At 34.5% G+C, this 70,781-nt stretch overlaps 8 protein-coding genes and 2 non-coding genes across 15 annotated transcripts in view; 5 read left to right on the top strand and 5 right to left on the bottom strand.

The window, feature by feature from the left end:
• The first annotated feature begins 1,830 nt into the window (after positions 1–1,830).
• LOC145642026 (large ribosomal subunit protein uL30y) lies at positions 1,831–4,501 on the top strand. The gene is made up of 7 exons (XM_081693093.1): positions 1,831–1,947; positions 2,560–2,741; positions 2,827–2,924; positions 3,013–3,070; positions 3,463–3,542; positions 3,631–3,733; positions 4,068–4,501. The coding sequence occupies exons 2-7, from the start codon at positions 2,562–2,564 to the stop codon at positions 4,281–4,283; spliced, it is 735 nt and encodes a 244-aa protein (XP_081549219.1). The 5' UTR covers positions 1,831–1,947; positions 2,560–2,561; the 3' UTR covers positions 4,284–4,501.
• Positions 4,502–14,544: 10,043 nt separating this feature from the next.
• Positions 14,545–17,428, top strand: LOC145642027 (uncharacterized). Its single transcript, XM_081693094.1, has one exon. It carries the CDS (start codon positions 15,551–15,553, stop codon positions 16,814–16,816), a length of 1,266 nt encoding a protein of 421 aa, XP_081549220.1. The 5' UTR covers positions 14,545–15,550; the 3' UTR covers positions 16,817–17,428.
• Positions 17,429–25,103: 7,675 nt separating this feature from the next.
• Positions 25,104–25,176, top strand: TRNAK-CUU (transfer RNA lysine (anticodon CUU)). Its single transcript has one exon. It is a non-coding gene; the product is annotated as a tRNA-Lys (tRNA).
• Positions 25,177–25,939: 763 nt separating this feature from the next.
• Positions 25,940–26,070, bottom strand: LOC145557215 (U11 spliceosomal RNA). The gene has a single exon (XR_014092264.1). It is a non-coding gene; the product is annotated as a U11 spliceosomal RNA (small nuclear RNA).
• A 375-nt stretch (positions 26,071–26,445) lies between these two features.
• Positions 26,446–32,457, bottom strand: LOC145642028 (uncharacterized). Of its 4 annotated transcripts, none has more exons than XM_081693096.1 (7): positions 31,721–32,199; positions 30,278–30,347; positions 28,420–29,631; positions 28,286–28,336; positions 28,097–28,195; positions 27,785–27,931; positions 26,446–26,800 (listed from the first exon to the last, which is right to left on the bottom strand). In XM_081693096.1, the coding sequence occupies exons 3-7, from the start codon at positions 29,605–29,607 to the stop codon at positions 26,648–26,650; spliced, it is 1,638 nt and encodes a 545-aa protein (XP_081549222.1). In that variant the 5' UTR covers positions 29,608–29,631; positions 30,278–30,347; positions 31,721–32,199; the 3' UTR covers positions 26,446–26,647. The 4 variants fall into 4 exon arrangements, with proteins under 4 accessions (XP_081549222.1, XP_081549223.1, XP_081549224.1 ...); XM_081693097.1 differs by having other exon boundaries at positions 30,278–30,351; XM_081693098.1 differs by lacking the exons at positions 30,278–30,347; positions 31,721–32,199 and adding an exon at positions 32,276–32,457.
• Positions 32,458–35,755: 3,298 nt separating this feature from the next.
• Positions 35,756–36,865, bottom strand: LOC145555353 (uncharacterized). The gene has a single exon (XM_081617099.1). It carries the CDS (start codon positions 36,863–36,865, stop codon positions 35,756–35,758), a length of 1,110 nt encoding a protein of 369 aa, XP_081473225.1.
• Positions 36,866–49,327: 12,462 nt separating this feature from the next.
• Positions 49,328–55,987, top strand: LOC145642030 (putative polygalacturonase). Of its 3 annotated transcripts, XR_014115615.1 has the most exons (7): positions 49,328–49,588; positions 49,713–49,916; positions 50,531–51,582; positions 54,289–54,538; positions 54,651–54,895; positions 55,371–55,613; positions 55,708–55,987. XR_014115615.1 is itself a non-coding variant. In XM_081693099.1 (3 exons), the coding sequence occupies exons 1-3, from the start codon at positions 49,466–49,468 to the stop codon at positions 50,326–50,328; spliced, it is 366 nt and encodes a 121-aa protein (XP_081549225.1). In that variant the 5' UTR covers positions 49,328–49,465; the 3' UTR covers positions 50,329–50,495. The 3 variants fall into 3 exon arrangements, 1 of the variants encoding a protein (XP_081549225.1); XR_014115614.1 differs by having other exon boundaries at positions 54,651–55,613; XM_081693099.1 differs by lacking the exons at positions 50,531–51,582; positions 54,289–54,538; positions 54,651–54,895; positions 55,371–55,613; positions 55,708–55,987 and adding an exon at positions 50,290–50,495.
• A 7,658-nt stretch (positions 55,988–63,645) lies between these two features.
• On the top strand, positions 63,646–65,199 carry LOC145556300 (uncharacterized). Its single transcript, XM_081617952.1, has one exon. The coding sequence runs from the start codon at positions 63,646–63,648 to the stop codon at positions 65,008–65,010; it is 1,365 nt and encodes a 454-aa protein (XP_081474078.1). The 3' UTR covers positions 65,011–65,199.
• A 398-nt stretch (positions 65,200–65,597) lies between these two features.
• On the bottom strand, positions 65,598–66,558 carry LOC145556301 (uncharacterized). Its single transcript, XM_081617953.1, has one exon. It carries the CDS (start codon positions 66,307–66,309, stop codon positions 65,845–65,847), a length of 465 nt encoding a protein of 154 aa, XP_081474079.1. The 5' UTR covers positions 66,310–66,558; the 3' UTR covers positions 65,598–65,844.
• A 1,178-nt stretch (positions 66,559–67,736) lies between these two features.
• The window catches only part of LOC145556302 (pentatricopeptide repeat-containing protein At5g10690-like), an 8,249-nt gene continuing 5,204 nt past the window's right edge, over positions 67,737–70,781 (bottom strand). The window contains exons 8-12 of the mRNA XM_081617954.1: positions 70,537–70,769; positions 70,319–70,396; positions 69,352–69,420; positions 68,349–68,525; positions 67,737–68,025 (exon numbers count right to left, since the gene is read on the bottom strand). Of these exons, the coding sequence (XP_081474080.1) occupies positions 67,765–68,025; positions 68,349–68,525; positions 69,352–69,420; positions 70,319–70,396; positions 70,537–70,769 (818 nt within the window). The 3' untranslated portion in view covers positions 67,737–67,764. The remainder of the gene's footprint in view (positions 68,026–68,348; positions 68,526–69,351; positions 69,421–70,318; positions 70,397–70,536; positions 70,770–70,781) is intronic.

The following is a 70,781-nucleotide window of genomic DNA, read 5'->3' on the forward strand; positions in this document are numbered from 1 at the left end:
TGTATACATTCGGTTTACACTAATATTAGTGTACATCGAGTAATATAAGGGTAACTTTTAGCTAATTTTAGGGTAACTTTTTGCCTGTTTTTGGGTAACTTTTTGCCTGTTTTTGGGTAACTTTAAACATAATACAATTTTAGACAACAAGAAAAGTTTTATAAAGGTAATTTAATTACATTCAATCACTAATAATTGATTTTTAGTCATTTAAAATGTGATTCTTTACTAATAAAGTGTAGATAATTTTTATTTGATTTGGGTTACTTTTACGCATATTGGGGTAACTTTTATTCATTTCAGAGATAACTTTTAATCACTTTTAGCTATCTTTATAATGGATGTACAATAATTATTGTAAACCGGATTTTTTTTAAAAGTTTGTGTTAAATTTATTCTTTAAATAAGATAAACAAATCGGAAATTTCATGACATGCCCCTGAGTAATTTTTTTATTCACCAAATGCCCATCAAAACTTTTAAATTCACCAAATACTCCTGAGTTTAAAAAAATTTCACCAAATGCCCTTAATGACTAACGGCGGTTAACACCGTTAGTCATTAATGACTAATATGCCACGTAGCAGCCTCTAATTGGTTGTTTTGTAATATAAATAAATTAATTATTAAAAAAACTTTTAAAATATAAAAAAAAAAACTTTTAAAAAAAATTAATAAAAATACCCCCACCACGCCCAAGACCCACCCCGCCCCACCACCAGCCCCTGCCAGACGGCGCCGGCCGCGGCCGCCAGCTCCCAGCCGAAAGTGGCGCCGATCGCCGGCGAGGCCAGCCCCACCACCCTCGACACCCCCTCCCCTACCCCCAGCCCCCTCTCCCTCCGTTTCCCCTCCCTGACCCAAAACCCCTTCTCCAACAAACCAACCACCCCGAAACCCCCAATTCCAAACTCCCAAATTCGCAACCCCCGATTCCAAAACCCCAAATTCGCAACCAACATTCCCCGAAACCCGTCACCGGCAGCTAGATTTCATCCTTCACGTCGCCGTCGGTCACCTTAGCCAAAAAATACCACCCCCGAAACCCTAAAACCCCAAAATCGAAACCCTAAAAATCAAATCTAGGGTTTCGATTTTGGGGGGGTTATTTTTTGGGGGGCTTCAGTGAGGTGGTTTAGGGGGTGGAGATGGCAGGGGAAGACGCGGTTTAGGTTCGCCTGTACAAAGAGGGAGGTTTGGACGCCGGTGGTGGAGAGGGGAGGGATTTTCGAGGGAGAAGAGGGTGGATTTTTGAGGGAGAAAGGTGGTTGGGTTGTGTCGCCGGTGCGGGGCAGCTGGGCAAGGTCGCCGTCGTGGGGCTTCAGGTTGGTGGTGGCGGCGTGGGGGTAGGCTGGTGGTGGCAGTGGCGGTGGTTGTGGGCTGTGGTGGATTAGTTTTTTTAAAAAAAAAATTTAAATTTTTTTTTATTATATAATTAATTTACTTATTTAATAAGCAATCAATCATAAGCCGCCACGTGGCGTAGTTAGCCTTAATGACTAACGGAGTTAACTACCGTTAGTCAATAAGGGCATTTGGTGATAATTATGTGAAACTCAAGTGTATATCGTGAATTTGAAAATTGTTATGGGTATATGGTGAATAAAAAAATTACTCAGGGGCATTTGATGAAATAGCCGTTAACAAATACATACTCTTATTAATACTCCATTTTTTTATTTTTTTTTAACTAAAATGGGTCGATCCAACCACTTAAGATGCCAAGACCATACCCATAAAATATGACCTAATATGGCCTCATGGGCTTAATAACCCAACAAAAAATGAGAATGGGCAGTTTGGTAATTACTAAGTTCGGCTCTCACTCTACTTGCAGTATAAAAGGCATCATCTTCCCCCTTACAAACCCTAATTTCTGCTACATTTGCCACTCTCTCTATATTTCCCCTCAGTAGCGGCTAGGGTTTTTGCTCATACTCTTCGAAGGTACTTTCTCTCTCCTCTATTTTCTCTTTCAATTCCGAACATTCATCGTGTTTAATCTGTTTACTTTTTCGTTTGATCTGATTATTCGAGTTTCTCTAAGATGTTGGCCCTGTTTTTTTATCGAATTTGTTTGAATTTTTTTGTTGTTGATTTGTGTGAAATGTGATTGAAATGATTTAGTTTATCTCGATTTTTAGGGTTCTACGAATTTGGTTGTACTGCTTAAGTTGGATTTTTTGTACGCTTTATGTGATTTAGCTTCTTTTCCTGCGAACATTTGGAGTAGATTTTGTGTTTTTCTAATAAAAGGTAGGAAAGTTTTGAAATTTATTTGTTTTTAGAATAAATAAGTGAAGTAATCCCAGAAATTAAATATATTTTTGTGGTTAATATTCAAATTGTGGTGATTAATTTGTGTTCTGTGTAACTAATTTTATGGATTATGGCTTTAACATGAAATTTTAGTGATGCATTGGTTTGGGATGTATAATCTGCAATTGATATGAAATGGAGGAGCGGACTAGTGCTTTCGGATGATTAATTATAGGCTATATGATCTGAGTAATTGGTTTTGATTTTAATGGGTGATTGATTGGTACTTTTATTATGCAGAAATGGGTGAGGAGGCTACTAAAGTTGTTGTACCGGAGTCTGTTTTGAAAAAGCAGAAGAGGGAAGAAGAATGGGCTTTGGCCAAGAAGGAGGATCAGGATGTTCAGAAGAAGAAGAGAGTTGAAAACAGGAAGCTGATCTTTAAGAGGGCTGAGCAGTACGCCAAGGAATACGCAAACCAGGTCCGTGTTTGTTATTTGTGGCGTCTGTTCTTGGTGTATGGTTATGTAATTAAGTTTCTGATTTGACTTGTTTATTGTTAATCAGGAGAGGGAATTGATCTGTCTCAGAAGGGAGGCTAAATTGAAGGGTGGATTCTACGTCGAGCCAGAGGCTAAGCTCCTATTTATCATCCGTATTAGAGGGTGGGTGATCAACTGTATTTCAATTAGTTAAACTGTGATTGTTAGTTGATTGTTTGTGGTATTAATGGAAGTTTTCATGTTTATACAGTATCAATGCTATGCACCCCAAGACTAGGTCTATTCTGCAGCTTCTCCGATTGAGACAGGTTCGATAACACATTTTGAGTTTTTAATGTTTGGTATAATGTAGCTAGCTTTACTGCTTTCTGTCTATATACATGTTTATGTGTTTTTTGCCTATAAAATCAGATATAATTCTATAACTAGTGACTATCTTTTGTTTATTTTCCATTTCCGCAAAGTTGAGCTTATAGAAATGATTTGTGGTGGATGAGTTTTTGATTTTGCTTGGCAATATTTTCCTTGCGTTGTTAGTCAAGTGTTGATTGATCTTATTTTTAGCTTCTTTAGTTTCTTGTTTGTGTGATTGGCTCTTTACTTTAGCCTGGCTGCTTACTGTTATATAACAAGCTTCTTACTCTAGGGAATTTTCATATTTTGTTTTGTTATTGTAGTCTAATATTCTTTGTCAATGCAGATCTTCAATGGAGTTTTCTTGAAGGTGAACAAGGCAACATTGAACATGTTGCACAGAGTCGAGCCTTTTGTTACCTTCGGGTATGTGCTCTGCACCATAGTTATTGGCTGTTTGGTTGCCTCCTGGTTTGAGTTTGATTGTTTTCTTACCAAATTCCTGCCTTTGCAGATACCCTAACTTGAAGAGTGTGAGGGAACTGATCTACAAGAGGGGTTTCGGAAAGGTTAACAAGCAGAGAATTGCTTTGACCGACAACTCCATTGTTGAGCAGGTAATTATTTGTCTGTGAAACATTTTTTTTCCAGATAAATATATCTTTCATGGTGTTGTTTGAACACATCTTTTTGGAATTTCACCTGACTCCAAGAATTTACATTAGTCATCATTTTGTGTTCAATTTCATCTTATCTGGTTAATGGTAATGCCAAATCTTGATGTCTAAAACCTTAGCGTAGATGATGATATGATGTTGCATCTTTTGGTAAAAAAGGCTGTTTAGATTAGTGTAGTCTTTCTATGACTAATTTGAAGTATTAAATCTAAATGTTCTGCAGTACTTTTGTGATGTTAATTTAATTTACTTGACTGTGTACTTTGTCTTACAGACCCTTGGGAAGCATGGCATCATCTGTGTGGAGGATCTCATCCACGAGATCATTACAGTTGGACCTCACTTCAAGGAGGCCAACAACTTCCTATGGCCATTCCAGCTCTCAGCTCCATTGGGTGGACTGAAGAAGAAGAGGAACCACTTTGTTGAAGGTGGAGATGCCGGTAACCGTGAGAACTTCATTAATGAGCTCATCAGGAGAATGAATTAGGGTGTAGTGTATTCTTCCCTTTTTTTGATCCGGTGTTGTTTTAGGTTAAACATATCTTGAATGTTTTTGATAGAGATTCAAAGAATGAATTTTATGTTTCTGGATTTTGTGTTTCCTTATGGTTTAAAAGTTTTGAAGAGTTATTTAAGGTACATTTTAAAGATGAGTATCTGTTTCAATCTCTCTTCATATGAGAATGATAATTATGTTTTTGAGCAGTTTATGTATCTTGTTATTACATGTGCTGAAATTCTCTCGTGACCCAAACCATTTTGGCATTCTATCTTTGGACATAATTATCTCTTTAAGAGCTCATTCTGTAGTTGATTGAAATAGATGTATTGGATTATTTTCTACTAAGTATGAAATCACAATTAGTTTACGGAATTTATGGGACTTGTTTTGTACTTTGTTACAAAATTAGCATGTTTGAAGGTAGATATATGTGTGATGAACTTGGATATTGTGTGAAGGCGTAGTTCATAAAAATTGAGAGCAATGCGGAAATTATGAGATGATGAACTTGGAACCGGATAACAGCAGATTATCAAACAAGCTTGAGTTGAACTTATGGTGAATTAACCTAAGTTGTACTCAAGGGGCTTTTGATTGGGAGTTTAAAAAATATAATTGTATTATATATCAATTGAGTTTGCTCAATTTATCTCAGTTTTCCATGATTTTATTTAAAAAATGTTATTCTAGGTAGCAAAGTAGTTTGTGAGGTATTTGTGCTTGTAAATAGGTAAGGTACCATGAAAATATGAAATGGAAAATGTAATCTCTTGCTCATGGGTTCTCCTAATGTAAAACCTTGTAAGACCATTCATTTTTGTCCTTATACTTCAATTTAGGCTATATTCTCATTTGGCAGTAATATAATCTCTCTATTTAATTTTGGAAAATAATCACATGTTTGTTCGACCTGCTCAAAACAAGTCACCTTTGCGTACCGCCATCTTACCACCATACTACAACCACCAACCACGATAACCACCACCCTTTTTCCTTTCTTTGTCGCCCTAGGCGACTAGGCCCCTTACTCTTAGCTCCTTCCTTCTCAACCCATATCCACCCTTCCTACCTCCTCTATTTCACTTTCTTTTTTTTCTTTTTCTATCTCTTAAATCTTGTTAAGGGGGTGGATTTAAGGGGGTCGGGATGGGATTTCGTTGGTGGAGGTGGGTTTTTTGAGAGGGTGCTGATGAAATTACAAGGGAATGTGGCTAATCGAGGGTTGGGGTGGGTTTTTCATGTGGTGGAGGTAAAGTTGTAATTGGCAACAAGTGAAGTTTAGGGGGAAGGTTGGTGGCTTTATGGGTGAGTTGGGTCAACGAGGCAGCATGATAGGGTAGGTTTTTTACAGGCGGGTTACAGGGCAAATAGGGGGAGATTGCGGGTGGGTTTCAGGGTGAATGAAGGTAGTTGAGGGGTGAGGGTGGTTGTCTATGGGGGAAGGGATGGCTGGGAGGGGAAAAAGTAGTGGCCGAAGGGAGAGGGGCGGCAGTGGTAGTGGCGACAGTGGCAGTTGTTAGGGGCATTATACAAGTTGGGCACAATAAATTTGGTAGAGGAAAAAAGAAAGAGCGAGAAAGGTAAAAATACAAAAGTGTCCATGTAATGTAACATAGACTAAAGAATGTGAAAATATAAGGGTATGTTGGTTATTTGTAGTGTGAACATAGATAAATTTTGTCTTAATAGAAATGATGCAATAATATTTGTGAAACTTTCTTAAAAGGCGAGTGGTGCAATATTAAAAGAATGGAGGAAGTATTATTTTTGTTTTATTTTTTGCAATTTTTTTTAAAAAATTGGACCAATAAAATGGTAATACGTAGTAGTCACCTTCTAAAACTGGTAACAACTTAAAAACAAGTTAAGGGGCTTGTTTTAAGAAAATAGGAGACAAATGTTGGCTTGTTCCATGTACAAATTCTTAAATGGACCTGGTTCACACTAATTTATTGTGGACCACTAACATAAGAGAAACTATGGTTGTTTTATTAATATAAAAAGGGAATCTATAATAATAAAAAATGTAACGATGTTGAAATAAAAGTCATTTTGGTAATATATAGGCTATAAGAGGTTAATCTTTTTGATGAAATATTTTATATACTCGTCAATGTGAATAATAAAGGTCACTATGTTAATATTAGGGTCATAACGTCGTATTTTAAATTCACAATACCATTAAACATTATACAAGTTTTAATAAAGGTTACTATGTTGAAAATAAGGTTACTATGTCCAAAATAAGGGTCACTATGTTCAATATAATGTCAGTTGCGTGTGTATAAACCTCGGGTCCACAATAATATTATTGTGGACCAGGTCCACGCAAGTTTTTCCGTGTTCCGGAATACGCAAACATTGGATCATTTTGAGCAGATCAAGCAAAGGTGAGATTATTCTTTTTATTTTTTTCTTAGCTCCCGATATAATAATATTTAGGCTATGCTCTCTTTGGCAATCTAAATATCTCTTTTTGAGTCTTTCCAAAACTTAGATGTAACCTACATATTCTTATCGTTTATTTTAGTTAGCCATGTGTGAGTAGTTCAAATCTAGGCTTTTAAGAGAGCCATGAATGAAAAGAAGGGATCATTTAATTTAGGTGATTTGATTATTAACTATATCGTTAATTCCTATTGACTATTATCATTGCTTTTCACATAGACTTGGCTAGATTTAGTTCAATGTGTTATTAGGTTATTCTCCGATATGTATAAACATGATATCAAAAACTATCTTTTTTAGAGAACTAGAATAATGCATGGCAAATGAGTTAACTTGAGCATATTAATTTTTATTGTCAAGATTCAACCAAATTTGTAGGGGCTATAGAAATTGATGCTTTAACTGTACTTTAGAATTGTTTGAAAGACTCGTAAAAAAAAATTGTTTGAAAGATTAAGGAACTTTGAATTTAGGCTTATAGTGTAACACTCTGATCCAAACAAATTAAGGGGGGCCTATTGTCACGAAATGCGCATCAAGGGCCAACAATTGTTCTTTCATGCGCACTTTGAGAAAACTTCCCAGGAGGTCACCCATCCCAAGACTACTCCTAGCCAAGCACGCTTAACTGTGGAGTATCGTAGCATATGAGCTCACTAAAAAGAAGATGTATCTTGTTGATATGAGTAATATATCAAATCCTTTTAAAACAATCATAAAGGGTATTACTTATAGGATTGTAAATGCATAGAAATTTCAATTCGTGGTTCAAAAAGGCATGGAGTTTGGGATAATCGAAAATTAAAGTAAAAATGATCCGACTAGAGGAGTTATGCTCAATGCAAACTCCTATGCTTTGCTTAGGAGTCATTGACTTTTAGCGCTGACTACAACAAGATGAATTGCACATCCTTATTCCTACTTCAAATAAATTAAAGGTACAATTCGGATTTGCATTGAATTTGAAATGCTCAACAAGTGATTTGCAATGTTAGGACTTGCATTGAATACCATAGTTTGAGTTTGTTGGTGATAGTTTGATAGAGTAGATAAACCGATCTTGGGTATCAACCATTAGTTTAAGCTTTTGGTTGAAATGGTCCACTAATATGGTATCTAGAGCTAGAGTGACACAAAAGTCAAGAGTTCGAATCTCATCCACCCCTCTTTCAAAGTGAAATATTAAACGCTGAGAATGGTGGGGCACATGCTATATCCACATTTCAAGCCCAATTGGCTCTCATGTGAGGAGGAGTGATAGAGTATATAAATTGATCTTAGGCTTCAACCATCAATTTAAACTTTTGGTTGAGATGGTCCACTAACAGTTAGTCCTTAATAATTGGGTTTTTAAGGACTTTGGCTTGGGTACTTTGAATGTCGAATTTTAGGACTGGACTATATTATATCAATTCCTTGGCCCATTATTCGAACTGAATTGTTTAACAAGTGATATTGTTCAATCATTATCGGACATTATGTAGGGATGAGACTCATGAGAGGAAGATAAATATTTACGTGCCTATTTTTTTTTTTTATCACCATCAAATGAATACGGAATTCCATTATTGGGTGGTGAGAGTGCTAATAATAATGATAACCAAGTTTGCATGAAGAATTTGATTTCACTGTGAGATTTATTTAGTTGCTTTTCATCGAGAGTAAAATTGAAAGTTGTAAAGTATGGAAAATTAGCTAAATTAGAAAATGTATCTCTAAGTGAGGACACCTTTTTATGTAACACCCTGAAACCCCTCCCCTTAAAATAACCTGTTTTACCATTTTAAAATACAAAGTAGGAAATAACCAAGGTATACTTGCCACCGTGATTATGGCTAAGACATTTATTAAAGACACACAGCGGAAGACTATATTTAAAACCATTCAAAACAAATCAACTTTAAAGTCAAAACCAAACGAAAGTAAAGTCAAACCAAAGTGATCAACCTACAACTTGGAACCATTATAGACCCTGATTAAAACCGAGCAATACCTAAACCTTTGTGTTAGCTTCGTGAGCATAATAAATAAATAATAACCAAAGCAATAAAAACACATCACATTTTTATGGAAACTAAGCATGATTCCCTCTTCACTTATGCCCAACATGAAAATGCTCCATCACCTGAAAATATTCTCTCTACTTGTCCCCACTACTCGCCATTATAAATGGGTCGTCGTAGAGCCAAGATAAAGACAAGGCCAAACAAAGAGACAAACACACAATCAGCAAAACCAAGTACATAAGCGTAATAAAACACACTAACATGCTTTAATCCTAACAATCACACAACTTACCTTGTTGCACCTGTAAACAAGCATTTAAGACATTGATCAACATTTAACTAGACAAATACCAATGTCCATTTAATTTGATTATGCATCGAACGAGTTTCCAACCAAATTCCTGCCCCAAATAAAGTGAGGTAAACTACATTGGGAGATAACCGGGTAGGCAAATGTCACATGAAGTGACGGACATCCTGCGCATGATAATAATAAAATGAAAAACATCGTCCTATACTCTCAGTAGAAGTTATGGTTAAATATAAAACCCCATAACTCTCTCCATATGTTCAGGTATATACATTCCAAGAGTTTTGGTGTGTAATCTCTTTCACTTTACGTTGTTTTACATATTAATCAACTTGAAGATGACTCTCAGACCATAACAAAACAAACATTATAATTATACAAGCAATCAATCATACCAAATTAATTCTTGAATAATTAGCGACCCCATAACTTTTAATGTTGAATCCTTTTAATCTACCTCGGTGTCAAAGACACCTTAAACGCATAATGCGCCGCAAATTATCCCTCGGTGTTAGAAGCACATTAAGTGCACATAGACACCGCAATATAATTTATTCCTGTATACTAAGACATAGGGATGTCAGTGGGGCAGGTCAAGTAGGAGACCCGCCCCATCCTCGCCCCAGTGGGGCGGGGATAGGTCTTGGTTTGGTGGGTGGTGGGGCGGGGATAGGGATAAAAATCATACCCGCCATGGGTGATGGGGCGGGGGTGGATTTTACATTGTACCCGCCCCATCCCCGCCCCGCTCCGCCCGCCCCACTTCGTACCCGCCTTATCCCCACCTCACACCCACATCTATATATTTTATAAAACAAAATTATATACTTTTATATACTATTTTATATATAAAAAAATATGTAAAATAAAATAGTAGATATAATAATTTGTAATACACTAATTTTATAACTAAAAAAAGTGTGTAATATTAATAATAATTTTATTTGTTGTAATTTATACGTAGTATTAAATATGTTGGATTGTGTATTGGGAGGTGGGTCTTAGGTGGGGATTAGGAGGGTTTTAGGTGGGGATTAAGTGGGGATGGATATCCAAGTAGGGGGTGGGGTGGGGATGGTTTTGGAATTGTACCCGTTGGGGCGGGGATGGGGATGAATTTTGGACCCGCCGCGGGGATGGGGACGGGGATGGGGATGAAAATTTTAGGTGGGGATGGGGATGGGAAGACCAACATTCGTCCCGACCCACCCCATTGATATCCCTACTAAGACACTTGGTAACTCAATTCCCATGCTTAAAACATCAATAAAAATTATATGAACCATAATAAAATTCCCTTTCAATATTCCAAACCAAATTAACCATTTTGTTTAATTAACCATGCTCTGAATCATGCCAATAATAAATATATGGTTTAATAACAATATTCCAACATCACCAATTCCAATAAATAATTTATTTTAACCAATCATGCTACACAAGTATTCTACCAAAACCATTCCAATTCAATCAATCCAATTCAAATCACCAATCTCATTTCAATTCAACCATTCCATAAATTCCTAGCATGACACCAACTTGAAATCACTTAAATAAATCCTAGCATATATTTACACGCTTAATAAATTTTTGAGTACGCATACGTACCTCAAATAAGCCCTTAAAATAGCCGAAAACACTACAACAATTCCCGAACCAATTACTATATTATTTTCTTGTATACACAATTTCCAACAACTTAAATTCACTTTAGACTACTTAAAATAATTTGAAAATTACTACCTCTGTTTCATATTATTTGCAACGATTAAACATTTTTTCTCTCTACTTTATGTCAAATCGTTACAAATAATATGAAACTGAGGTAGTATTTAAAAACCCCTAATTACCCTCCCTTTTAATGGGTGATTAAACCCTTTAATTAAAATCACAACACTACTACTTTACACAAAATTCCAGTAATAATGCTTTGTTAAAACTCCTTAAAAACTCATCAAAATCACATTTTTATACTTGGTTAATAATCAAAATCAATGGGTATTCAAATTCCCCAAATCAATTTATGAAAGAACCCTAAAAATCAAGTCTTTATATTAAAAATCCTAATTTTATACTTTATGAAATCTGAAAATAATACCAATAATAGTAAGGAAAATTTGATTCTAATAATCCAACCTTTCGCCAGTCTTATTCTATTAATCCCACCTTTTGATTATTCTTGATTAATCCCACCTTTAGGGGTCATCTTATTCTAGTAGGCCAACCTTATCGGTTACCTGTTTTTTAGGTATTTTTTTTTTTTATCAATTTTTAACAAAACAAAAAGAATTTTAAAAAAATAAAAATAAAATTCAGCAACCACCAATGACCCACCTTCCCTCAAGTCTCCCATGGATTCCGGCAGCCTGAATTGCCCAGCAACCCAACCAATTCTGGCCAGTTCCTTTCTCGCCCCCTAAACTTCCTTTTCCGGCCTAATTCCCCCTTCCCCTCTCTTTCTGCTGTTTCGGCTGCCAGACCTTTCTTCGAAAACCCAATATAAACTTCCGACAACTCTCTCCCCTTCCCCCTAACCTCCCTTTTCCGGCCTACGTGTCAAGACCCTTGAAACCCGAAACCCCACCCACCGAAACCCTTGAAACTCGAAATCCCACCCATCAAAACCCTTGAAACCCGAAACCCCACCCACCGAAACCCTTGAAATTCGAAATCCCACCCATTGAAACCCATGAAATCCGAAATCCCTCCCATCGAAACTGAAAAGGAAAACTAGGTGGGGGTTTTGGATTTCCGCCGAAATATAAAGAGGGGCAGAGGGGAGATTTTGGTCGTGGTTGGTGATTGGGGTGGCAAGGGAAGTAGGGAAGGGTAGCAGGGTGGTGATATGTCCAATTTATATAGTGTTTTACCCCCGTCCCGTGGTCATAATTAGTAGTGTTGTTGGCTCTTTAGAGCCACTTTTATTACTAATTTGTGTTTTCTAGTGTTTTTGTAGCTTTGCTTGAGTTTTGTAGGAAATTGCACATTTGGAGCGTTTTCCGGGTTTTTCACAAAGCAACTACGAGCATTGGGAGGACACGACCGTCTTTGAAGCCCAGGACCGGTGAGAGCTGGTGATTAAGGGCTCGGTATGTGATACCGGGGCATATGAATCGAGTATTCAAGACCCGAAGAGGAAATCCGGATTGGGCCGAAGAATCTAGCCCAATCGAAGTCCAAGCCTCGAAGAAGAAGCCGGGCCCGATCGGGCAAGCTTGTGCCTGATCGGGCAGGCGCGCACAAAGAAGCAGCAAGAAGAAAGGCGCGCCCGATCGGGTGAGCATAACCTCGATCGGGCGCGGCGCGCCAAGAAGGGCGAAGATTGATTATTATGTTTTACCCTGGAATATTATTTATTGGTGAACCTATGCCCTAGGCCTTTTATTCATTGTTTTCTCCTTATTCTTAATCTTCGTAGTTTAGTTTCCTTTGATTATAATATTTTGGTTACTTTATAATCTAGATTATATTAATTAATTAGGAATAGAAAGACTCGTTTCTCTGTGGATTCGACCCTACTTCCCTATCTACATTAGTTAGAGGATTTAGGAATTACTTTTGATTAGGTGATACGAATTTAGCCTGCCAGGTGGCTACTGTGGTTTGGGACGGGCAGTAGAGGTGGTTGGGGTGGTTGAGAGTGTGTCGGCTTTCATGAAGTTGAGGGGCAGGGAAGAGGGTAGGGGGAAAGGAATGAAAGAGGAAACATGAAAGAGGAAATGAATGTGAAAAAAAAAGTAAAAAGATTTAAAAAAAAATTAAAAAAAATTTTAGACCAATCATAGCACGACACGTGGACTAGCAACATATTATAGAAGGTGGATGACCTGTTGGGCCTGATAAAATAGAATGGGGTGTAAAAGTGGGATTAATCAGCTATAATTGAAAGGTTGGATTAACATATTAAGACCGGCGATATGATGGATTATTAGAATCAATTTTTCCTAATAGTAAATCTTAAATTATACTTTATAAACCATCAAAACATGGCTATGATACTAATCAAACATACTTTAAATAATTATAAAAATATCAAAATAACTATAATAAAAGAGGAAAGAGGAGAGGAGTAATTGTCCCAAATATATAAAAAGAATGATTGAGCTTTTATAAACATAAATTGTAATTTGTAGAGTAAGTATTGATTAAATTTAAAACTCATTATTTAAAACCCACATTTAAAATTATTTGGCGCAAAATAGATTTTATAAGTAAATAAATGATTATAAAATATATTAAAAATATGGGGTATTACATGTTAAATTTCATACCATTGTCTGAGTATCACTTAATGTTTCAATTAGTTAAGGACTTAAAATACAATAATACTTAGGGAATAACTTATTGGGAATAATGATTCACCAAATTTGTTCTACTCCGAGAAAGAGAATGAGCAACATAGTTGTTGGCCCTTTTAATACGAGACCAAAGAGTGAAGAACTTAAATTGAGTACACATTGAAAGATATCTCTTTAAACTGTACGAAGTGTAGTATAATGTGTGGATCGATCCTTTCAAGAATCGATCACTCAAAATTTAAGTTTATAGATGGAATTCAAGATTATTTCGTCTACTTCATAATTCATACCTTCTACTACCACCTGCACCCCCTAATTCCTTGCAACTACGCCAAGCTCCACTCGCCTATCATATTTTAAGGAAGCATCCATATTGATTTAAGTCACATATGAAGGTGGAGCACACCATTTTTTTTTTTTGGGGTTGAGGGTGCTTTGTGCTTTACCAAGTTGTAGATACGAGACATATTCTTATCATACGCCTATGTTAGCTTGTGTAAGCATTCAAAGAGTATCGATTTGGACGTTGTTTTGCTTTAAATTAAAGCACCTTGCAATGTTGTTTGCTCAAATACTCCTTGTTAGGAACATCCCCTTTGTTTAGTTTTTGAGCCTAGAGCTCTCCGACCAACTTATTAGTAGATTGCAAAATCTTGTCTCGCCTTGTCATTGAAACACATTAGTAGTTTTCCCACAGAACTCATTCACCATAAATAGCGCGTGCTCCAGTGTTTCCTCTTCAAACATGTCGAGCTTGTCAATAATAAATCAAATCTAATCAAACTTTCAAGAGCCTCGAGAAGATAAAATCAAAGAAGTAGCATCCGCAAGAAAAAATCTAACCACATCGCCATTGCGACACACATTCAATAACATGCATCATAAAATAATTTTTTTTTTGAATAAAGTTCGAAAAAGATATAATAACCGAGACTAGACACCCAGACTTATCGAGCTTTATTTTGTTAGGAATATGCAACACAAAGGCAAAAGTGACAATTTAGGATGCATCCAAAATGCAAGAATTGTTCTCCCAAAGTCCATCACACTTAAGTAGTTAGCACTAGTTAGTAACTAGATATAGGAATTGGAATGTCAAATATAAGGGCAAAAAAAGGAAATAAAAATAAATAAAGTAATTAAAAAAAGATAAAATTTATTATTACACAAGTGAGACCGTGGGAAGGAGACCAACAAAGGAAGAGAGAGAAAGTGAAAGAGGAGAGAGAAACAGCGATCGAGGGTTGCAAAACAAAATCTAATTCCCTCTTTCTCCCAAAATCAGCTCAAAAAAAATAAAAAATAAAAAATAAAAAAAAAACCCCAAAAAAATAAAGAAAAACAAAAAAAAAAACCCAGAAAAATTCAGAGAGAGAAGAAGCAAATGCACTTACGAGAAGAGAGAGAAAATAATCTAGCTGGGTATTTCGCAAAAATTTGCTGACAATTCGAAGAAAGTTGAAATTCATCGAATTTGGGTGTTGTTCAGTCACCTAAGAAGCTGCTTGGTTGCCGATAATAAGGTCAGAAATTGATCAAAAAAAGGGTAAATTAATCAGCTTCTGGTATTGTAGTTGAATTCCCATTTCCCCTTTTTCTTCAATTAATTGTGTTCTGAAAGCTGGGAATTTGTTTTCTGGGAAAAAGGGGGAAAATTAAAATCAGGGAAGTTAATTTAATTGATCTTATATGTTGAAGTTAAACTCTGCGATCTCAGTGCTTAAAAGGGGAATTGAGGGGTACCCAGTTGGTGAATTTTGAATTGGAAATGTGGGATTTTGAGCAACGGTATAGTTACGCGCTTTACAGTTTTTACCGTTTGAAGTCGAGGCGTCGTAAGCTTTGTTGCTTATTTTGGTGAATTTGAACTTAGGGTTTTGTGATTTCTAGCAGATTTGAATTGTATAAGTGTTGATTTTAGGGTTTGGTTGTTAGTTGTTTGAGTAAGTTAGATCTCTACTTGGGTGGTTGTCATTTTTGAAATTTAGGGTTTTGAATTTGGTTAGTAATTGTGGTTATGTGTTGGCATTTTTGGGTAATTTGAGTTAGTTTTATTAATTTGTTTAATTGGGTGTTTAGGGGTTGTGAAGTGAAATGTTGCTGAGATTTGAATTGGGAGGGATTTGGTGTTAGTAGTTGTTGGATTTTTGTTGTATGAGTTTGTAGGCGTGACTGTGAAGAAATAAAAATATGCAACCGGAAAAGAGTTCGCGTATGGATATTGGTGAGCTCAAAGCTCATTTGTTCAAGAAGGTTGGTCCGGACAGATTTAAGAGGTACTTCTATAGTTTGAACAGGTTTATAAATCAGAAGTTAAGTAAGAGTGACTTTGATAAGTCGTGTCATCGGCTACTTGGGAGGGAAAATCTCTCTTTGCATAATCAGATAATAAGGGCTATTTTGAAGAATGCTTGTAGTGCCAAGACCCCTCCTCCATCAGTTCATGAAGCAGGTCCTGCAAAACCTGCCATAGCAACTGGAAAGAGCTTGCCTATATCAGAGGATGGGCATGGTCAGCCGGCAGTTGTGTCCCAGAATCAAAGCTCAGTGGCCCCTGTTTGGTCGAATGGGGTTGTTTTGCCTATGTCTCCACGAAAGGTGAGGTCTGGAGTCCGTGAAAGGAAATTTAGAGATAGGCCAAGTCCTCTTGGGCCAAATGGGAAGGCAGATTCCGCTTCGCACCTGACAACTGCAACAGATGATAGTGGTGTGAAAACTGTAGAAAATGGGGATTTGATGGAGATGACTCCTTGCGATTATCAACGGCCTTTGCAGCCACCACGGGGGCTTGCTGAGCAACCAGAGAATGAAGAGAGATTGATGATGAAGAAATCTGTAGATATTCCAGGTGTCGTTCGAGGTAAAGACCAGAATAATGTACCTGCTGTTGAAGATGGGGAAGAGGTGGAACAAGGCAGCCGGCTTAAGCTCTCCAAAAGTCCTCTACTTGCTCCTCTTGGAATTCCATTTTTCTCACCTAGTGGTGGAGCCCGCAAATCATTACCTGGGACGCACATTGGCGATTATGTTAACTGCTTTGATATTGGCGGACTCTCTGACAGTGAGATGCTAAGGAGGCGAATGGAGCAGATTGCAGCTACACAGGGTCTAGGAGGGGTCACGACAGATTGTGCTAATACCTTAAATAACATGTTGGATGTATATTTGAAGCGATTAATCAGATCTTGTTTAGAGTTAGTTGGTAGTAGATCTACAAATGACACGTCAATGTATGCTGTTCAGAAGCAGCAAACTCACAGCAAGCTTATGAACGGTCTCTGGCCTAGTAATCATTTACATATGCAAAGTGGTGGTCCTCCTCTAGAAGAACAGAGGCCTCATCATTCTGTTTCTCTGCTTGATTTCAAGGTTGCAATGGAGCTAAACCCTCAGCAACTTGGAGAAGATTGGCCTTTGTTGTTGGAGAAGATATCTATGCAGGCATTTGAAGAATAAGATCTATGAAGAACATATGGAATTGCCTTTTAATCCTGGTGGGTTGGTCATTCTGGCTTGAAGAACATGTCTTTTATGACTTGTTGTTATTAATGGTGTCAATGTCCATTTAATTACGCCCCTGTCCCAAGCCAGGTCATTCCTACCCATTAGATACAGCTCGACCTTCGCAAGATCAAATGAAGGTTTTGAGCACGATGTATGTACAGCTCCTTTCACAGAGTTTGTACATGATCGGGGATTATTTAACTGGCCACCAGTGAACGGGTTCTCGAGGGATGCCCAGTGGTGGTTGCTCTGTTGTATGTTTAGCATTCTTGTTGGCTGTCTTCTGCCTGAGTCATGTAATTTACTGCCAAGAGGAGGAAACATGGAAAAGTTTTGCAGGGATACTGTTGTTTAGCTTGGTAAAGGTAATATTCACATAATGTAAGAGCTGCAATGTTGCTCTTCATGTGTTTTTAGATTAAAGTGGAATTCCAACATCAATAACATATTAACTTCTTAACAGCTTGTCATTGTAGTTTGACTCTGGATGTTTCCACTGTGAGGACCTGCAAATCTTTGCTTCTGAACATAAATTATGTTATTGTCAATAAAAGAGTTCAGCAATTTCAAAAAATATTGTGTAATGCAAGTTTTTGGCCTGGTGTTCTTAGCTGTATGTCTTGCAAATGTTTGTTGGGACTGATTTCTATCTCCTCCATACCTCAAGTTTTACTCATCTGTTGAGCTTTATTTCAGCACAAGTAATACAAGGACTTAGGATTTGCATTTTACTACCTCAATTCTTAGGTCCTTGACTGACTTTCCTTTTTTTTTTTTTTTCCTTAAATAACTCCATTATTTTTGTACAATTTACTGTCTAAATCCCAATAATGTTGTCCGTGGGTAAGTGACTAAATGATATGCGAGGAAGCTCCAGACACAATTTTGTTGCGAGTGCCTATGCTGCTTGAATTACTGGAAGGGTTAGATTTTGTAGCAAAATGCAGTGTCAGCTATGTGGTAAGCACTTTGAGTTGCTATCAGTATGTCTTTTACTTTTTATCTCTTTTTTTTTATTATTATTTTTATTATTTTTATTTTTAGTTTTTAATTTTTATTTTAATAATCTCTACATGAAACTATTTGTGAAGGGGGTTGGGGTTGGGGGTGGGATTGGAGGTGTAGTCATTGTGAAATTGTGCAATTTTGCAGAGAAGCATAGCTGCTTATGTGAACCAGTATCCATAATTATTTTCTTTGGCTCCTGAGGTTTGAGTCTGCTTATTTTCTTTTCAGTTACATTGGAAATTTGATATTTTTATTCATTAGGCATCCCTCTTAAAAAAGATGACCACCAAAGTCTACTTTGTTTTTGGTAGTGTTCCAATTATTTGATAATAATGATATACAAAAAATAGACATAAGATATCTTTCAACTGAACTAAGCTCTGTACTTTGTTTCTCCTGCTGTGTTTCTGTCCTTCATATAAAGCATGATGATTAACTCTATCCCGTATCCCCCCTTCCGAAAAAAAAAAAGGAAAAGAAAAGAAAAAAAGAACAACCCTTTCCCTTCTCTGCCTTACAATTTCTATATCATTGGTGCGTCATCTGTCTAAGAACTTCTCATTCGTCATTTACAATATTCAATCCATGTCTAGAGCTTTTCATATTGGCCTTGAAATTTTTATGGATTGAATACTGAATAACACTGACCTTATTCCTGGATATCAAATATGTTGTTTCGCTGAACAGGTCCCACTTCCCAAGCACAATCATGTTATTCCTCCTTTCATCTCTTGGGGATTTTCTCCATCATTTTTATGTTTTATTTATTTATTTATTTATATATGTTACTTTTCTTAACCCCCTTTTCATGTGGGAGCTTCTTCAGAGGCATTGGTGTAATATTAATAAAAATTTGTAATTGAATAATTGGTTATCATTTGATACTCTGTTCTCTGTGTTATCTTGGAATTACTTTTATTATTTATGTAGGTTGTCAATATTAGTACTTGAATTATGTATTGCAACATGTCCAAGATTTGTATGTGGCCATAGCATAGTTGTCATGACTTTCCACACCTTGATGACCATTGCTGTTACTGATTTGTTGTGTCCTTCCCCTTCTGAAAATATGGAGAGGAAGGCAGGGAAGCCTGATCTGTGCGGAATACTGGAAATTAGTGATTGTCAGTGGACATACTTCTTTCTATCTATTTGAAATAAGTAGGTGTTTCCACCTATTGTCTTTTCGGTAGTGGCAGGATTGTGTTCCCTCTTGCTCATGGAGAAGCATGCTGTGGACGTGAGGAAATTGCTTACTTATTGCCCAAAGCCAGGGTTATTATCATTAATTTCTTGGATGATAGAGACTGTTGTTGGATTCAGCTTAGTTCAGAATGTATTGATGGTCCCAAAGAAGAAGGATGATGTGGAAGCTGGTTCCCTTAACAATTTGGTGGTGCACACAGAAGTGAACAAACTGGCAGACATTGAGACTATAAAGTTCTAGTTCTATATTGTGAAGCTTTTGTGTTATTGCGTACAAGTGCTTGATGATTGGCTTTCCAGATCAGTTTTGCATGTTTTGTAAGTTTGACGGATAATGGTTATTTTGATCATAGCATTTATTTATATGAGCAAGCACCTCTTTCTTGTCCTTCTTTTGCTACAGCATCTATGTATATGGATTATGAACATAAAAAAGTAACCAGTATCTAAGGAGTCAACTCTGCATGTGGTTTCTGATAGTTAAATCTCATTGCCTGTTATTTGTGGAATGAACTGAGGCCTGAGGCATTACAGAATGTATAACTCATGGAGGATTGTAATGATATCTTCTTCCATCCAATTTAACTGTGATGAACCCAAGTGGGCAACCTTTTGCTGTGTATACAAGGAGGAAACGACTATTAGCAGACCAATTGGCAACAGCGGTACAGCAAGGCAGTGGGAGAAAAGCACCTTTGGGGGAAGCAAACAAAACAAATTAAAGAAGCACTATGGAGAGTAAAGAGAAGCAGCAGCAGGAGCAAAAGAAGACACGAGTAATTAAACAAGAATGTATTTTTGAGTAGCTTGATTGTATAAATAATGAATGAGTAGCATGAGTTGTGGTTATGCATTTTGAATATTGAGAAACTTGTCTAGTGATTGGCAGCCTAAAGTTGCTTAGAGAGTGATAACCTAAAGTTATCTTTATTACCCTTTTGGCCATTATCAATGAAACAGTAATCTTTGTTGCTATTTCAGCTTGTTAGTGTCTCTGTTATTCTCTTGCTTTAGTCAGTTCATATCATTATCCTTCTTGAAATTCCAGGAAACTTGCTCAATAGTTGTTGCATTGATCCTTTCTTGTACAGGCTGTGAATAGTGGATATGCTGATAGCTTTGTCTCGTTATAATTGGAGACAGGTCCAGAATATGGCTATGAAAAGACTCAGAGAAGGAGATATTTAGTGAGGTTGAGAGAGCAGGGTATTGTACTAGAGGATGCAGGTGCAGTCTTCTGACTCTTAATTTAGGCCCATGTTCTGCTCTGCTTCTCTTTCAAAAGTTTATAGTAGCATACTATGTTCAGAGAGTGCAGTCAAGAGGGGCTTTGCCCTCATTTGTGCTAAAAGAGAGAGAATTTGTGTGCGACTGAGTCTCATTCATAAAGTATTGACCATTTTTGTTATTTTTTGTATTACTCTTTGAGAAAGGAAGAAGGGGGAATGTCTTAGCTCTCCCAATGATAAGAGCTATCATTTAGGAAGGTTGGAATTCTAGGAGACTAGTCTCTATTCCTGCCTCCAAAATTCAAAGATCAAAATTTTGTTGTGTTTTTTAGTGTTTCTTGCAGGATTACTATCATATTGGAGATGGTTAAATCGCAAATGCTTTAGTTTCTGCCATTTTATTGAAGAATACATGGGTGTCAAAATCATCAATCAAACAACCAATTGAAGAAGCCTTTGCTAAAGTTTGAGGAAAGGGTAAGTGAATTGCAGGTAATTGCTGTACTATAGGCATTTCATGTCTGGTAATTATATTTATTTTATTATCTGGCCTTCTGTCTACTATTGGCATATGGATATTTAGATCTAGTTCAAGAGAGGCATTCCCACCCGTATTTGGTATATGGTGTGTGCTGATGTGGCTGCATTTATATAATGGAGCAACTTGGAAGAATTCAAGGGTATGGCATTTTGGAAATCCATGTCTTCTTGAGATGCCTTGCACCTTTTGGTGTAGGTTTTCCCTGAGATTGTTTGAGGTGTTTTTGATTAAAGTCATGTTTGTTAAAGTAAAAATCTGTTAGCTTAGCTATTATTTCAAACTTCTTGTAAGGTAATTGATCAGCTATTCAGCTGGTTTTATTAGCCGATTGGTAAAATGACCTGATAGCTGGTCAAATACATAATTGTAGATATTTCAATTTTCTGCTAAAAAACAATTCTTTCAGTAAGCCTTACTATTTGAGGTTATTGCAAAAGAGCTTATTGTACTTGAAAAGCTCTTTTTTAAACACCTTAAAATTTTAAAACAGCTAACATTCCTCTTGTTATCAGCTTGAGCTCTCCAGTAAGTGTTATTCTCTTTCTTCCTTTTTTTTTTTTTTTCTTTTTTTTTTTTAAATTTTTTTTCCCCAAACACCCCCTTTGAAAAATCCTTCCTAATTGTAAGAATAAGATGTATTGAATTTGAGTCTTGAGTCTTGGGTTTTTGTTATTTTGGAAGGTGTTCTCTCCAATGTAGAGATGAGATTCTTATTTGGAATGTCTCAAGCTTCCACTTTCTCTTTTAATAAAAATTCCCGTGTTCTAATTCTAGTGCTATTCTTTTTTAAGGCCTTGATGCACCCCCCTGCCTTTCATTTTGTATTTATTTTGGTATGAGAATACACATGCCTTTTTGCAGAAATTTGTAATCGAGCGTGTAAAACCCAGTCCATGTTGAATTCAGTTGTATTTGAGCTCTTAATTATTTCGAGGTCAGATTTGTAGGTTTTGGAAGTGGTATTGGAAGAAAGATTGATGTGGAAGAATGCTTGTTTGGCTGTGTTATGCATATACTCAAAGAAAGAAGGAGACAATTTTGTAGAGTGGAGTCACCTATGTCAATGTGCTACTCTTATCAGACTTTTGAATTTTGTAGAGTGGAGTACCTATGAATTTTTTTTTTCCCCTGGGACTATCATTATTATCTGATAAAGGTTAGGGTGTTTATATTTTAGGATGTTGTTTAGACCAGCTGTATGGGGGATATTTAAAAAAAGAATGATTAGGGTTTTTTTGCCTGGAATTTTTCTCAGAAGTCTAGTAGTAATTCTTGATCCGAATCCACAATTTTTTTCCATCTTATGCATATAAGGTCTGAACAAGATAAATTTTGTGTTCTACATAGGTCATTTGAATATCTTGGTGCAATTATATGCATATAAAAGCTAAGATGAATATTGTGTGTTCTTACTTTCACTCCTAATAATTACTCCATACAAAATACACAATCACACAAAAACTTTTCTCACTTGGTATAGTGTGATACACATGCACTTTGTTCTAAGTCCCTATATCCTACCTTGTGTTTTTGTGAAAATAAGTCCAGCTGAAAGCATGCCCTCTTGCTGGGATCGTTGTAGCTGTTTTCAACCCAGTTGATTCTTAAACCTGTTGACCCTATCAGCTTTTGTCTCTGATTTTAGCAGCCTTGACAAAGAGAGCCGAGTTCATAACATTAACCCTTGCGCTCTTCCTCTCATTCTGTCTCTGTTTGATGACCAGTGCCTGCACATTTGCTCATAATTACAACTGGTACCTACTTGGCTGCTTCCATGAGCTTGGGACTTGTAACCGGTGATTTCAAATCTTTTTAGATTGACCAAGTAGATTAATGTTGCAACAATTATAGCTTCAATTTCAATCAGTTGGAAGGTTTATAAAGTACTTGGTATAGTGCTTTCTATCCTTTTCTATTAGCTGATAGGCAGAGCAAAAGACTGATGGTCTTATGCAGCAAGCCCGCAATTCCTAATATGAAGTTTCTCTGAGATGCTTTTAGCTCAAGGAAGATTCTTTATATGAGTATCATTGCCAAAGGCCCAAAGCAGTCATTCTTGTCAGCTAAATACTTTTTACTGAATAAAATCATAAGCGGAATGTGATCTGGAGTTGTCAACTTTTTCAATGGAATTGTAAAATACTCAAGACTCTCCTCTGCATTAGAAATTTAGAATACTAGTAAAGTTCTGCTTTTGTGATCAGGTGCTCAATATGCTTCCAAGGCATCAAGAAACAGAATTCTCAAGAATAATGCCCAAATGTGGTTACAGTTGCCTTCTTCCTGCATTGATCCCCAGCTGATGAAGCAATCTACTTGTCCTATTTGTCATCTGCCCCTTCTACATTTTTTGTCCAAAGATTGGATGAAAATGTTTGCAATCCTTTGCTCCTACCGGACCTATTTGTCATCTGCCCCTTCTACATTTTTTGTCCAAAGATTGGATGTAAATGTTTGCAATCCTTTGCTCCTACCGGATTCTAGGTATTCAGCAATGCTGGCAGTCAACATCACCACCAATCTATGTTGAGCAACCAAGATTTAAGTTTGCCAGGAGACTTAAGAGCCTAGGCAAGGATGAAGAAAAAATTGAAAATGGTCCTATCTCCGATTTAATATGATTGGTTTTAGAGTTACCAGAATTCAACATATCGTTGAAGCATTTGAATATCTGAAGGTACAATTTCTTGTCATAAATTGATTGTGGATATAAATTGACCTGTTAGATTTTTTGTGGAATTTTCTTCACATGATTTGTTGTAATGTTGCTGATATCTTGTACTTCTGAAGTTAATTTGCATATAACATATGCATTTAGTTGGTGTTATACAAGTATTTGTTTACAGTTCGTAAAGCAAAGAAATTTGTGAACTTGGATTATCATGATCTGATAAACTCCTCAGCACTTTGATATTTATGATGTGATGATTAAGGTCTTATCAACTGTTGTATAATGATCTTTGAACCAGGATTTAGTCCGTAATTGTGAGTTTCTGAAACCCTTTTGGTATCTATGATCTGATAATTAAGGTTCCTATCCGCTGTTGTATTTGTTGCCGCTAAAATGATCAGCCACGACATTCTTGATTCATTGCAGGCTTGCAGCTACTATAACGCTGCAAGGGCCTGCAACATTCTCAGTGGTATGGTACTGTATATTTGTCATTTGTGGCTGCAACAAGCCAACAAATGGATATTGCTATCCATGTTGAAATCTCAAGAAGTTGCACATCTTGTTCTGAAATTTAAAAAAGCCTGAAATTGTGATGAAGTGAAAACAGAAGACCTTAAACAAAATCTACAGATGCAATGCTCCAGTATTTACAGCTGCATTTTAACACCGCTCTTAATTAATGTAACTTAACATAGATTAAACAAAACAGATATAAAGTATCCTGCATATAAAATTTACACAAATATTAAATAAAGGTGCAAGATCTTACATACGAGTTTCTTTATTATTATCATAAAATAAAGTTAAAAGACAAATAAGCCCTTTTAGATGTATGAAATTTAAACTCAATTCCTTTACAAATGAAACCCAAATAATATATGTGGCCAAATTATGTTGGAATGAAGATATGTACATGCAATTCTGAATTTTAAGAATAACAATTACTAATATTAGGGTGTCTATTCTACACTTGGATGTACCATGCATACAAAACATCCACACTCGCTTAATTTGAAGCTCTCCAAAATAAGCAAATGCGGGCGCATCGAACATTCAAGGGTGAAATGAGACAATGAGTGTTATCCACCAATGTCATCCATCAATGTAATCTGATTTTCTCCAATAATCTTGTGTTAGTTTGATCGCCTTAGGTGTTCTAGTTGATACAATAACTTGTCAACCACGATGCAACCTACTCCGCCAATGGGCTACTCGGGCAGGGTAATAGAGGACAAGGTCAAGGACGAGGGTGCAACCTTTGGTGCCTGATTGGGGGCATGGCCATGAGGGTGGCTGCTACTGTAACACCACACCATGCTACCATTACGGGGCACAAACATAGTCTTTTCCACATGGCCGCCCATGGTTGGTTTAATAATTAATATTACCATGACGAAATTATATTTAATAAAAAAAAAAAAATCAAAAAATTGCTGAAAATATTTTGTTGATTTTGTAATTATCTAACTTTAAAATCCTTTCAAAAAAAAAAAATAAAGTTACTCTAGCTTATACGGAATTTAGGATTGAATAACGCTAAATTATAAAATAAATAAAATAAGCTGCTTAAAGGTACAACAAGCCCGTCTAGCTCAGTTGGTAGAGCGCAAGGCTCTTAACCTTGTGGTCGTGGGTTCGAGCCCCACGGTGGGCGTTCTCTTTTTTTATTTATTTTATTTTATTTTATTTTATTTTTTATAAAAATCAGAGCAACATTAAGAAATTGCCCTATCCATAATTATACTCCGTATTAGTTAAGAGAGGTAAACCACCTTGTTATAGAGAACTAAAACCTTAATAAGTACACATAATTATGTTACGGAATAATACGGAGTACAATTCTAAACTTTGGTACACCAGCATTCCAATGTACTCCCGACTTCCGTATCAAACTACTCGTATCAAAGGTCCTGTTTGGTTTGATGTAAAAGGTTTTTATGGAAAATGAATTTCATTTTCCTTTGTTTGGTTTGTTAAGGAGTGGAAAACAATTTTTCAAGGATGGAAAATTTCATCCTTAATGATGGAAAACATTTTCCTTCCAAAAACAAGGGAAGCCACATTTTCCTCTCTCCTCCTTGCCTTTTTTTTTTTACTTCCCTCTCATTCATCCTTACATTTCCACTCTTATTTTTTATTTTTCTTGGACTTTTCTTGTATGCAACCAAACAAAGGAAAACTAATTTGCAATTGTGTTTTTCCTTGAAAATATGTTTTCCATGAAAACTAATTTTCAATTGAAAATATGTTTTCCATAAAAACTAATTTTCAATTGAAAATATTTTACATTAAACCGAGCCAAAGAGGAAGATATACAAACATTTTTTTGCAATACTTCATACATACATTTGTCATCATTTATTAGCATTTTGGTTTCATGAAAATTACATCCTCAATTAACATTTTAGGTATTGTTCAGGAGGGTCGGCCGAGCGAGCCAACCCTATAAGAGTTTCCACAAATTATGTCGGCCATATGTCTTGATAGCCATACAGCACTCGCCATATCTCAGGGCGAGCATGGCATATTTAGCCAACCGACCCTTTTAAATTTTCAATGTTATCAGCTGGTTTTTATTTATAGTAATGTTTGGCAACTCCATTGTTTCTTTTTTCCGATGTGGGACTTTTATTAAAGTTGTTCACTAATCTCAATCAAACCACTTAGTGCTGTAGTGTTTGACTGACAAACACTTTCCTTGCATGTATTTGTAACAGGCTTCATGAGACCATTTTGCTATCGAATGTATTAGTGTTTGGCTCGATAAGCTCAAGCTTCTTCCGATTGGAAGTAATCGCTAAGAAAATAAAGATACATATACATATACATATACCAAGAACCATTATGATGTTCATTGCAAGTAGAGAAGAAATTTGGGGAGGGGGGATATTTACTTGAGAATCTGATGATAGATAAGGTGAAATCAACCAATTCCCATAATGGAGCCTCTGAAAAGGGCTAGGATTATTAGTTGAAGGATTTAAGAGACTTCTATGTACAAAAGAGTGGGAAAAGTGGCGAACTATGGAAAAAAAAATATAATCAAATTTCTGATGAACAAATGAAGCAGACCGAATTTGATCTGTACAAACTGAGAGAACGATGGAAGAACATATTGGTGGAGTTCAGGGAGGCAGGGACGCTGAAGGTGGAGGCGCTACAGAATTCTTGCAGACAGGGCACCAATTCTTGAGTTTCAGCCATTGATTTATACACTCAAAGTGGTATCTGTGATTACAACTAAGTCTTCCCAATTCTTCTGTGTCTGCATATTCTTCCTGCACCAAACAATTTGTTCAAATAAATTAGTACAATTTCATAGTGTCTGGAAATTCGGTTATAGTAGGAAAATCATGAAAAGGTAAAACTATGGATATATGTAGAAAAGCAAAAACTGTAGAAGTGAGTGGTTTTCAAGGAGTGAAACTACTGAAAAGCAAAAGGGTTCTGGGTTCTAAACTACCTTATGCTATGCACATAACTTCAGCACATAAATTACTCATAAAATATACAAATCTTGAAATTAATAGCTTGACAAAATCCTAGAAAGACACCCTATCACACTGTTCTTCTGCCCAGGGGTACAACAAACGTGATCAAATAGCCTCCACAGTCTAGCAGCCCTATTTGACTATCACATTAGTCCTTCTGCAGCTCGTTTTGCAATTCCTAGAATCTTTCTACAAGGAAAACCTGTAGCTAGCATAGTAGCATTCATGTTCTGTAGGGTATGGACTCGACACAAGCTAAGGAGAATATATTTAAGAAAGAGGAAACTCATAATATCTGGTGGGATGGCAATAGATAGAGTATCAGTGGCCGGGCTCAACAAATATGCGGCGATAGATCCCTAAAGCTCCAACGGAGTCCTTTTCTGGCTGAATGTATACCAAATTGTCCTGGTATTAAGATGGCAAATAAAGCTGGTGTTGACATAAGTATAGGATTTCCTTCAACTAGTCAGTGTTGAAAAGTCAAAGCAAGGGCGTGCCTTTTGGTGTTTGGAAATGAGTGAAAGACAATCCTCTTTCACTTCAGAAACACAGAGAGAGGGAAATAGATCTAGGGAATTGATTATACAAAAAACACCTAAGATGCACCTAATCATTAAAGTAGTTTTTCAGAACGCCATGCACAAGTTCAAGCAACATGTAGTTTTCACAATAACGAGTTTTCTGTTTTCTTCCCTTTCAGTAATTAAGTTGATCACCAGTCAATAGATAAGTAATAAGGGAAATGCAAAAAAGATCAAGAGTTGAAACCTGGCATATACTGCATTTGACATCTTTCTCATCCTCTCTACATTCTGCAATACCCTGGTAGATGCTTCTTTCAAGGCAATTAGCCAAAACGTTTTCTGGCACGGCTGTACTCACAGTTCCCATCCTCTCTTCTAAGGCTAATAGTTCCTGTTAAAATAGCAAAGATAAGCTTCTTAGTTCTTATCCAAAATCACACACAAGGAGAAACCTAATTTCATTAACTTTACAGGTCATGGTCAGATGATTCTGGGTTTCTTTATCCAAGGAAACATTGAAATTGTAATAATGCAATGATGCAAATCAAAGATATACCTCATATGACATATTGTCAATATCCAGCCTCATGTCCCTGTGCTGATCATGGAATGAAAGTCCACTTAAGAAAAGATTAGACTCCAGAACAAGCAATTGCTGCAAAATCAGGTGAAAGCGGTAAACAAAAACAGTCGATTATAAAAATAGAAAGTTCAGAAGATGCTTGAAGTAGGTTATGACAGTTACCTCATATGTTGGCTCTTCTTCTTGTTCAATTCTCTCTAGTGCTAGTAACATCTGCATAATACCAGAGATATGTCAAACAATCAATTCCTAAATAATAATATACTTGAAACATGAGCATACTACCAACACAATACCTCTGCAATCCCATCTAAGTTGTACTGTCTTAAAGCATCACGATTCATAAAAGAACGAGCAAGTCCAGCATCATAGGGGTCACTAGACCTATTAGGATGCATGTGTTCGATGCCGCTACCTGGTCTAACCAGGGAATTTGAATAACCAGCTGAAGTTTGGACAGAGAACTGATTTTCCAAACTAAAATCAGTTTCATCAGTTATTAAGTCAGGTTGAGATGAAGATGGGCTCATTCGAGGTGACTCAACCAATGGCAATCTGTCCCGACTTTCCTGATTTGAAAGCCTTGTTCTAGCAGATGACCTCTGAGTCCTAACTGGTGCAGAGTCGTTATTCCCAGGATTCAAGCTTCTGGTACGTCTTGAATCAGAGATTGAGATTCCACGGTTGGAAGATTCATTCCTTCGATCATCCAGTATAGTTCCATTCATCTTCTTTCCTCTCACAGGTAAACTACTCTCAGCTTCACCAACCCTCTTCCTACCACTCGTGTCCCTCTTCTTACTAACATTTGACTCAGGAGAGAGAGAAGAACCTGATGGTACGACGTCAGAGATTGAGTTGCACTTTAAATTCCTTAAATTGTACCTGCTTGTACTAGCCCCACCATTTCTTGCCCCTTGGTTGGCCTGTTTAAAACCAAATGAGGTAGATGAACTTGCAGCTGAATCTTGGCGCCCCAATCCAAATTTAGGAGCACTTTTTTTCGCAAGTTTTCTAGTGGATCCCGAATTAGAACTCCCAGCTTCAGAAGATGTAGCTTCAGGATGATCATGATCTTCTGGCTCAGGATGAACCCTCATCTGGGTTTTTCCACAAACTTTCTCGGATTCCTGTTGTAGACTGCACGTTTCTGAATCAGTGTCAAGGTGGGAAGGCAATTTCTTTTTTGAGCCCAAGACTGGCTTTTTGGGAGTAATAGGAGAAGGGGGAGATCTGGATGAACTGCCAATGCTTTCCTTTCTTAGAGCAGATGAACGAAAAGGAGTTTTTGGTGTTTTGACTTTACTGGGAGAGCCAGTCTGTGCATCCTTCATCGAGTTCAACCTGCTACCACATCCAACTCGACTGCAAACCTGAACATTTTTATCTCTATTGTTCTGAGCTGTCTCTCTCAAAGCAAGGCTAGGCCCTCTTCTAGAGACAGCGAGTCCCCCAGAAGATCTTCTATTGGAATATTCATCCATGAGTAGACTTACAAAGTTTCAGTTCTGCACGATAGCATGAAAATAGATTCAGGCATTATACATCTCAGCTAAAAACATATAGGGAAATTTTTAACATTCTATCTCATCAACTATGAATAAGCTCTCAGTATAACAGTATCACAAGTAAAGATGAATAACAGGGATCTGAATCCACAAAAGTCGCATAACAAGAACGGATTCATAACAACTCTGACATTAAACAGAAAAAAGTTCTGTTCTCTCAAGACATGTAAATTATGTCCACTAATAGTAGCAATTACTAAGCATGGAAAACCATTCGTACAACTACAATCTATATGAAATTCAAAACAAGTTTTACATGAAAAGCAGTGTTGCTATTGCCTCGTAAACAATATCAAACATGGGGAGCAGAAAATTCTCCTATCGACTGTAAAGTCCAACCCACAAAACCAAGGTATGTAGCTTTCAACCACAAGGTTTCAGAAAAGGTGTACATGAGCAATTGAGGGAAAAAAAACTTCTTTCATAGAACATATCAAGAAGGGAACACCCAAGGCCACAAGGGTCATCATGTTTACCAAAAAATACCCTTAAACTTTCTTTCAGCACAGATTCTTAACTTGGAAACAAAGAAACTAAAACCAGAACAAAGAAAGAGCTGTTAATCTTCGTGAAGGAAAAAAAAAACCTTGCAACCAAAGCAGCCTCAAATATGTCAGTTTCAAGGACTTGCAAGTTGCAACAAGCTCTTCCATTCACTGACTAATCACAAAGAAATATCAATAACAGTATTAGATCATAAAAACAGTTGAAAATCCCAAGTTTACAAATTAGGTGATAATCTTGATTTATGAACTCAATAGAATTTCAGCTGGTTTCAGGGTAATACAGCAATCTAATTCAACGGTTGATGAATTCAGACCAAATAAAAGTTCAGAAAAAGTTCGATAGTCACCACCAAAAGGCAGCCAATCACAGATTACAGATTTCACCGGGACCATCAGAAAGAAAAGGCACCAAGTGAGCCACTCCATTCCACTTCAACATTGCTCAAACTTACTTATGTGTCATTCAGAAAACAAACTCGGTCTCTAGTTCACTACTTTGGTAATGAATGAAGTCAACTCAGTCACTATAAGCCTTCACAAGAAACACCACATATCAATCAGCACAAAATTTATTAGTAATAGTCAAATGACGGGCCAAACAATTCCTCCTCCAGTCAAAACTATCCCAACTGATTTGATAATCATTGAAAATCGTCAACAAATTCAAATTTTCATCACTTCAAATGGTTCAACACATTTCTCTTCTCATATGCCCAGTACTCAACCAGACAGAGGAGTATAAACAACATCAACATGAAAAAAACTCCAATGTTTCCAAAGAAAACCCTTGCCCGAAAAAGGACTCCTTCCTAAGAGGCTCTTAAGTTCCTTACCTTTACAACAACAACGCGGCTCTAAAGGTTGAGGCCATATTTTGATCATAGAAATTCAAGGTATGTGTCCCTAACTATTACTTCCAACAGCAGCAAAAGCCAAGTGCACAAAGGAATCACCAACAAGGCAACAATCACCTCAAATTCTTCCACCAATCTCAACAAGCTATTCCCATATCCTCAAAACTTCAAAAGCTTATTAATTCATACTAATTTTGCAAGGCATAATCAACAGGAAATCATATCATACTTTCTTCTTTTGTATTACCCAAAAAACTCCTACACAAAGGAAACTCATTTGGTAGCTACCTAAAAATTTCTAAAAATAGATAACAAACCATAAAAAAAAACCTTTCATAACATAAAGTCACACCAAACAAAAATAGAAACCTCCCACCAAAAGGTTTTCTGACATGTAACCAAAAATAAAGCACCCATGTCATAAACTAAACACAATCAAACAACATGAGTTACAACTACAAATTCCAATCAAAAGACAAGAATAGATAACAAAGAATTAATTAAGCACCTGTAATCAGTAATCAATAACAAAATCACCAAAGAAAAACACAAAATTTATTCTGACAAAAAAGAAGCTAAAAATTTCATTGACAAATTCTGATCATCTTAATCTTAAAAATTAATTAAAGACAAAAACTAAGATTAGAAGAAAGGAGAGGAAAAACCCACATGGTCAGCAACTCATGTATTCCACCCAAAAAAGAAGGCGGCCTTGTTTCTCTCTCTAACTATCTCCCTCTTTCTCTCTCTAAAACTTGTTCACCACCTTTATTGACGGACAGGTAAAGAAGCTTTCTTTGAACAATTCTTTAGACAATCTCTTTTATCATCAATTTATATATAATTTCTATTTATGACCAAGATCACTTTTATCCGCAACTTCAGGGACTTATTAAGCTTCACAACCTTAAATATTTTTCTTCAACACAAACAAATAAACATTAAAACCACAAAAAAGGGAAAAATGTTGATAATTAAACAAAACCCATATCACCTAATTCACTAGATAATATACTTTAGGTGTACAGTAATACACGACAACGCACAATAATAATAATGTAGACCAGATTCGATCCCCACATTCAACACTACTTTAAAATCGTACCACTAAACTAGTTGACATTTCATGACTAAAAAAGATTTGATTTTTATGACTGCCCTAATTTGTAATAATAAAATAAAAAAGTTTGAGATAATGAAATTACATGGGAAATTAAGGCCCACCTCATAAAAATAGCTGGATAACAAGAAAAGAGAATATTTTAAATGAAATTTTGTAATAATTGAGAAGAATTTCTGGGTATTTTGGATAATAATTTTTAAAAAATTGTGTTGTATTTTTCTGTGTAAAAATACCATTATACAAGAAGGGAAGAAGGTAGATAGCAACAAAAGCGTGTAAAATAGAGAGACGCACAAAGAAAGAGGAGAGAGAGAGACGTGTGATGTAAGATCCAAGGCCTAACAATTTAATAAAAGGTTTCTTTCAATTACCAAAAAATATGAAGTTTGGTGAAATCACAGCCGTTGGATGTTGTTGGACGTCAATTATCAACGGCTTTTTGATGACTATTACGTCATTTTTAAGTACCAAAGAAAGATAAATTCTTATTCTTGTGGTATTACGCCATAACCATGTAATATGTTGTTATTTGTGGACTAACAGTACTTAGTATATTTATTTATTTATATTATGGGAAATAATAAAATCAAATTGAAAAAACTTCGAAAACATAGGTAGATGTTAGAGATATGAGATATCGGAAAATATATGTGATATATTTTCCGTATAAATATTGTTATGAGAATAATATATTTAGTATTATCTCATGTTAAGATATTATTTAGATATCGATATATGGTACGGTGTATATCTTTTAGGAATATTGTTTCCTATGTTATGTCCGTAGGTTTTGTATAAATACTCTACCATCTGATGAATTATTCTCTTCTATACGGTACAACCCCGGGTGTATATAACAATCTCATCATATTCATCAATGAAAATGGAGAGTACAAATTGTTATGAAATATGTTCCATGAAAACGATTTGGGAACTCACCCTCAAACACAAATAGCAACATACATGAGGAAATATCCTCCCTCAAATAATTAAGTTCTGATTCTCCTCCTCATTAAACCATTAGTAAGCCTAATCCTCTTTTATAGGCTAACATGAAAACCTTATTTAGCTAGGAAATCATAAAATATAGAGTAATATAGAAACAAACAATAAAAATAAAAGATACACCATAAAAAATATCATTCCCCAAAACGAATTTAACCTCGTTGATTTTGACAAGTTTAGTTTATTTCCTAATAGAGATTTTTAATTTATTTTGAAATTAAAAAGATGGTGACTCCTAGGTAAAAGTTTAATCTCTTAGGATTTTTTTAAAAGTTATGGAAGATGTATGGTATTTTCTAATATAAAGAATTGTTAATACGAATATAAAGAATTGTTAATACGATACTACGTACGTAAATAACGTTACAAAAAAATTCAACAAACTTTAAATGAGGTTTGTGACGTTTGTCTGATTGTCTCAAAATAGATATCGTTTATTCAAGATTTTACAAGTATCGATTAAGATAGCTAAAACTAAAAGCCACATAAATAATAAAGAATAATTATAAACATATTATAATAAATTAATATTCTTTAACACATTTAAGAAATTATAAATATTTGGACCAACCCCACAATGACAGCTAACCCAAAGTTTATTGTCCTCCATTGCTCCAAACTTCTCCCACTTTATCTTAAGGTTGTTATCTTTAATTGATTAATCAATTTAATATACAAGTTCAATTAGTTTAAAAAAAAAAAGAAAAAAAAAAAAAGAAAAGAAAAATTGGGGGATTACTAAGTGTTTGTTGGGTGACAAATTTTAAAAAATTGGGATTCTTTAGATTGTGACATTACATAATATTTATGTTGTGAATTGCACTTTCAAGTTTAAACTAAGAGTTTAATGAAAAGATTCTCTCTGAAATTGAGGGAGTTTTGGCCAAATGGCATGCATAGTGTGGACATTTTCTGGTACTTTTACTTAACAAAAGTTTGGTATAAAACTATAAATGAATTAAATTAGTGGGATTGTGTTCATCACTCATTTTGGATTATTGGTGTTTTTTAGTTGTATGTAGTTAGGCAATTTGTGGTGGTGATACAATAGTGAGGGTATTGTAGTTGTTGGACGTGCTATGTGGTTTTGTGTTGGTGGGTAGTCGTGACTAGCTCCAATTCCACGACTAACTTCAACCCGTCCCGTCTTAGAGAAACCGATCTAATTTGTCCAATGCTTAACTTAGGTAGTATTTATCTCGAATTATGTAAGTTACTTCCTATGTTTAATTAGTTTAATTGTCTCGTTAAAAAATCTTGTACACTTACTATTTTAATGTGTAATAACAATATTTCTAATTACGTACTACCAAAAAAAAATACAAATTTAATATATTAAACTATAAACTAAAAAATCAAGATGCGTATCTTTCAAAAAAAAAAAATCAAGATGTGTATAACAAAATCTCACGTGATTGATTGACTATGTTTTGAAGGATTATTTTATTTGATTTGCTTTGATATCTCTTGAAAATTCAAATAGGAAATGAAAGTAATAGTTTGATTAGTGGAAATTATTTAATTATTTTAAATGACACTTACTACGTACTCCCTCCGTTTCAATATGATAGTCCCATATGGAATCAATACAAATTCTTAAATAGACCTGGTTCACACTAATTTATTGTGGACCACTATCATTAGAGAAAGTATGGTTGTTTTATTAACAAAAAAAAAGGGTCACTATAATTAAAAAAAAAGGTCACTATATTGAAATAAAAATCATTTTGGTAATATATAGGCCTAAGTGGTTATTTTTGTAATGAAATATTTTATATAATGATCAATATGAATAATAAAGGCCACTATGTTAAAATTAGGGTAATAGCATCGTATTTCAAGTTCAAAATATTATTAAACGTTGTAGTAGTTTTAATAAAGGTTACTAGGTTAAAAATAAGGTTACTATGTTAAAAATAATGGTCACTATGTTCAATATAAAGTCAATTGCGTGTGTATAGACCTCGGGTCCACAATAATATTATTGTGGACCAGGTCCACGCAAGTCTTTAATCACATAAAATAAGAAAATAAGAATATTTGGAATCTAGCATTAAAGTAATATAAAAACAATTCACAAATAGTTTTGCCTTATTTAATATTTTTTAGGAAAGCATTAGCTATAATTGCATAAATCATTGGAGTAATTTCTTTACTTAGAGTCATTTCATTAATTCACAATCAATTAATCTAAGCAATCAAAATTTATAATGTATAAAATAGGAAATAAAAACTAAGTTAAAAGTAGAATACATTCAATATGGGTAGATCTTTTTGAAACGCCCAAAATAGTATATAGGACTAACAAATTGAAACGGAGGAAGTATATGATCATAAGGGAAAAAAAAAAGTTTTAAAAACTACTATAATTAGTATGAAAACAAATTAAATTAAAAGCGAAAAGGGTCTTGATAGTATAATTTGAAATTGACCATAAAAAATCCAATCATATCTAAGAACCAAATGGTCAAATTTTGATTGTTTTCAATCAAAATTACTCCAGGTCGTTTATTTTATTTATTTATTTATTTATTTATTTATTTATTTTACAATAGCAAATTACAAAGCAAATAAAATTAAACATAGTTCAAAAGGGTAAGACGACATTTCCTAGCGATGTCATCTGCCCTTTGCACTTGGTCCCTCTGGACTTTTAGAATTGTGCACCTTTGAAACTTGGCACCCACTTCCCTGATTTCTTTTATCATCCAAGTTATCGAAACATCTTTACCTGATTCATCTTGAAGATTGTTAATGAGCACAATTGAGTTCGAGAGGATGAGGATTCCATGCTTACCTTTCGCTCTAGCCCATTTCATTGCTTCTAAGCAAGCCCAAGCCTCACAATGTAAAGCCGAGGTTGCTACTCCATGTTTGCCCCCCTCACTAGCCTCATTACCCTGGATACTCCCCATGACTGCCCAACCGATCCCTGCGCTTGTAGTTCTTTTGTCCCACGAGCCATCCATCCCCACAATGAAATTGTCATAACCATTCCTTTCCTTTCCCAATTGCACAACATTGAATCCCGGGGGAATGTAAGGATCTTCCACAGTGGGGTCCCTATCGTTGTTATTGGTCTCTTCACTTTGGCAAAAGTTTTCATGATCATGCATTGCCAAGTTGATAAATTCCGAGACAAGGCTTTCTCCCCCGTTGGCCCCATTGAAGTTTCGAGCATTCCTAGTCTTCCATAGGCCCCATAAAGTAGCAATAAACTTAATACTACGGGTACCATACTTACCATCCTCGCTATAAAACAGCAGGATATAGTGCTGGATCCACCTTCTCAAGGAGTCAAACCCAGTAGAATCAGAGCAAATTGTCAGGGAGCCATTCTCCCAGACTTCCTTTGCTAGAGAACATAGTCTAAAAAGATGCTGGCTATCTTCTTCGTCCGCCCCACAAAACACACAAGTCTCCTCTACTTGTATACCTCTTCTAGCTAGATTACCTTTTACTGCAATACCATCATGAAAAAGCTTCCATATAAACACCTTCCACTTGGGCTGGATATTCATCCTCCAAATAAGCTTTGTAAATTTCTGTTTATCTAGAGAAAGAGTAAGGTGCCCGATTCCTTGTTCTTTTGCAAGGAAATAGTAGCCTGTTTTGACAGTGAATTTACCTGACAGGTGGTATTTCCAATATAGGAAATCATCATCCATAGAGCATGGAAGTTCCATTGCTAGAATTGATCTTGCACTATTCCAGTCAAAACATTCTCTTTTTTTTCCCACCTTCCAAGCAGCCAAATCCGGATCCTTGTTAAAAATGACTCAATAATTTTATAACATTATTTTTAACCACATATTCTTAAGTCATGAAAACATCAAAACATTCAATAGGTAGACCAATATACTTGTTAAAAATTGATAGGTACAAAAAAGTCTACAGCCATAGATTTGTATAAATTAATGTTCATAACGCAATATAAACTAATTACACCCAATACCACTCAAAATTGCCTTAAAGTTTAATCACAAATTTTTATAGAGGGCATGTTATACCATGTTTCTCGGCTAGGGGTTACTTGAGTTTTCAAGGTTATTTGAGTTTGTCGGTCAGGGGTTATTTGAGTTTTCGGGGTTACTTGAGTTTCTCGGTCAGGGGTTACTCGAGTTGCTAGGATTACTCGAGTTTCTCGATCAGGGTTTACTCAAGTCACAATGCGGCCTGACCGAGAAACTCGAGTAACTTCTGACTGAATAACCCTACCGAGTAAACTCCTGTCCAAACCCCTCAAGTAACCCCTGATCGAAAACTCAAGTAACCCCTGACTGAAAAACTCAAGTAACCCCTAGCAAAAAAACTCGGGTAACCCTCGTCGCATGGTGTGGCACACCAAAAAAAATGATAAGTTTAATTAAATTACAAATCTAGGGTTTTTTTTATATTATTACTAGTTTTGTACCCGTGCGATGCCTGGGTTGTTTATTGAATTTTAAGATAAATTTTAAATCTATATGTCAAATTTTAAAACATATCATTGATACAAAATTAGTTAGGAATTGATGTGTTTTTGTGATGATTTAAACTATATAGTAGGCATGTATTGACTAATAATAATAACATTGGTGAAAAATATTTCTTGACCCGTAACCTGAAATAATGACCCTGTCCGAAATGACTCTAGATTGTAAAGTATATTGTTTTAATTGATTAGAATATATTATAAATATTGGATGTGGTGCATTTTGAGTTAATTCCTTCGCTCCAAAAAAATATTGTGATACAAAAAATAAATTTATATGATAATTTATGAGTGTAATAATTTTTTTTTTTTAAAAATTATAATTTAATTTGTACATATGAAATATTGGTACTTTATCGAAAATAAAACTCTAAATTAACAATTTTATCCTAAAATTCTATCCAAATTTGATTGAAAATATAATTCTAAATTAATTTTTTTATCATACAAATTGAATCCTATATAACTCTATCTTACGTGGCGCGACACTTGGCAAAAAGTTGGAATGCCAAGTGTCGCTATCTCGTCGCCTAGCTAAAAGTTTAGCTTTATATATTAGTTATATGATTATTATTATTATTTTTTTCGGTAATTATGTCTTTAAAGTTATGTTATCTCGATTTTGCAAAACCATCTTGTTGACTTGACCTTATCCTCTCTCTTATAATTTCTTCATCGACACCCTCACTTTTATAATATGTATTTACGTTTTGTATTATTTTAACAATTTTATGATGCTAAAGTAACTAACAATTTAGATTTCTTCTTAAGAATATCAACAATTTAAATTCAATCCTTGTAGCATACAATAATTGGTGTTGAACCACTCATACTATTTTTATTAATTAATGGGAATTGAAAAACTACCCTTCCAACCCAACATTGTGTCCTTATAAAATTGCTAATTGAAAATTTTTAAAGAAAAGAAAGAAAGTGAACATACAATTATGTGAATCTCCTTAGATTTGGTTCAATATTAAAAATTTTAATTTCATTATACTTTTTTTTTTTTTTTTTTTTTTTTTTTTTTTTTTTGAGAGAACGGATATGCTACATATTTCTTATAAATACAAAATACATGCAACATTTTGGTATTCAATTTTGCTAATGAGTAATCTTGACAATCAATATCAATAAATGTAATTTTAGTGAAAAATATAAGAAGTTGATATTCAAAATTTCAAATTGTAAGACTAGAAACATGCTTACACATCAATAAACTTTTTTAGTCTTCTTAATATATTAATAGTAATTAGAATTTGAAGTCAAATTGTTGCAGGCATTCCTTCATAAACGAAGGAAGGGCATACTATTACCAAGATATTAAAATTTGAAGTTACACATTAAATTTGTGCAAAGTCAAATATAGCAACTATTTTAACACAACGAAAGTGTACTCGGTATTTTCTTTGATAAAAGAGGAAGGTGTAAATAGAAACTCAACTTTTTTTTTTTTTTTTTTTTTTTGAAGACTAAATAGAAACTAAACTACTTTGGGCGAAGAATTTTACTTTTGATGAGTCGTCTTCTTACCCTGAATCTTGAGAAGTTCTATAATTTGACAACTTTGCTTGATTGTGAGATATTCAAACCACTATAGTTTGTCTTCCAAAAAAGTTTGTAAAATTGGATACTTTGCTTTTAGTCAGAAACGTGATGAAATTAAAAAGAATCCAAGTTGAACGTTGCTTTTAGCCTTTACATACCAATTGAAAATTGTAGGTAAGGACTTTGTCAAACTTCTCTCAAAGTTTCCCTTCAAAATTTATGAGCAAGGCTAAATAACTAACACTTGGTCACATAACATTTTATGTATAATAATATAACATAATCAGAAGTTAAATTCCTTTCATCTGTCTTATCCCGACTTCAATAGTTGATTCTCTCACAATCTCTTATAATTATCAAGATTTAGGGTCTGGTTCTGATTTACTGAAATGAGTTGAACTGAAATGAATTAAACTGATTGGAGCCGAACTAAACTAAAATTAAGCTGAAGAGAACAAGTTCTTAAAACCCAAAATAAAAAAAATACTATTTTATAGAGTGTTCTATATACGTATTATTGATAAAACTTACGTGACATAAAATTGAAGCTTGACTAGTATGACTACTACAAGTACTTGATTAATTCTATCTCATTTCTTTTTAGAATAGATAAAATTTGCAAAAAATAATAGATTATCAACAGCAAGCCTATCAAACTTGAACGATGTCTTTGATAAGGGTTTTATGTCATTTGCTATAATTGATTAATTATTTGAGTCATTTCAGTGCTAAAAGTCCACTAAGATAGTTCCATTTGTTTTAAAAAATAATATTTTGGAAGAAATATTATCTCAACTAGTAGCTTTCATTAATTATGACAAAAGGGCTTATCAATAACTGATGTTTAGACTAAGATTTACATATATAGTTGCATCGTTATAATCCCATTTTAATCAATTGAATTGAAATTATTGTTAAAGAGATGATGATGATGACATAGAATTATTTATTTTCAATCAAAGCATTCAACCTTTACCCTAAAGTTATGATAGCCTCATATAATAAAACCAAAAATATTGCTCTCCTTGAGTTATATCAATCTCTATTCAAGATACGAATTGAAAGGGCATAGACCTTTGATGGCCCCACTAGTAAAGTTAATAATAATACTCTGTACATAGGGTATGTTCTGATTTACTAAAGTGAAGTGAACTGAGCTGAACTGATTGAAGCTTAACTGAACTGAAGTGAACTAAAATGAATTGTTTATGAGAGAAGGAAATTAAGGACTGAACATAACTGAAATTAAGCTAAAGAGAACATGCTCTAAGTATGAATTTCATGAGTTCGTGGTTCTATATTTTTACGAGGAAGTAGTGATTTAGTGTTGTTATGTATAAGTACGACAAAGCAGTAAATAGAGGAATAAAGAAATAGGAAAATTTGTCAGAAAAAACCTTTTAAATGCCTCATTTTGCAAGAAAAAACCTTTTAAACGATTCTTTGTTTAAAAAAACCACCACGGTCACTTTTTTTGTTTAATGAAACCTTACCCCTCTTTTCGGCATTGACTCCAAATTTCAAGCGTTGACTTTAGATTTTCCCTACTTACACCCAATTGTATTTATATTTGCACCCTCTCTTTGTTTTCCCTCTAAAGTCTTTCTCATGTATTCTCGTTCTCCTTTCTTCCATGAATGCTCTGCAACACCATCACATCAAATTGGGTATCTCTCTCTCTTTCTCCTCTTCTGCGCCATTATTACTTCAACCACAACATGAGGTAAGCGTAAATTCATCAATTTTGGACTCGAAATCGTAAAAAAAAAAAAAAAAAAAAAAAAAATTGGGGCTTTTTTTAGACAATTGAAAAGCTCACGTTCTTGATGTTGTCAATGGCTAAAGGAGCGAGAAAGGGGATTGTTGTTGGTTGTTTAGTGATTTTAATAACACAAAAACTTGCTTGGATGGTTGAATTTCTTCTTTAGAATTGTTCAATTGTTGCCCTAATTTGTTTAATTTCTGCAATTTTGTTTGCGTTGGAATGTTTGTCAGTTTAATGGTAGAGTGAATTAGAGAAGACAAAAGAGAGCTAGAGTGAGTGCTAATTTACCTATTAAGTGAGAGCTAATTTACCTATTAATTGAGTGCTAATTTACCTATTAATTGTTGAACAAATTGTTGAAGACAAAGGAGAACTAGAGTGAGTGTGACGAAGGGGAAAACTAGGTCGTTATCTAATCTTCCCTAGGTCAAACTAAATTTATAAACACTTAACAAACCTAAATACGAGTATAGAGGCAAGTCAAGGGTCGAACCCAAAGGAACGGTAATGTTCAAGCACTTTCAATTATGCGCCTAAGCTAGGTCGAAGACGAAGGTAAGAGAGAATACTAACAACTAACAAAACAAGTAACCAAGGAAATAAAACACTAGGAACGGGGATCAACAAGTAATCATGTCAATTGCAACAACTTGGGAAGAGCATGCCAATCAAAGGTTGTGAGGACTAATGATAAGAGCAATCAATAGGAATCAAAGAGCTATCTCCTAATTGTTAAGCTAGGGTTCACTATGAATAACAAACTAAGAGAATCACAATTAAAACCAATCGATAATTGCAATTCCTAAATCAATTGTTCATGTCATTAGCAATTACAATGCAATCTAGCATAATTCTCAAGGCCTAATTGAATTACACACATGCAAACCTTCACTAATCACTTTAATCTCAACAATCAATCAACATAATTCCCAAATTAATCACAATTAATCAATCATACAAGTTTCACCCAATTCCTAGCCAAACAACTATTCAAGAATCATCATCTATCAACTAACAACTATGGAAATCAAGAATCAACAAAATATCAAGAACAATTACACTAATCAAGCATCAAACATCAAAATTAAACCAAACAAACATGAAATTAAACAAAGCATTGAGGAGAGATAGAGTTAGGAATGCTCCTTGATAATAGAGAAGATCTTGAACACAATTGTCACCCTTGTATCTTCAATCTCTCAATCACCATTGAAATACTTCACTTTCTCTCTCTAAAACTACTCCTAATCTAGCCTAATCTAGAGAGAGAAGCTCTCAACCTAAGAGAGAAAACTATTCTAAGCCTAAGAATTATGTGAATGAATGATAATAAAACCCCCCAAAAACAATCTATAAACAAAAGGAGAAAAGAAGCTTAAAATCGTAAAAGACCCAGAAGTCCGCGCCCTCGGAGAAATCGGCCGCGCCCGCGGGGAGCCCGCGGAGAGTTACTGCCCAAAATGGCAGAAATGGGTTACGGCAGATTTGCAGGGCCAACTTTGGAAGGCTGTAAATCACGATCTAGGAATTGTATGAAGGCGTGCGACCTATCATTGGAAATCTCTTCAAGTCTAGTTTCCAACCCAACTTGAATCACCTCAATCCGATCTGTAGAACTCGAGATATGGCCGAAACATTGCACAAATATCCTTTTTGATACTTTGTAAGCCTTCATTTTCCTTTGTTTCTTGGATTGGCTTGACTTGCGTGCTTGGCTTCCCTAACTTGCCTCCGTTAAATTCCTTGAATGCACTTGAACTCCCTCCTTGATGATATTAAATCCCGGGAAGCTCGACACACCTACAAAACAAGTCAAACAAACGGAGAAGCGAGGGAAATAGCCGAGAAATGAATAAAATAATAAGAAAACCATTAAAAGCACGCATTTCTCTAAACTAACACACAAATCAAGCATTATTCCCTAAAAACACGACATAAACGACTAAAAACGAGCATAGAAATATAAAGAAAACATAGCCTAAAGGTGCCATAAATGGCACGGATCAGAGTGCTAATTTACCATTAATTGATACTTCCTCCGTTATTTTTTACTTGACCCGCTTTGACTTTTACACTATTTATCACCTCTACTTTGATCGTCTTTTGTGAATGATACATAAAGAAAAATATATTCATATGAGATCTTTTTGAATTTGTCTCAATAAGTACTATTATAATATACAACTTTTATAATTTTTACTTATGGAGAACTAAAGTTATTATATTGATTGCTAAAGTTTTGCATTGGTAAGCATGATAAAAGAAACAGGTCAAGTAAAAAAGAACAGAGGAAGTATGATTTATGGGAGATTTGCACTAACTTTTCGTTGGAATGATTTGCCCTGATTTTTCGTTGGATTGATTTGGGGATATTATAGAGGGAAAATTATGGAGCAAAAACAAAAGAGGGAAAAACTCTTAACAGGGCCTGCAAGTAAGGAAAATCTTGAGTCAATGCTTGAAAGTTGGAGTCAATGCCGAAAAAGAGGGGTTAGGTTTCATTAAATAAAAAAAGTGACCGTGGAGGTTTTTTTTAGCAAAGAATCGTTTAAAAGGGTTTTTTTTTCTTTCCAAAATGAGGCATTTAAAAGGTTATTTCTAACAAATAACATATATATATATATATATATATATGTATATATAGTTTTGAATACAAAAGAGTATTATGCATGTTTAAGTCTAGAAGAATGGAAGTAAGATTCAAACTAGACACACATGAGGTTCAATCTGACCTAAATATGAACCCACACTTCTTATTGTTATTATTTATGACTTTAAGAGCATATAAAATTCCTAGACATATCTAGTTAGGACCTGTTCACATTTACTGAACTGAGTTGAACCGAACTGAACTGAACTGATTGGAGCTGAACTGAATTGAATTGACTGAATATTTTATGAGAGAGAAAAATTAGGAGCTGAACTGAACTGAACTGATTGGAGCTAAACTGAACTGAACTAAGCTGAACTAAATGTGAACAGGCCCTTAGTCATGTGCATATAAACAAATTTTATTTAAAAATCTGTCAAAATTTTTATATACACTTGATATATATATCCGAGTGTATATAAAAGGTTTTGAAATCAGAAATATACAAGATTATCATCATGATTAAAAAAAGCGTTTATCTAATGTCATTTTCGTAAATAAATCAACAACTTTGTTAAATGCGGGACTCTTGATTTATTTGCAAATATGTCATGTCAACTAGGATTTTTTTGTTCATTTATTTATACAAATACCACTTGATAAACGATTTCATTTATCATGATGATAAACTGAAACATCCTCTTGTGAAATACTATATACAAATTATGATGTTTGTAAACCTTGAAAATATCTTAAGTTGAAATTAATTTACACTATTATTCAATCAATTTCATGTATCTACCCTTGTTGGCTTATGCCTATAAAACTAATATTAATCATACGATAAAGATAATCCATCGTTCTACTCTGCCTGAACATCCTGGGAGGCGGACTTATTCATGTGCACAGTAGTGCACATGACTCATCACTCGTTAAATAAAAAAAAGCAAAAAATTGATGTTTAGTTTGTTTGAGTTTTTTTTTTTTTTTTCAATGAGACCCGTTATTATAGATAATCAGTCTCTTTGATGCTTTTATTGCATTTCATGAGTTTTGCGCTGCTTTCTTTTATAAGTAACTAGGTTGGTCAACGTGCGCGATGCGCGCGACATGGCTAGCCTATGCGGAGAAGCTATCAAAGCTTGTCTTTATACTTAAGATTTTAGCTTGTACATAGTTATGATTAGTAAGCATTTTGCACGTAAAATGTCTTATGCAATCTTTAAATACCTTGAAACTGGTAAGATTTAGTACAATGAACCTTTAGAAAGAGTAATAATCGACTATTAAGTTCAAAATCATATATCCTTAACTTTTTCTTATGTATTTTAAAGAGTAAAAAATAGCATTTACATGCTTTTCTTATAGAGTCTAGATGATTCTATAGAATAAAATTTTGATACATATTACAAGCTGAAAAACAAAGAAAAAAAAAACAGAGGAATAATGAAATTTTGCATCAATTTGTTCTTGGGTACCGTATGAGTAGTTAGGACTCTTAAGTGTTAAATTTTAGTTTTGAGTTTGGATTTTGCTCAAGTCCAATGCAACGTACATTGTACTTAGTATTGCTGTTAAGTCTAATATGGTCATCTACTATAAAGTTTGGTAGCTTGAACCCAATGTAAAAATCCAAAATAATAAAATACGGAGTAGTTTTTTTTTTCCCTATTTGTATATTGGTCCAGGGGATTTATTTTTAATTTTTTTAATACTCTGTAATTAAACCCAATGTAAGAAGATCTGAGTTATCCAATGTAGGCAAGCTTGAGCTCAACTTAATTCAACTCGACAATACAAAGAAATACAGTAAATCTTTTAAGCTGATACTCATTAGATGCAGTGCATATAGAATTATTAGGATGCATCATATTAGAATCTCACTAGAAAAGTGGTATCTTCTCTTCTAACAAGTAACAATAAACCTTTAAGGTAGGTTAGGATTGATAAGAGAACTACTCACATATCCTTTCCTTCAAATATAGAATATACATCCAGAGCCTAAGCACAAAGACATTCTACTCCCTTTAAAAAAACATGTACCTTGAAAAATTGCATCTTTTAAAGTTGTGGACTCTCATTTTACGCTCTTAATCCCAAAATTATAATCGAAATTTAGATTTCCTTTGCATCTCATAACAACGAATCTAATAACAATGTTGAAAGACACCTTTATAAAATTATACGATCCCCAAAATCAAAACCAAAGTACAATCTAAAGATCATAAATAAAAATTCTAAAAAATTGTATAGGGGAAAAATTAAAGTACCTTTTGGTCGGATTTGTGGTAGCGCTTAACTGCACAAACCACAAAGTCACTGACAAGTATTCATAAAATGATCAAATTGAAAGAATATAAAGAGACATGAGGGGCTTCCATGGGGTAGTGCTCAGAATGAAGTTGGTATATTTCCCTCGCTTATAGTGTTTCTGGTTCTCCATGCACTTCAATTATCTACTATTTTTTTTCTTTCAAAATCCAATCAAATTTAGGGAAAATAGATGAATACCTAGACCCTTAAATTAAAAAAAGGATAATACCTTAAAATCTAAAATCAATCAAAACCTTATAATACAATTGAAACTAAAATTGAAAAATACCTTTGAAGATTGTCAGTGACTTTGTGGTTGAAACTTGAAACCAATAATTCAACCGATTGAATGCGAAGATGAAAAAGTACGTAATAACAAAGAGAAGATGTAAAATATTAAAAAAATCTTGTAATATTAAATGGGGGCAAATGCAAAAAAAACTTGTAATATTAAATGGGGGCGAATGCGTAAATACACATTTTTGGGGTTATAATTGTCACAACACTATTTATAAGAGCAAGATTCTACTTTTTATAAAGTAGGGAATAGACTAGTTATATTTAAGAACCTGTCTCTTAAGTTATCTCACTTATTTTATTTTATTTTTAATATTTTTTTGCTTCTATTTATATCCAATATGTGTGTAACCAATTTTAATATATTCCCCCAAAGCTTATCAATTAAGTAAAAAATCATAAAGTCAAAAGGTAATACTTTTATAGCGCCATTTGTTTGTTACATGCAATGTTATTAAAATCGCGATTCCAATCGTAGAATCGTACGATTCTACGATCCTAATCCACCTAAAAGATGTAAATCGCTGGTAGAATCGTTATGTTGTAGAATCGCTCATAGAACCGGTGGAATCGGTACCGATTCTACGATTCTATACCGATTCTACCCCTGCAAAAAACCTGATTTTTGGAAACCCATAACTTTTGATTCCGAAGTCAGAATTAGGCTTATAATATATCATTGGAAAGCTCTTGAAGTCTACTTTCTGATAGAATTGGTTTCGTACCTATATCATTTATAGATTTTATGTTATAGAGTAAAGAGTATAAGGGTGTCATAGTTGAACCTAACTTTAGTCATTGACTTACATATTATTCAATCTAAATCATAATAAAGCTTATGAAACATCAATTTAAATAAATTTTAAGATTCTATCCAACCATTTAAATTTTATGGGCATAAGAATGTATTCATGTGTCTCATGCACTCAACTTTGGGCATATAAAAAACACTTTTATAACATGAGTTTGTTGTAGTTGTCATTCTTTAGCTATCTCGTTAAATGAACTAACTTGACACTTAGTTTTCTATCTTTATTGGATTTTTTTTTTTTAATCATGCATGGGTCTCGGGAAAACAACTTTACGAGTCAACAACATTATTTTTTTCATAATTTAACAACAATTGTCGTGTAGTCTCATGGTTAAGAATGTGTACCAATAATCCGACTTTATAGTTTATAGTGTATTGTTTGAGTTATGCGCGTGCGAAATTACTTGAAAAACTATTTTATGTTTGTATGTCAATATTATGTTATTAACAATATATATTATTATCATTCTCATTGCTATAAAATTATGTATGTAGTCATTTGTTAATTTTTGAAGCCCAATTTTACTTTTTTGGTAGAATCGTACGATTCTACGATTCGATTTTACCGATTCAATTCTACCCCACTTACCGATTCAAAGTAGAATCCCGATTCTGATAACTTTGGTTACATGTTATTTGTAGTACTTTACACTTGTAAGATTGAATTTTTAAGTACTATTTGGTTGTAGTATGGATTTTTGTGTCTTTTTTTTGGATTTAAATCAATTTGGTAAAATACCATTGTTTTTAAATATAATTTTTGGATTGAAATTAATAATGAAAAAAAAATTGTACTTTCACAAGCGATCATTAATTGATGATGAATCAACACCTCAGAAATTCTTGATCCGCCACTTACACCCCCCTTAAATGTATCTTATACACAAACTTAGGCTAACTAAGAAGTGATGCCATGCCCTAGCACAAGTATGAAAAAGTCATAAAATAAGTTAACTGTATTTTCAACTTAATTTAAATTTGTTAATTCTCTGTATTAAACAACTGAAAACTTGTAATTAGAAATGGTAATTAATATTAAGTGAATATTCGCTAACCCGCTGTACCTGCTTTAAATAAATGGACGAAAATTTGAATTAAATAGATGAGAAGCGGGTGACGGATGAAACGGGTGATGGATCTGATCAGATGTGGATGATATTTTTTTCGCCCCCTAACCATTCTCCCACCAGTTTAACATATATTAAATTTTAAATCTAAGAACTTTAATAATAAAATATGAAATGTCCAAGAAAATTAATTTTTTTTAAACACCGCAACAAAATTGATCACCACCGCCAACATTTGGTGTGAATGGACAATCGACCCTGGCCTTACTACTTCACCACCCCTTATCCTCCCAACGACCCACAACCCCTTCTGATCAGTGATCGATGACCACTACCTCCCTTACCAGCGACCCACCAAACCCTCCTCTGTGACGACCCACCACCTCCCCTTCCCGCCGGACTACCTCCCTTACCGACGACCCAACAAACCCTCCTCTGTGACGACCCACCACCTCCCCTCGCCGGCGGGAAGATGGTGGTTTAATATATATTTTTTTATTTAAGACAAGCGCGATAATCGGAGCCCAAAATTGATTATCATGCGCGGTAATCGAAGCCTAAAATCTGTTACCGTGCATGGTAACCGGTTTTGGGCTACGGTTATCGCGCACGGTAACCGATTTTGGGCTTAAGTTACCAGGCATGGTAACCGATTTTGGGCTCCGGTTACCGTGCACCTTAACCGATTCCATGGTAACCGGAGCCCAAAACCGGTTATCGTGCCTGGTAACCGGTTTTGGCTCCGGTTGGTACGGTTGCCAGAAAAAAAAAACCACCACCTTTTCGCCAAAGAGGAAGGTGGTGGGTTGTCTTTAAGGGGGATGTGGTGGGTCGCCGATCAGGGTAGTAGTGGTGGTCAACGCCGGTGAGGGTGGTGGTCGTCATCGTCGCCGGTCAATGTGGTGGTGGTGTTAGTCGTCAATTGGGGTGGAGGTGTCAAGGTGTTAGTGATTGGTGGCAAGAGGGAAGATAGTTGTGAAGTACTAAGGGTATGGTTGTCCATTCAAACTAAATGTTGGTGGTTTTGATCATTTTGGATGGCGGTATATTACACCCCCTTTTTTTATTAATAAAATTTAAAAAATTATTGTATATCCTTACCCTATAAAAGCACCAACACTCAAAAAAATTGGGGTTCCTTATGAACAGTGTGCTGACCAAATTGCCCCTGTATTTGTACTTGCAATTCCTTATCTACAGTGTTGTGACTGATTTGCCCTCAAAAAATTCCATGTGCATCATTGACATATCACTGACTGAGCACATGGGTGGTCTCTCTCCTCCATACCTTTCAGTCTCTCTCCTTCCTCAACTATCCTCTGCTTGCTAGAAAATCTCCATCTTTCAAATGTCAGTTTTCTCACCATATCTTGTTTGATTCCATTGAAGCATACTCCGACTTCTCATCAAGAAAATGGTAGATGAGAGAAATAAGTAATTTTTCGGTTTGGCAATATTATCGTGGTGTTGAAATGGTGGCGGATCTGAGCAGCCGCTTCTCTATTTCCTTCATGTATCCTCAAATAAATCATCAACGAATCAAGGTAATTCCTCTTTTCTTCATTTCAGTTGTAAAATTTGCTACCCTTTTAGGGTTAGATCTAATACTCAATTTCACAAATTATTGGGTTTGTTAAGAATTTTTTCGCAAATTTGCTATCCTTTTAGGGACGAAAGTTTGGTGGTGTTGGAGATGGTGTAACTTCGAACACCGACGCGTTTCGTAAAGCTATTGGGTATTTGAAACGTTTCGAGAATAAAGGTGGGTCCCAGCTTAATGTTCCTCAAGGAAGATGGGTTACTGGAAGCTTCAATCTTACTAGCAATTTCACGCTTTTTCTTGAAAAGGGTGCTGTTATTTTGGGATCTCAGGCATGTAATCTCCATAATTCCAATTATTTTGATTTGATTATTTTTTTTTACTATTTTTCAGTTGGGTTCTTTTGTAATTGATGATTTGCATGCTTTAATCTCTCAATTATTTTGTGGGTTATGATTGAGTGCATATTTGATTAGCTTTTCATGAGATTTAATTTGCTTTTTATAAATTTTGCAAGTTTACCCCATTAGGAAATGCAAGCACAATTCCTCTTCTTGAATGATTTAGCAAATGTTTTCATTGCACTGGGGTAATGATTTAGCAAATATAGTCAGCGAATTTGTTTGCAAATGTACCCCATTTCAATCCATTGTTTTGGGAGGTCTATTGTTTTGCATGTTGTGTAAGAGTGTTTCTCTTTTACAGCTTCTACTCAAGTTTTGGGAAGTGGGATTAAGGTTTTAAAAAAAGATTAATCTACTGTTTGGTTTGCTCAAGTGTTGGGAAGTACGGTTAAGGTTTTAATTTTAAAAAGATTAATCTGCTGTTTGGTTTCAAATCAAAACAAACACATTGCCCTGGAATGTACCACAAAGTCTCTTTGTTGGAACTATCGAGAATCTGGCCACACAGCCAGCAGCTGCCCTAATGAGGGCATTTGCCACAGGTGTGGCAAGGGTGGTCACCAGGCCAGGGACTGTCATGTCCCACCACCACCACCCGGTGATGTGAGGTTGTGCAACAGCTGTTACAAACAAGGCCACCTTGCACCAGATTGTACCAACGAGAAGGCCTGCAACAACTGTAGGAGGACAGGTCACCTTGCTCGAGACTGTACTAATGAACTTGTCTGCAACCTGTGCAACTTGTCAGGACACGTAACAAGAGGTTGCCCTAAGGCTGATGATCTTGCTGGGAGAGGAAGTGTGGTTCGAGGTGGTGGTGGTGGTGGTTACAGGGATGTTGTATGCAGGAACTGCCAACAGCTAGGGCACATGAGTAGGGACTGTGTTACACCAGTGATCTGCAATATGTGTGGAGGGCGTGGTCATCTGGCATACGAATGTCCTTCAGGGAGGTACTTGGATCGCTACCCCAGGAGGTACTAATTGTTGAAGCTTACCGTGTGATGGCTATCCATGAGAATTAGGTGTATTGGCATATTTTTTGCCAGTTAGTTATGTTACTAGAATCTTGAAGTAGACTTTATATAGTTTCAGCTGAAGTTTTAAGTTGACAAGTTTCAAATTGTTTTTTGAGTGCTGTACTATTGAATGGAATGGAACTTTTAGCATTATTTGAAGTTTGTTGAAGTTGAGATTTGAAGAATTTGGATATTTCAATCTATTTTCATTTTATTTATTGCACAAAATTTATCAAGATTAATAAAAGTTATCTTGTTGCTTTGATCTTAGTTGTGATTTCTTTTAAAAGTTTGTTGTTTATTTGTTAGCTTCATTACAGATTTGACCCCTTTTCGTAGTAGGATACAGGTAAGTTTTATTGGCTTTGAAGATGAAATTATATTTTGAGAAATACTCAATAAACTTCAAGGTTCAATCTTGAGCTCTTCCTTATGGACCAGCCTTTGCTTGAAGATCATGCTTGGATGTAAACTATGGCTTGAATACGCTTGATAAATATATTAGCTGGTGATTTTAATATGCATGTTTGGAGCAGCTTACACATACCTGGATCTGTGCTACCTACCTTGTCAAGGTACTATTACTAACCCTTGGAAACTGTCGCATTTCAAAACTTATGTGTGTATAATTCTTACTCCAATGTAATTATATTATGGTATCTTAGTAAGTTATGTAATTTGTATGCATTAGTCATAGGTAGCTAAAACATAAGTTCTTGTGATTTGGTGATGAGAGTGAGTGCAATATTGTCGTTGGAAAAATGTCCTGCTAGAGCGTTACCCCCAAACTTCTTATAGATTGAATCTGATTGTCAATAGGCAATTTGACACGTTAACAATCTAACTACAATTTTCTTGGGTTTTTAGGACATTTGTCTCCTATCAGTTGCCTAACTAATCGACAAATAGATGTCAGAAAAGCTTTAAACACTGGGAAGAGTAAAACAATATCTCACTCATCTAATCATCTTTCACTAAACACAGGGAAAAACCCGAAAAGTAAAATCGAAAGCAAAAGAAGCTTAACTAAGGTTTCAGAAGTTAACTCATAGGTCCCTCTGTATTCTCTTACTTGAAACATCCGCAAAGATTTCTTATCAAGAAGCTTGCAGACTTAACCACCCTTAAAAAGCCAATAAAGAGTCATTTTGCTTACTGCAGACTGAAGATTTCTGTTGTACAACTCTGCTTCTGTTTCTGTTTCTGTTTCAATTGATTAAGTAATTATTAACAAGAAAGTGAAAAGATGAATCTACAAAAACATGTAGAGGCCACTCACATGCAGTTTGATTACCTAAAAAACAAAAAGTAAGGCTTACAAGTTATAATATAAACAAGATTTGGAAGAATGTTGTTGGTAGGATGACAAAAGTGTGATCCAAGTTTTCTTAGTTGATTCTTCTGATTAAGTGAAATACTGACAAACAACTGATTGTATGGCCACAACTTTTTTTTAATGCTTCGTTTGCTTCCACTTATACTTTTGCACTCTACTCTCACATTATATAGTAACAGTACAGTTAGTTGAGGAGAATAGCTTATTTTATGTTGTAAAGTTTTTGTTAGGTAACATGAATAATACAATGTCTAGAGCCGAGTAGTTTGTGAACGGATTATCTCATTTACACCCCTATGGAACATGCTACGCATATTGTTAGCTTGGCTGCTTGGAGTACATGCAGTGTTTGTGATTCATACTAATACGATGGTCATTAGAGGCGATTGTTTCAATTGTTGTTATGATTTCGATTGTGATCCTTATAGAATATGAGATACTAACTCTGATTATTAACTGTTAACTATCATTGAATCGTCAAGGATGATGTTTGGGATGAACTACTTGAATGAACTGACAAGCATGGTTTGCACATTCTGATATATAATACTTCCCTATTAGACATCTAAGCCATTAATTGAAGTGCTGCTGGTTGTTTCAGTCTATTATTCAGATTGAAGCTTGGCGAAAAACTAAGAAATATGAGTACATATTATCATATTGCGTATTCTTTAGTGATAAAATATGACACTTTTGCATACCATTTTTTATATTGCTGTTTGATACAGTACATATTTCTCATGAATTCTATCGATCGGTTGTAGCTATGAGTAGACTTTGATCTAATTATTGATTGTAGTCATCAAGAGTCAATAAGACATGACAATTATAGCAATAACAACACATAAATCCACATATAATTGATTAGAATATGTATTTATGTGCTTTAGTCTTTTTCTCTGTATTTTTGGTTGTTAGTGGTAAAGCAATTATCTCATAGATTAGGAATCTCCAAGTCTGAAGCAAATACAAAGGTCTAATGCAAACTGGGTTTCACGTGCAGCCGCTATTTACTCACAAGAACTACCATTAGTCATGTTCTCTTGTAAATTCTTTCCATAGTAAATAATAAAAAATGATTTTGATTTCATTAATAGAAATAAACAAGAATTAATCACTTTTTATAGTAGTAAGTAATATGCCATATTAAATACATTATTATATGTCCCACACTTGTATTACTTGAGAATCTGCTAACCAATCAATATCAAAGTACTCCCTCCGTCCCAAATTACTCGCAACGTTTTGACTTTTTGCACTATTCACACATCTCACTTTGACCATCTTTTTTAGCTTTTATATAAAAGCCAATGTAATCATGTAATATGTTGTTGGGTTTATTTTAATGTATAGTTTCTTGAAATTCTGAATTTGATCCCTGGATGATAAGGATAGGAAAGAGGAATAAAATCAGGAGATAGCTGTATTTCCCAACTCTGATTGTATAAAGGCAAAAGCTAAACTATACAAATAATATTTATGGGTGATTGTTTCATAATTTGGTGATTATTTGACTGTTGTGGGTGCTAAATTATGATTCTTGATATGATTTGTGGGATTAGATTTTGGTTTATGTGCTTATTTGTCTATGTTTCTGTAATGCTTTATTCACTGGGTTTTGTTTAATTTTTACTGGTTATTACTCTGTAATATTTCAGCTTTCATTATTTATGTTATAGCCCTCTCACATATTAACTTAATTCTGTATTTGTGTTTTCTTTTCTCATATGGATATTACTTAATAGAGCTTGATCATGAACTCATTGATTAATTCTTAATTAGCATAACTTGCGTCCAGAACTTGACAATTAGATATGATCAGGATATAAAGAGAGAAAGATCTAAAGGAAACGAGAAAAAGAGTGAGCTAGAAGTGAATTAAGAGTTATTTCCTTCTCTCGGTTTTCTGTTATTTCTGATCTTGCTTAATTTTTGGCAAAACCAGAATCTGAAACCCAGGGATTCCCTGAAAGATCAGCAATTAACTCATCTTATGCTCTCTGGACCACGGCCACAAGAACTCACTGTAGTAAAAGGACAAGAGCGGTGGAAGGAACTGATGCAAGGAAGACTTCGGCAACGCGAACCACTCAAAAAAGAACATCTTAGGAAGCCTCAATCCAAAAATAATATGGAAGTTGAATTTGAGGCTGAAAATGACCAATCTGAAGTTACTGACAACAGTGTGCTTCCTGGTAATGGTTTTTTAGAATTTTAATTTGGATGTTATTTCCTGTTTTTGATTTCTGAATTTTGTTTCTACTTGTGTTGGAGGTGAGATTAAGGAAATTTCAAAAGTGGTTTCAGGACTAAGTGTCGAATTTAAAGGACAAAGTGAACCCCAGGAGAAGGTAGAGTAGCAAGTCAATGATGGGCAAGAAATCATTGATTTCGATGCACAAGAAGAGGTTACCGAGATGTCGAATGACAGTAAGAAGGTCGACTTCCACAGCTTCAGTCGGAGGGATCTCCAAAATCTGTGTAAGAAAAACAAGAGACTTGCCAACAGTACCAATGCTGCAGTGGCTGCTTTGCTTGAATCTCTTGAAATTGTAAGTTTCTTTTGCTACCATGTCTTAATTTGGCTAATAATACCTAAACCGTACGTCTTAATTTTTGTATAGTTGACTTTGGAAGCCAATGACTACATTTATGTATATTAGGTGTGATCACTTGATAAAATTGGGTTGAATATGCCATTTATATATAAGAAGTTAATTTGTAGGTAGAGGGAGTATAACTTGATTCTATCGGGTGGGTGACAGGTTTGAGAAGGTGGGTATATGGGTCAGGGTGGGTGTGTATAGGGTGAATGACTCTTAATTTATGCTTGGTCCATGGCCAATGGCTGGGTATAGATTTCATGTCCTTTATTTACATCACTAACTTATGAACTCCTGCCCTTAGTGGTCTGCTGTCTTTCCTTCCGTTTCCCTGGTAATATGTGACATTGCAATCTTGCATGAAGGGTGATGGGAGTGTAGAATCAAAGTTTTTCTTTATTTGTGATTTTTGTCATTGAGACAGGGACAAACAAAAGAGTGTTCGCACTGTCAGAGCCAGATGATGAAGCATCGAACAGGTTAACTTTATAGATTGGCATTAGAGGTAACCTTGCACACAAATCGTAAGATGCTCCTAATAAAACAGAAGTAGAGAGACCTCCGGCACTAAAATCAGATGAACCTAACATATTAGCAGTAGAAGTTACTTGACTTACTTCTGTACCTGAATCTTCTATTGAGAGGCCTTAAAGTGCATCATATTATGGTATGGGTTCTATGAATCAAAAAATTCTCTCTTGTTTAACATTTATATTCACATTTACTGAAGTGCCTTGTTCTACCTTTGAATAATTATTTAGGTTGGACAGTTGAAGAGTTTTGTGTACAGAAGAATTCAGATCGAGCCAACTGCAATTGTGTGCTTGATAGGTTTTGGATGTTGAGCACGATATATTTAGGTGTCCTCATTTGGAGAATTTGCGGGTTGCACCCCTTGGATCCAAGCATAGTTTCACAAATAGAACATAGGAAGTTGTATAAATTCTTTTTTGCTACAAACTTGAACTATTACTATTTCTGAGGCAATGTATATAATTAACTTCCTCCTTAAGCTCACTATTTAATTTTTTTTTTTCTATTGATCCTAATTATAGATCTTCTCCCTTAAAATTAATGTAATGATCTATGTGTCATACTTAAATTATTGGGCTATTAGATGACCATTTTGCCCTTGAATTATCCATTTATCTTCAAAAGTAAATATAATTCATTGCCTCTAATAAGAATACTGGCATATATGTAGAAATATATTAATGGAACCTGCTGTATAAATTAAGCGTGTATGCATATGATTGTTGTCATACTCTAATTAGAGCGATCGATACAAGAATTGATTCTCTATTTGCTAAGAACATGGATTCACATACAAATAAAAGACCCAAAACTTAAAGCATTAAAGAATAGTACTAAAAAATTAAGATCATATAATTGATAATTGAAGATTGAAGAATTAATACTCATATTATATTATCATAATAGCCCTAATCAATATGGGCGCAAATCAAGAGATCACTTCAGAATATTAGGGTGATTAGGGAAATTAGCTTAAGAAAGAAAATTAAGGCAATTATCTCAGGATGTCACAAAAAAAAAAAAAAAAAAAAAAAAAAAAAAGGATAGTGAAAGAGAAACCACTTATACCAAGATGTTCAAGTACTAAATGATTGCATACTTAATATAGCTTGATCATGAACTCATTGATTAATTCTTAATTAACATAAACTCGCCTCCTAAACTTGCAATTAGATATGATTAGGATATAAAAAGAGAAAGATCTAAAAGAAACGAGAAAAAGAGTGAGCAAGAAGTGAAAAGTTCAATCTAACAATTAGCTTTGGATAAGCTTAGCTTCTTTCAAAATATTTATTGATTAATTAATCAGAATTGACAAGTATGAGAAAGTCAAACTAAGGATTGTGCTCGAGAGTGATCAATAAAGAAAAGAAAGATAAATTAGAAAATCAGGGCAATTAGCTTAGGGGATGGAAAGAAAGAAACCATTTTAGTGAGAGAGACCACTTAAGAAAGATCCATCACCTAGGAAAGTTAGGGCGATTAGCTTATGAAAACGAAATTAGCTTAGGAAAAAGGCTTCATAAAATTTGAGAGAAAAAGAGACCACACAAAAAAGATTACTTAAGAAAATTAAGACAATTATCTTAATTTAAGAGAGAAAAAAAAACAACCACTTCAGAAAAATCATTTATGAAAATAATGTCAATTGGCTTTGAAGGGATGAGAGACCAATTACGAAAGATCACATAAAAAAATTGAGGCAATTAGCTTAGAAGTGAAAGAGCGAGAGATGAGTCACTTAAGAAAGATCACTTAAAAATTATGGCAATTAGCTTAGAAAAACAAAATTAGCTTAGGCAAAGGCTTTTTAAAATGGTAGATAAATAGATAGATAGAGAGAGACAGAGACCACTAAGGAAAACCATTTAAGTAAATCAGGAAATAATAGCTTAGGAAGCAACCTATTAATAGACTTGAGAGATAAAAGCCACTTACAAAAGATCATTGAGATAGACCACTTTTAACATAAAAAAAGGAGAGACAACTTAAGAAAGCCACTTTAAAAAGAAATAAATTTAGGAAAAAGAGTTACTAAATGCTAGAGCGACATAGAGAGAGATACCACTTTAGAAAATTTTCAATAAAGAAGAAAGAACACTCAAAAGAAATATCACTTAAGAAAAGAAAGATCAAATAAGAAAATCAAGATACCACTTAAGAAATCACTTTAGATAGTCGGGCAACTAGCTTAGGAGAGGGGCATGATAATCGGGAAAATAAATAGAACGCACTCCATTTTTTTCCCTTACCAAAAACATTATTATCAATTTTTTTTTTAAAACAATAACCATGCTCAATACTACTTTAGACACATATGTAACAAGCCCCCTAACATAAATTTCTTTTCAAACTCATTACATATTTGAAAAAAAGAAAAGAACAACCCCCACATTGCCGCACCTCAAGACAACAATTACACGCTAAAATTCCAACTAGCAACGCGCGCGAAGCGCGCGCAAAACATGAGAAAGAGAGCATTTATGAAAAATCATTTGAAAGAGACCACTTTAGAAAGATCACTTAACAAAAATAGGGAAGCATCTTGAAAGATTACTTATGAAAAAAAAAAAAGCTTAGGAAAAAGAGATACTAAAATGCTAGAGAGAAAGAGAGAACAAGAAATATCAATTAAGAAAAAAAATTACTCAAGAAGAAAGATCACTAAAGAAAAGATAGATAACTTAGAAATCAGGGCAATTAGTTTAGGTGAGAAACTTAGGGCAATTAGCTTAAGAGAGGAGAAGAAAGAAACCATTAGTGAGAGAGACCACTAAGAAAGAAAAATCACTCAAGATATAGAATGATCAATCAAGAAAAAAGATCACTGAAGAAAGAAAGATAACTTTTTTTTTTTTTACGCAAGAAAGAAAGATAACTTAAAGCACTAAAAAAAACAAGGATTTCATATGAGATCGCCTGAGGCCGCAAGAACATAATCAATTAACGACATTTGACGCATCATAATTATTTACACAAACTTAATTTTAAATATCATTCATTATACAAAACTTGTATCTCAACACAACGTATTATAACCTAACTATGTAATCCTTATATGATTGATAGCTGAGTAGATCGAAAGAAACTAAGCTACAACACTAATTTGCACGAGTGCAATATCATAGACAACTAACAAATGAAATGTCCTATTTTAAGAGATAAAAAGAGAAAATGACCATTTATGAAAAAACATTTTTTAAAATAAGGACAATTGGCTTTGGAGAGATGAAAGACAAATTAAGAAAGATCATTCACAAAAAACAAGGCAATTAGCTTATAAGGGAGAAAGAAAGAGAGAAAGGGTCCACTTCAGGAAAATGAGGCAATTAGCTTTGAAAAACACAGTTAGCTTAGAAAAAGGGTTACTTACATGAGAGAGAGAGAGAGAGAGAGAGAGAGAGAGAGAGAGAGAGAGAGAGAGAGAGACCACTGAGGAAAAACCATTTAAGAAATTAAAATCAGTGCAATTAGCTTAGGAAGCGACCTACTAGAGAGAACATTTACTTAAACTCATTTGAGAAAGACCACTCTAGAAAGATCACTTAACAAAGAGAGGAGGAAGCCACTTAAAAGATAACTTATGAAAATAAGAAAAATTAGGTTAAAAGAAAGAGATCACTTAACATAATAAAAGAGAGACAATTTGGGAAAGATCACTTAAAAAAAGAAAAAAAAGTTACTAAAATGCTTAAAAGAAAGAAAGCCCACTTAAGAATATCACTTAAGAAGAAAAATCACTCAAAAAGAAGAAGAAAGCTAAGAAAAAGGCTTACTATAATGCGAGAGAAAAAGAGACGACTCAAAAGTTCACTTAAGAAAATCAAGTCAATTATATTAAGAGAGAAAGAAGTTACTTTAGAAAAATCATTTATGAAAAATGGTCAATTGCCTTTGGAGAGGTGAGAGACAAATTAAGAATGATCACATACAAAAGTTGAGGCAATTAGCTTAGAAGAGAGAGAGATAGATAGACATGGGCCACGTAAGAAACATCATTTAAGAAAATTGAGGCAATTAGCTTAGGAAAACACAATTAGCTTACAAAAAAGGGTAACTAAATTAGAGAGAGAGGGAAGAAACATACTCGACTTGTTGGATTTATCAGTTTTTTTTCCTTTTAAGATTTTATGTTTATAAGCTGGCATATCATATCACAAGTCACTAATTCACCGTCGTTGAGCTCGTTGCAATAACAAACACAATGCAAAAAAACAATGATTGTACATATTAGATACAACATGTACATATTACTAAATCAAGGCCAATTCATAAGTGGCCCATAGTAAAACATTTGCTCCATTCTAAAAGCAAACCAATTCACATTACAAAACCCAATAAATATTGCTATAATTTACAATGTTGCTATAATTTTTTCTAAATAAAACAAACAATTATAAATCAAATAATATATCAAAGTCCATTCAACCAAATCACCTTTTCACTTCACACAAAGCATCATTATTATTACTTATTTAAAACGGCCACACAGATTTTTAATCTAAACTCAACACAAATTCGAAAAACTAACACGTAAAAGCCCCACATTGTCTCATTATATACAAGAAAAACATACGACGCTTCACACTAGCATCGCGCGCGTAGCGCGCGCGGGTCCGCCTAGTATAACCAAAAACTAGAGTTTATGTGAGTGTTTTTTTTTTTTACTTTAATACTCATCCATTAGTCATCCGCTTTACCTGTTTCATCTGTAGATGATGGAAGAACATATATGGATGATGGGTGAAGCGGGTGACAGATGGAAGCGATTAGAACAATGGATGGATGTGGGTGAAGCTCCACCTGATCCGAATCCTATCCATTGTCATCTCTACTTATAATATTGTTTCATTTTTATTTTTTATTTTTTTTTATAATTACCTATTTGGCCCCAAAACGTACATAAACATTAAAATTTGGCATGCTTGCTAATGTGACCAAGCTTTGAGAGTGTAAATAGAGCTCATTCTATTCTATGAAATTGTTTAATAATTCGAAAAAAATTGTGTAGAACGAATTCACCGTGAGTCTGCCTACACAAATACAGATTCAACACCAGCTAAAGAAGCGACGACATATACTGTCCAGGCCGACCACTAGCAGATTCAACACAAGCAGCTTGTTTAAAAAACCTTGAAACTTTCAGGGAATTGGTGACGTAATCGAATGATTGACCTTTACAAGCTATGAGGGAGACATCCATTGGAGCTTCGGCCGGTTTGTACATTTAAGTTGAGTACATGCATTGAAATTCTTGCAAAACACCATTAAATGAATAAGCCACTAAGAATATTAATGTCAGATATTATATTACTTCTATAAGATTTAGAATATTATTGTTGTGTATTAGAATATAAGATTATTAATGTCATATATTAGAATATTTATTGTCAAATATATTGGACTCACGGTGAGTCCGGTCTTACATAAATCATTCTCGTAATAATTAGTTAATAGATGATTATATTAACTGATTTGGTTAGCTTGTTGTATTAGTTGGTTTGAGTAGCTAGCTGTAATTAGCAGGTTGTGTAAAAGTGGTTGGTAAATAACCGTTAATTATTACTTGTAATTCTTTCAGTGTATGTAATAGCTAAAAAGCTAAATACTATGTATTAAATAAGCTAATTAAAAAAGCTTTTTATTATCTTTTGTTTTTATTTTTATATTTTTCAAAAAGAGCCTTTTGAGTCCAAAAGACATTTTCAGTAAGTAATTGACCTAACACTTAAATTAGTTTTTTTAATTGATCAAACCTTTAATAGACTTCAGTAAGTTGAAAGCTCTCTAAAAAAACTCATTACCAAACACGACCTATTTGTTGTAAGAATTTTTACTTTCCAACCTGAGTTCATTTTTCATTAGAAGCACTTTAACGGTGAATTTCCTTACCTTTCTCATTGCAAAATGTATAGGCCATTGAATTAGGCCGAGTTAAGTTTTAAGGCCTACGTAATTTTTATTATAAATAAAAATCAACTATCAACACAACAATTCAACACATCAGAAACAACCAATTAATTAAATTCTATCCAAATAAAAAAAAAAAATTCAAATACAGTTGAAAAGGTCAACGCCTCTTCCTATCCTAGGTGGCAAGATATTATTGGTTGATAACCTAATGCGTATTTTGCTCCCCACCTATTTTCACTATTTTTTTTTTTAAGAATTAGATTTATTTTAATTATAATATTTACTACAACATTTAAGGTATTAATTAATCAAAAGACAGCAAATATTCTTTCTCTGATCCCTCTTTCTTTCTTTGTTTTCAATCACCTCTCCCACCTTTCTTGTTTGTTTGGCTTCATATATTTCTCATTTCTCTATACATCTCTTATTTTTGTTATTCTTTTCATCAATGAAGATTTTTTGAAAGATTATTTTGTTGATCTCAACAAAACCAAGGAATTTTTGAGATAAGAGGTACTTATATTTCGTAACACCCTTTTTATTATCCATTTGTTCAATGTCTTAAAACTTTATTACGTCGTATAAAATAAAAAAATTATCCCCAAACCTCCTACTTCATCTCCTCAGGCATATTATTCTTCCTTTTTTGAGAATTAGGCCTACCAAGGAGGATCTAGCTCTTTTTTGCATTGTTTTAATAAGTTTGTGATATGTTTTGATGAATAAGGTTGTTGTTTGAATAACATTTCTTCATAACATCCAAATGCTACAATGATCATTAATCTCTATCTTATTTTATGGAACAATTTTTATTTTTATTAAAAAAAAAATTACAATTAAATGTTGAATTTTATGTTAAAATGTAACAACTATGTATCAATTGTATGGCCTAAATTCCATTGATTTTATTACTTTTTTTTTCCTCCATACCAAATGACCAATGCTGAAACAGGATCATATCTTTGTGCATGACTTATTCCTCTTTTTTGACTTTGAATGACAAATTGATTACTCTTATTTAGATTTTTCTTTCACTATATTATATTAAAAATGCACCTATTTTATCATTCCATAAAAAGTGATGCAATATCATTTCTATTATTAAGGTGCAATTTTTGCAATGAAAACAAAATTGTGCTAACCGATTTGTTTCTCTATATGGTATCAGAAAATGTTATGATGGATGTTTGTGCCATTTAAGAAAATGGACTAACAACAAATCACAATAACTTAGCCACTAATAGTAATAAATTACAATGACATTAAAAGAAAATTGGTGTCTCTTGAAAAAGAAAAGTCTCCCCAATGTCTTGAATTCTTGATACATGATTGTTATTTGTATGTACTTAAACAATTGTTTTAGTGCAATAATGCCAATAAGTGTTTTCCTTATAAAGAAATACTGAGTTAATAGTATGAATTGATCATTAGTGTGTAGGATTTCATTCATTGTATTACAAGATTGTCCTATTAAATTTCCTCGTCTTTCCTTGTGAGTTTCAATATATATATGTGAGCTATACGTAAGAGTTTATGCTCTCACATTAGTTATTAGGTCGGGAGCTTAAGACAAAACGTATTTATATAGACATGGTTCAAGATAGTAAGATTTTACCATAAAGTCATAATATTAATTATTATATACATTTGGGAATAAGCTAGGTGCAATTTCTCTCATTTAAATTAAAAAAAAAAAAGTCACGAGATCATGAATGATATGTGCGTAAATAAATGTGAGGGGATGCACCTAGAAAGCTAGAGCGAAGTACACCCAAGTGCATAATAGATGCTCTAACATAATTATGTGCAAGCGACCAAGGGTGCAACCTATACTCTCAGGACAAAAGGAAGATTACATAGCCCATTGAATATATATACCATTTTAAATTTATAGTTCTGTTTGTGGGTGTGAAGCATGATTATGCATAATTGGTCATCATACAACAACTAACAACCAACATTTGAAAATCACAAAAAAGATTTTTAAGAACTTGATTGTTAATTTATAATTGGTCAAAAAGCATAGTAGTGGTAACCATGTATATATATTCTTTTCAGGAGAAAAATGAATGTCAATGTTGATCATGTCTGCCTTATTCTCCAAATTTCTGCATTTACCTTCATTAATATATTTAACCTGGTTTATTATACTGATAATTCTTCTTCTTTTATAAAACTATTCTAAAAAAATAAATTAAGCTACTATATATATGCAGGTTAAGTTTAAATTTGATAATTAAAAGGGAAAATTCATGGCAACATTAAGGGGAAATGGTGGTGGAGGAAAGGAAATAAAGAGGGGAACATCTCCTTCAAGTTCTGTTATCAAAAAATCTCCTAAACCTTCATCATCTAATCCTAATGATGAAAAAACCAGCTCAACTTCAGATACCAGCAAACCTGTCCCTAACTATCTCAAACCTACCATGAGCTCGAGTCTTGACTTCTCGAGGATTCCTAAGAAATCGAGCACAGAGGCCTCTGCCCAAAAACCGGCTCTCAATAGGAGGAGGTCCTTTGAGCGCCCCCCACCTGCATCCCAAGTCAATAAGGCCATTCGCGGTCCTCCTGCAGGAACTCGTGACATTAAGCCTCAACGATCAACTTCCTTCTCGAATAAAACAGTCACTCCTTCTGAGTCCTCTTCCTCCTCTACAAAGTCATCCTCGGAGAAAAGCTATGCTAGGACCTCGAGTTTGAAGGATAGGAAGGTAGGACCTCAGATGACTAAGTCTTGGAGTATCAAAAAGAGTACATTGTCATCACCAAGTACCAAAAGGGAGCCTACATCATCATCTTCCTCTTCTACAAAGAAGCCTCCTAGGAGTGTGACTTCGGAATCAAGTGTAGATTGTGAGAGTCGATCAGTTGATCGTTTGGTTATTGAGGATGAGTTTGTGAACATTGATGACAGTGAGGTTCAGTCTCTTCCTGAGATGTCAGAGATGCCTGACAGCAATAGTGAGCTTGCTGACCCTACTGATGTAGAGATGAAGGAACTCGAACATGTTGAAGAGGATCCAAAGGAAAGCGTTGTGGAGGAAGATCATCAGCCTCATCATGAGGATAAATTGACAGTTGTTGAACAGGTAACGGAGGAGCCTGCAGCAGAATTGGAGGAAACTGCAGCAGAACAGGAAACTGAAAAATCCGAAGATCAGAATCAGACTGTCGAAGAAGTATCAGTTGATAATCAGCCAAAGGTTGAGCCTGCAGAAGAACAGAATCTGGCAGAGGATTACGAAGATGACTCTGACATTAAGGTACTAGAAGTGGATCCCCCTGAAATAGAAGTCGAAGAAACAAAGAAGGAAGAAGTAGAGGAACCAAAGGAGCCAGAAGCCGAAAAGAAAGAGGAAGAGGAAAAAACAGAAGCAAAGGATGAGAAGCCGGTTGAGGAAGCTGTTAGCAGTCCGCCTGCAGACACTGCTGCTGCACCTGTGAAAACACAGGCTGCAGCAGCCGAAAAGAAAGAAAAGCAAGATTATAATGATGTGATTGAAGAGACTGCATCTAAGCTTATGGGAACCAGCGGCTCAAAGAGGCCGAACAAGGTTTTGGCCTTAGCTGGTGCATTTGAGACTGTCATTTCTTTGCAAGACACTAAAAAGGGCTGATCATCATCATACTTATACATTGGAGTCGATTTCGAGTTGCTGGGGGTGAGAAGAAGAGAATTGGTTTTATTCATTAATTAATTTGTCTATTACATTTTCCCTTTTATTGTTTTTCTTTTACTGGATTAGACCAGCTGTTCTTTGAGGTTGGAAATTAATTGGGAAACAGTTTGCTTTGCTTTTGTACAATGTCTTCCTTTTAATTTCAATTTTTGTTCTTTTCATCTTCGGTTTTGTTAAAAAAAAAAAAAACACTTTTCATAGATTATTTCAAGGAAAGGCGAAAACAACTTAGAAATTCATATATAGTGAAGAGTCCAGAATTTTTTACTAGTCTTTGTATCATTGTATGTTTGAATTATGATCAGTTGAAATGAAACATTTTTGTGATTATGCAACTCCTTGACTCAGATTTAACTCCTCCTTTGAAATTAATTAGCAATTTCAGCTTAATAGTATAGGGATGAAGTTATGATATATTTACAAGACAAGTATCAAAACTATTTAAACAACGGGATCAGGGAAGAAACAAGGAGAAAAATCAAATGCAAGAAACAATGAAGAAACAGAAAACATATACACGTGGTTCACCAACAATGTGTTAGTTATGTTTACACACAAAACAAAATTTTAAGGCATATATCAACACAGGGTAAAATATAAGGATGACATATCAAAAAAAATGACAAAAGATCATAAGGTGAAAACAGATACATCATACATTCATACATATATTTATATAGATCCATTTACTAATATAACATTATATAAAGGCATAATCTAATACTGTATTTTCTCATAAAATTCAGGAAAAAAAAAAAAAAAATCAAAAATTCATATCCTAGAGTTTGTAACACTATTCTCCAAATTACTATTAACATTGTCATTATTATTACAATATCTAAGCTCCAAAGAAATCTGCCTTTCCATCCGAAGTTGACGATGAAAATTCTCAATAAACAAATCAGCCCTTCTATCAATATCTTCAGTACCATAATTATTATTATAACTCATCCTTCCAAAACTTCTAAACGAACACAAATCGCGTCTATTATCACAACCATTACTTTCTCCATTGAATAACACATCTTCAGAACATCCATTGTATATTCCCAACTCATCATTGAAGCTCAAATGACGAGTGTAACGTCTTCTAGCACTCGATGGAGCTCGTAACATCGAGATCAAGCTCCATTGGCTATACTTAAACGTCGAACTTAAGATAACATTAAGCTTCTTAACAGCCCTTCTTAGCTTGTTTAGCAAAGACAATTTCTTGGTAGCATTGTTATGAGTCATTTTTTGTAAAGGAATTATTTGTGTACAAGCTAAGAAGTGACTGAATATATATAGGATTACTACATAAATAAGAAAGAGAAGTTTGTGAGAGAAGTTACTCGGTTTAAATGAGAGAAGCGTGTTGAAAATTCATTGATAAAATAATGAGATAAGTTGTACTTAGATTGAAGAGGGATTTATGTGTAACTGATTATTAAAGTGAACGTTAAGAAATAAATAAAGGGTTGCCACATTTTCTTTATATTGAGAGCCTTGTAAGTTTCAATCTTAATCTCAATGCAAAATCTTTCATTTTTTTTCCTTGATTTGCGAAATTACTGTTTGATTGTTTGGTAAAACTACAATATGTGTAACCAATCTTACATATGATGAGGGTTTAATTGTAAGGAATTGAAGTGAAAAGGTGTAGAGATTAAGTAACTAAACTGTGAGAGTGACACTATATAATTTGAGACGGACTTATTTGTAATGCGACGTGTTATTTAGGGTCTTAAGTTGTAAATTACTTCTAGATAAGAATAATAAGATAATACAAATGCTTTTCTTGTTGTGTATGTAAACAGATAATACTCGTAATTTCATATACTTCTAGAATATTTGAAAATTTTGTGATTAGTTTTCACAAAATATGGCAATTGAATAAATTACACTATCGACTTTAAAAAATTTGATTAACATATTGTATTCTTAAAATTAGTGGTTCAAACAACGTGACAATTAATTAACGATAAAATTCCAAAAAAAAAAAGGGTAAACAGAATGAATGATACATAGTAGTATGATATACCTTAGTCGTTAAGAAAATCAATACATCATGGTGATATTGATCGACTAAAATTAGCTCAAAAACTAACGGCTAACACCGCCAAGATTGTTTGGATAACAACATATTTTACTACCTTTTAGGCTACTTTCCCCTCTTTCTTTCCTTCTTTCTTTCAATAACTTTCATTTTTGCTTAAGATTTTGATTGAACGAGATGTACGCAAAATAAGACATATGGACAACCATGCAAGACATTCTCATACTTTGGTTATGTTTGTAAGAATCATCCCTTTTTTTTTTTTTTTTTTTTTTTGGAAAGAAAAAATTACTTGCTTCTTTATTATTAAAAAGGTTAAATATCAAGTGTTATTGTATGCATTGGCATTTCATCCTAGAAAAAAGGAAGGAAAAAAAAAACCTCCTTTCACAATAAGTTATTGCTTGTTAGATTTTGCTGAAAATCATACATCAAACTAGTCCGATTTCTGTTAAAAAAAAAAAAATCTTAATTTGTTCTTTTCATCACCCTTTAATTATAAAATTAAACCACGTTGAAATGTTATTACTATATGTAACCAATGTAGGTAAACCTTTTGTTTTATGCCAATGATTCCTAAAATTATTTAGTTTGAACTACTAGTGATGTAGATGATTGCAAAATGTTACAGGAAAGTGAGGTATATTATGAGTTTATGAAGGTCTTACATATAGTGAAGAATTTTGTCCTGACAATTTTGAAGCAGGCTTATTATCAATAAGCTTGTGTAATTGCTCAGAAGTAAACACTCCAACAGGCCTAGAGCCGGAAGAACTGTACATGTTGCTATATGTTACAACTATCACCATCTTGTACCGTTTCTCCAAGATTTGGTTGATCACACGGCCAGCGGAGGTTGAGGCTGCCACATAAGGAGGAGGGCTCTTCATCATTGCTGATAGTGGTTTATTTAGCTGCACCATCATATCAAACGCACAAATAAAAATTAACAATGCCGAACTCTGAAAGTAGCACAGAACCACACTATATGAATGCTATCTGTAGACTTCCCAGTAGACAGGTTCAGAGCAAGTGACTCAAGGCTAATAAAGCATTTTAGGACAACATCATATCTAAGCCTTTCACTCTTTCATACAGAGTACTTGAGAGGTCACAAAGCGACCTGACCTAAACCCAATTGTACCCGAAACTCCCAACCCAAAAGTAAATATGTTTAGAATGGATGAGCTTAAGCAGATAGGCAAATCAGTGAAAGTGTCTCACACAAAAAACATACATCTGTACAGTCTTCGCGGTGCAGTAGTCCCACACAATTGCCCCAATCATCTATGATGGGCACAACTGATTCCTCCAGAAAACGCATGGTCACTTCCTTAAGCATTAAGGTAGCTTGTAGAGGACGAGCTTCTTTAAATGGAATCATGATACTGTCCACTGTATCATCTACTGATACCTATTAGCAGAAAAGGTTCAAATATGTGAAGCACAGGTGAGTTAGCTACCGGCATTGATGTACAGGAACGGTGAACTATCACGATCATTCATGTTCATCATCCCATTTAGGTGACCAAGGGCATCACCAATCAAAAGGTACAACAAACACAACTAAATCTATACCATTAACCAGTAGACACAAAAGTAATAATGAAAAAAATAAAACAGAAAACATACACAAGCTAAAGATGACAAATCAGTAAATAGAAAAATAAATTCTAGTCTCTTCAAGTTCAAGTTTAGGATCTGACTGAGTTGTTAAAATGAATGTTGATACTTCGTGGCAGCTGGCCAGCTGTCTTCTATAGGTGTGGCAAATGATCATACAGAAATATGGATATGAGGAGCTAGTCAAGAAAGTGTACAATCTCCTAAATTTATGTATTGGGTCTGTAGAGCTTCTCCTTAATTTTATACTTGGTACAAATCATATGTTTCTACAAACAAAAAAGTACAAGTTTCTTCATTTGAATATGTAAATATATAATAATGTTTCCGTGTCATATAATTATGACAACTGACTCTTTAGACACTTCTAGAGTATTAAACTGCCAGTATCATAAATAGCTTGTATAAATAATACCTATGATCAGCAATGAAGAGGATCAAAAAAAAAATAAAAAATCATAACAATCATATTAGACTATAAGAAATACTTCTACTCTATTTCATAAAAAATCAATAATGCAGAAGGCTGAGTCAAATACCCAAATCTACATAGAAAGGACAGTAATCCCAAGATTCCCAACTCCCAAGAATGTGTAAAGCAGAGAAGCACAACATACCTGGGGCAGAATATAGGGATAAAATATGGACCGGTCAAAGCCCAACAAAGCCTCAAGGCGTAGAGCTGCCTGCATTTGCATAGACATATCAACATAGCGAGAAAATAAGAAAAGTAATAGCAACAAAATGAGATTTCTAACTATATTTAGTTTAACAGTTTCTATAGAAAGGAAATAGGAATTATGAAGTGAAATATTAATCTATATATCTATATATATAATATAATGTGTTCCTGAACAATATATGCATGCCATGCGGAACCCCCTCATTCACTTGAAATTTTCCATGTCATTCACTCAGCAAGAGACATGTGCTACAACAGACAATAAAATGTTCTTATAGTAGGAATTGAACATGGGATCCGGCCAACAAGACCTAAATAAGAAGCCTTACCATCTCAGCTTTATATCAGCTATGCTAGGTGAGTGTTTATTACATCATCTGTTTATTTTTCATTGCAACGTTTCTAATTTCACGATAGTCAATGCATAACTTCAAGCATTAATAACTTTGATTAATCATGAAAGACAATCAAAGCAAGGTGTGTGAATAGTGAAAGTTGAAATGTTGTAACTAAGAATAAACAGATGAATTATGCACTAATTTCATCAATTATTCTTATGCTACATGGTAATTTCAACTAGATATTGATTGCAAGACATCATAAATTTGTAAGAAAATAACTGGGCAACTGTATGGTTTCAAATAGATAAATTTATACTTTGGATAATGATCAACAAAATACATAAGCCAAACTCAATAATATGACTTCCAAATGTTAGGCCAATGGCCACACACTAGTCGAAAATGCAGGAAATGATTCATCCCAGACATGGTTGCCCAAAAATTTAACTGATACACCCCGCCCCCTAGGCAATCCCTCTTTAGTAAAAAAACCCTGTTGATCTATATAGGGTTGGGTGATTGAATTAGTACAAAAGAAAACATAATGTTAGTAATACTCACCAGGCCACCAGGACTTGTCCAAGATAGTCCTTTCCATCTAGCATTAACATTTGAAAGTATCTGTACAGCAACTTCAACCTGGCAAGATACAAAAAAACAGTAGCAGAGTAAACAACTATGTGTAGGATGGTAAAAAAGGATAGAACCTCTACGCATGGGAACTTTCTTCTCAGTAAGAGCAAAACAAGTACTCTGAATCAGTAACAGGGCATAAGAACCTGGCCAGAATTCAAAGCAGCTTCCATTAGAAGGTGATCAGCTGCTTCCTGAGATGCAGGAGTGATGGTTCCTGAGGTATCCAGCCACATGCGATTGTGTAAGTTCTTCACCATAAAAAAATCACCAATGTGAGCCAAAGCACGCATCAAGGAAAGATAAAGGTGAGGCTTTGGCCGCAGTTCTGAATTTTCTCCTGCCTTCTTTAATATCTTCCCGAACACACATAGAGCATCTGAGAGAGCAA

Source organism: Chenopodium album, chromosome 8 (genome assembly GCF_948465745.1).
Source record: "Chenopodium album chromosome 8, dcCheAlbu1.1, whole genome shotgun sequence".
NCBI classification, from domain to species: domain Eukaryota; kingdom Viridiplantae; phylum Streptophyta; class Magnoliopsida; order Caryophyllales; family Amaranthaceae; genus Chenopodium; species Chenopodium album.

Bases quoted from the DNA above. Each gene is read 5' to 3' on its own strand.
- LOC145642028 (XM_081693098.1), bottom strand. From the start codon at position 29,607: ATGGATGAATATTCCAATAGAAGATCTTCTGGGGGACTCGCTGTCTCT. The intron at 27,932-28,096 runs GTATATCTTTGA...CTATTTTAACAG, and splicing joins TTGACAATATGTCATATGAG to GAACTATTAGCCTTAGAAGA. The intron at 26,801-27,784 runs GTTTCAACTCTT...TGTTTGGTGCAG, and splicing joins TCAAATGCAGTATATGCCAG to GAAGAATATGCAGACACAGA.
- LOC145642030 (XM_081693099.1), top strand. From the start codon at position 49,466: ATGAGAGAAATAAGTAATTTTTCGGTTTGGCAATATTATCGTGGTGTT. The intron at 49,589-49,712 runs GTAATTCCTCTT...CTATCCTTTTAG, and splicing joins TAAATCATCAACGAATCAAG to GGACGAAAGTTTGGTGGTGT. The intron at 49,917-50,289 runs GCATGTAATCTC...TCTCTTTTACAG, and splicing joins CTGTTATTTTGGGATCTCAG to CTTCTACTCAAGTTTTGGGA.
- LOC145642027 (XM_081693094.1), top strand. From the start codon at position 15,551: ATGCAACCGGAAAAGAGTTCGCGTATGGATATTGGTGAGCTCAAAGCT.
- LOC145555353 (XM_081617099.1), bottom strand. From the start codon at position 36,865: ATGGAACTTCCATGCTCTATGGATGATGATTTCCTATATTGGAAATAC.
- LOC145556301 (XM_081617953.1), bottom strand. From the start codon at position 66,309: ATGACTCATAACAATGCTACCAAGAAATTGTCTTTGCTAAACAAGCTA.
- LOC145642026 (XM_081693093.1), top strand. From the start codon at position 2,562: ATGGGTGAGGAGGCTACTAAAGTTGTTGTACCGGAGTCTGTTTTGAAA. The intron at 2,925-3,012 runs GTGGGTGATCAA...ATGTTTATACAG, and splicing joins TTTATCATCCGTATTAGAGG to TATCAATGCTATGCACCCCA. The intron at 3,543-3,630 runs GTATGTGCTCTG...CTGCCTTTGCAG, and splicing joins GAGCCTTTTGTTACCTTCGG to ATACCCTAACTTGAAGAGTG.
- LOC145556300 (XM_081617952.1), top strand. From the start codon at position 63,646: ATGGCAACATTAAGGGGAAATGGTGGTGGAGGAAAGGAAATAAAGAGG.